General features: G+C 35.0%; 2 protein-coding genes and 1 long non-coding RNA gene across 6 annotated transcripts; 2 read left to right on the top strand and 1 right to left on the bottom strand.

Annotated features, from left to right (window-relative positions):
- The first annotated feature begins 23,492 nt into the window (after window positions 1-23,492).
- On the top strand, window positions 23,493-42,596 carry LOC104889627 (putative disease resistance RPP13-like protein 1). The gene is made up of 7 exons (XM_048640020.2): window positions 23,493-23,614; window positions 29,334-29,384; window positions 34,645-37,456; window positions 37,957-38,103; window positions 41,842-42,164; window positions 42,253-42,438; window positions 42,533-42,596. The coding sequence occupies exons 3-7, from the start codon at window positions 34,694-34,696 to the stop codon at window positions 42,594-42,596; spliced, it is 3,483 nt and encodes a 1,160-aa protein (XP_048495977.2). The 5' UTR covers window positions 23,493-23,614; window positions 29,334-29,384; window positions 34,645-34,693.
- A 14-nt stretch (window positions 42,597-42,610) lies between these two features.
- Window positions 42,611-44,708, top strand: LOC130590669 (uncharacterized). The gene is made up of 5 exons (XR_008968521.1): window positions 42,611-42,641; window positions 42,738-42,786; window positions 42,880-42,981; window positions 43,697-43,822; window positions 44,234-44,708. It is a non-coding gene; the product is annotated as an uncharacterized LOC130590669 (long non-coding RNA).
- A 2,454-nt stretch (window positions 44,709-47,162) lies between these two features.
- Window positions 47,163-54,100, bottom strand: LOC125495433 (pentatricopeptide repeat-containing protein At5g04810, chloroplastic-like). 4 transcript variants are annotated; one of them, XM_048640015.2, is made up of 4 exons: window positions 53,173-54,098; window positions 52,306-52,433; window positions 51,862-52,001; window positions 47,163-47,551 (listed from the first exon to the last, which is right to left on the bottom strand). In XM_048640015.2, exons 1-4 carry the CDS (start codon window positions 54,061-54,063, stop codon window positions 47,502-47,504), a joined length of 1,209 nt encoding a protein of 402 aa, XP_048495972.2. In that variant the 5' UTR covers window positions 54,064-54,098; the 3' UTR covers window positions 47,163-47,501. The 4 variants fall into 4 exon arrangements, with proteins under 4 accessions (XP_048495972.2, XP_057249182.1, XP_048495974.1 ...); XM_057393199.1 differs by having other exon boundaries at window positions 51,867-52,001; XM_048640016.2 differs by lacking the exons at window positions 47,163-47,551; window positions 51,862-52,001 and adding an exon at window positions 52,008-52,224.
- Window positions 54,101-56,854: the final 2,754 nt, after the last annotated feature.

Below are 56,854 nucleotides of genomic sequence, written 5' to 3'. Positions count from 1 at the left end.
GCTTTTGGTTGAGTTGGTCCCTTGACATGGTATCAGAGCCAACGTAACAAAAAGGTCACGGGTTCGAATCTCATCCACCCCTCCTTTCTCAGTGGAATATTTAGCGACGGGTATGAGGGAGGCCTGTGTTGTATCCACACTTCAAGCCCAAAAGGCTCTTGCGTGAGAGGGCGTGATAGAGTATAGATCTATTCTTGGAGCCTCAACCATAAGCTTAAGCTTTTGATTGAGGCTCTAGAAATAGATCGCTACTCTATCATATGTCTCAACGTTTATTTTCAAATATCAACTTTTGACATCGAAACTATCTTTAATTGACATCAGAGCAAAATCTTTAAGGACAATAATGACTATCGGAAATTCCTTTAGAAGCTTTCTGATCTAAGGAGCAAAAGCACTCATAACTCCAAAAAAATAATGGGAAGAACTGTGGAAGGAATAATACATTGAATATAAAAAATGGTTCCTCAAATAAATACATGTGAACAGGTCCGCCCGGTCCATGTCCAGGTCTACCCCTTAATATATTTATATAGATAGTGGCTAGCGACTAAGACCTTCCTGAATGAATAATGAACACAGACACGCAATCAACTTTTGGAAAAAACAAACAAAAAGAAAAGAACATACCAAAGCAATTCTTCCTATATTTTCCTAATTGCTATGGCTATTTTATGTGTTTCTTGGACCTGTGTTCTATCTACCTTTTGTTCTACTCTCTCCGTCTCATGATATAGTCCTTGTTTTTTTTACACAAATTTTAAGATAAACATTTGACCTTCAAGATCTACAATTCCTTATTAATAACAAAAAATACCATATACCTTTAACTGATTACATATATATATATAGGGACAAGATCACATGAGAATGATCCTTACATGAGAAATGAGAATGAATCTCAACCACACGATTGGTTCATAATCACAACACTTGTTCATTAGAGTCATATATATATAGAAGTGAGTTCATATGAGCATGTATACTTACATGAGAAATGAGAATGAATTTTACGCGTTATAACTCTTATGAATAAGTGATGTAACTCTAATGAAAAAGTGATGTAACTTCAAAAAAAGAATATTAGAAAAAAAAAACTCCAAAAAAAAATTTTTTTTTTGGGCTCAAAATTTTTTAAGGGGGGTTTACTCTAATGAACAAGTGTTGTAACTCCAATCCAATCGTGTGGTTGAGATTCATTCTCATTTATCATGTAAAGAGCATTCTAATATGATCTTGTCCCTATATATATATATATATATATATATATATATATATATATATATATATATATAATATATATATATATATATAGAGGAGGGCTCTTGTGAGAACAATTTTTTATGTGAGAACAAATCTGGACCTTTGAATCTAATCTAACCATCCTAAATACACTTATGAGTAATGGCATTTTCGTAATTTAGATTAACCCTTACCCCCTTCTTCCTCCACCCCTTTCACACTACTTTTTTCTCTCTCTCTATCTTCTCTTTCTTTCTCCTCTGTATCGTCGTTCATGGAGTTTTAGTTATTCAAAGTTTTAGTTCGATTATTTGCGGATTCCACACTATTTTTTCTAGAAATAGTGTTGGTTACTATGATACAGCAGAGGGTCACTATGATATATAGCAGAGGGTTGTGTTGGTTACTATGATACAGCAGAGGGTCACTATGATATATAGCAGAGGGTTGTGTTGGTTACTATGATACAACAAAGGGTCACTATGATATATCAGAGGGTTGTGTTGGTTACTATCTATGATATAGCAGAGGGTCACTATGATATAGCAGAAGGTCACCATGATATGGAAATAGTAAATGTTATTTTTTCTTGACTAATTTCTTTAAAATTGTGATAGATGGGTTATTATAATATAACACATGGTCATTATGATGTTTTCTCATAATTTTGCAAGCTTATTTAATCAATGTCATTTTCTTGATTCTCTGTTAATTTTCTCAATTTTAGCTTTAATGGACAAAAAAAAAAAAAACAGCTCGAACACATATGACATATAGTGACCGTTATACATATATAGTCATCCTTCAAATATAGTTTTTAATGTAATCCTAGAATGTTGTGATTTTCAAATAACAAGTTCAACGCGTCAGAGAGGGAAGAAGTTGCTTGATACAACAGAGGGTCACTATGAAATAGCAGAGGGTCACCATGATATGGAAATAGTAAATATTATTTTTTTTCTTGACTAATTTCTTTAAACATGTGATAGATGGGTTATTATGATATAACACATGGTCACTATGATATTTTCGCATAGTTTTGGAGGCTTATTTGCTGAATGTCGTTTTCTTGATTCTCTTGGTAACCTACGGATGAGATTCATTCTCACATAAAAAAATGTTCTCACATAAGGACCTATTCTCACTGGATCCCAACCATATATATATATAATATATATATATATATATATATAATATTATATATATATATATATATATATATATTAGTGGGCCCCACCACTATTTTTTACCTATCTCATGAAATAAAAGAGGATCAGCTATTTAGATGGTGCAATACATTATCTGAATAATCCGGCTTCTGCAACTACCAACCTAAAAGGGCTCATTTCTGACACAAAATTTTGTGCCTCGTTATGTAATGGGAGTTATACTCCGTTTATTTTATAATATAGTATTTGTTTATTTTTTCTGATGTCAAATTTAAAATTTTTAATCAAATATTCTATTATATATATAATTGAAATATTTATATATGATATTGTTAGACTTGCATCAATGTGTAGTTTCATAATATCAACATATTCATATGGGATAATGTTAGACTCGCCTCGATGTGTAGCCTTAAGGGTTGTATATAAGACATAAATACACTATCATAAATGAAAATAAATTGCGAATTTATGAAAAAAGTATGCTTAATATATTTTTTTCTATTTTTATTTTATTCTATCCAACCCTTAGGGTTGCATATAACTTTTCCTTTTTTTATTAGGTAAAATAATTATCTTCAACTAACTCTTGCTAGGCTACTAGCCTATAGGATACACCTGCTCAAATGATTAGTACAAAGCTAAATAGCCCAACAGATAATAGGCCTAATTATTCCCACAACATATTGTTGAGATGAGAATTTAAATCTAGAACAATATACTGAAATTCGAGATAGTACTCAACTAAGTTACCACTTCTCCATCTAAATATATATGGTATGAATCATAATTCCAACAAAATAGAAAGAAAGAAATGCAGATAAAACACAAAAATGGAACATTAAAAAAACAAACAAGAGACAGAAAAGAAGATTTAAACCCACTCACCCACGCACCCACCCACCCACTATGTTTCCATCGTTTTTTTTTTTTTCCTGTTCGAGTTATGTGTGAAATGAGGAACTTTATTTTTCGTTGCCTTTCGGCGCATTATTTTTTTCCAGCTGTATTCATGGGAAGAAGTTTTTTGAGGGAATTAAGAATTTGAAGGTTCCCTCCATTTTTTAAAAGAATGTGCAGCATTGTTGACTCCGTAATTCATTAACGTGCTCAAAAGTCCAAATTGCAGTGGCCTTTTGACTGTAATTTCCATATCTTTACAATTCTTTCTCTCGTCACTTTACTTATTTTATGCTGCCAAAATTAACTTTTGGCCAGTTTCCATCGTTCTTACAAAAAAGAAGTGTAACCATTTCTTAATTCAATTATTGGAAATGCACGAAGACAGATAAAAAGGTTGTTTGGCAATCGATTGTTGGCTTGTTTGACTGGCTGGAAGTATTGGTGTATTAACTGGCTTTTTAACCCAGATATTCGGATTGGATACTGATAAAGTATGGACACACAATCTCAATGTTTATGTATTTCTATATCATGAGCCAATACGGCTACAAAGAATATATATATTACAAGCCTAGGGCTAACTAATCCTAGAGAAAAGATATATCACATATTTGGAGATATACCATATATTCACAATACAGAATATTCTAAAGATATCACAACAATATCCCAATACCCCTCCCCCCTCAAGTTGGAGCACACACGTCCCGAATGCCTAAATTGTGAAGAAGAAACTCGAATTTAGCTCGTCCCAAAGCCTTGGTGAAAATATCCGCCAATTGCACTGTCGTGGATACATATGACGGAGCAATAATGCCATCCACGATCGCATCTCTCACAAAATGACAATCTGATTCAATATGTTTCGTCCGTTCATGGAAGACAGGATTTTGAGCAATATATAGAGCCGACTGACTGTCACAATACACATTCATACCTTTCGCATGTTCCACCTCAAGGTCTCTAAGGAGTTGTTTCAACCATTTTAACTCACATGTAACTGCTGCCATCGAACGATATTCAGCTTCGGCAGAAGAGTGAAATACCGTATGTTGTTTCTTGGTTTTCCAAGACACGGGAGATAAACCAAGAAGCACAAACCAACTACTGAGAGAGCGCCGAGATAAGGGACAACTCGCCCAATCTGAGTCACACCAACCTTCTAACTGCAAAGCACTATCAGATCGCAACAAAATACCTTGACCTGGATTTTTCTTCAAATATCTCACCACTCGCAAAGCAACATCCCAATGTTGAGTTTTCGGATTTTGCATAAACTGCGACAAAATGTGGACCGAATATGCCAAATCCGACCTAGTCACAGAGAGATATATTAATCGACCAACAAGACGACGGTACGGCTCAAAATCAGGAAGCACATCACCCTCGGCCAAGGCAAGCTTGTGGTTTTGCTCCATAGGGAAATCCGCAGGTGGAGCATCCAACAAACCTGATTCCTCAATAATATCCATCACATATTTTCTTTGACAAACAAAGAATCCCTGAGCACTGCGGGCTACCTCTAGCCCCAAAAAATATTTCAAAACTCCCAAATCTTTCATTTTGAAACATTTTCCCAAATATGTTTTAAACTCAACCATATCAGTGTGATCCTTTCCGACAACAAGTAAATCATCCACATACACAAGAACATTAAGTTGCATCGTTCCCTTCGTTAAAGTGAATAACGAATAGTCAGAGTATGACTGAGTGAAGCCATATCTTTTCAAAGCTGTAGCTAATTTTGCAAACCAACAACGCGGAGCCTGTTTTAAGCCATATAATGATTTTTTCATCCGGCATATCTGATTGGTATGGTGATTATCGAATCCAGGGGGAATTTTCATATATATCTCTTCTTCAAGATCCCCGTGTAAGAATGCATTGTGAACATCCATTTGGTGAACCTCCCAGTTTTTCACTGCTGCAACTGCAAGAAACATACGAACTGTCACCATTTTCGCCACTAGAGCAAATGTCTCATTAAAATCGAGACCTTCAACCTGATGATGGCCGAAAACAACCAAACGTGCCTTGAGCCGTTGTAAGTTCCCATGTTCATCATACTTTTCTTTATAGACCCATTTGCTGCCAAGGGCCTTTTTCCCGGGAGGCAATTCTTCCAACACCCATGTTCCCTGTTCCTTCAATGCCTGTATCTCATCTGCCATTGCTTTTCTCCAACCCTCGTGTTTCATAGCTTCTTTGAAACTCTTAGGTTCATTTCCCCCGAATAGCAGCAACAAATTTCTGTGTGTGGAAAAACGATGAGAACCAACAAAATGTGTAATAGAGAAAATCTTACCAGAGGAAGAAGATGGCGCAGGTGAACAAAGAGATGGACCCTTATTCCGTATGGTGTTAGTCACGAAATCACGAAGCTTAACTGAAGGAAACTTGGTTCTTATGCCTTTTCCCAGATCTCCAGTGGCATCATTACTCCCATATGCTTGCTGCTCACTTTCCCACTCCCTCTTTGCTCACCTTCCCCACTCCCTCGTGGCTCACTTTCCCCACTCCCGCTCTGCTCAGGCGGCTCACACGAGAGCAGCTTACAAGGCACTGCCACGGAGGGAACGTCCCCAACACCCGCTGGCTGCCCAGCGAGCTGACCAGCAGCCTCCTCGCTGCTACTGGCAGGCAGATCCGTAGGTGTGGCACCACCCAACACCTCATACCCACGATGCACCACATCTATACCCCATTCATCATCACTAGAACACGTATCTACCATAGTGGGTGATGGAGAAGCAAGGGAATCAATAGGGGTAAAAGGAAACACATGCTCATGAAATAAAACATCACGCGATACAAAAAACTCACTAGTCTCCAAGTCATACAACTTCCAACCCTTCTTTCCGAACGGATATCCTAAGAAAACACACTTTCGACTTCTACTAGCAAATTTGTCACCTTTGCTACGTTGATTGTAAGCGTAGCACAAACACGCAAAGACACGAATATGATCATAGGAAGGTGTTTTATTAAAAAGAACATCCATAGGAGTTTTGTTTTGGAGCAACCTAGAAGGTGTCCTATTTATCAAATGACAAGCAGCTTGCACACACTCTCCCCAAAATTGTAAAGATGAATGAGCCTGAAACCGTAATGCCCTCGCCACATTTAATATATGTTGATGTTTACGCTCAACCCTGCCATTTTGTTGAGGGGTTCCCGGACAAGAAGTCTCAAATAATATCCCATTATCAAAGAAATAATTTTGCAAGGAGTTAAATTCCGTACCATTGTCACTTCTAACAATTTTTATTTCTTGATTAAACTGACGTCGAACCATAGAAATAAAATTGAGAAACATATATTCAACTTCTGTTTCATTACCAATCAAATAAGTCCACACACCCCTAGAAAAATCATCCACAATAGAAAGAAAATAACGAGCACCACAAGATGAAGGAGTCTTGTAGGGCCCCCACAAGTCCACATGAACAAGCTCAAAAACATGACTAGCTTTACTCATACTAATGGGAAAACTACTTCTATGCTGTTTTGCCCGAGGGCATACATTACAGGTCTTATTTTTAAACTTCACGCTAGAGAAACTACCAACCGGAAGAAATTGCATAACCTTTGCCGAAGGATGCCCCATCCTTTGATGCCATAGCTCAAATGAAGAACTCGTATTAACAGCCAAAGCATTGACCAAAGGAACACCACGGAAATAATATAGGCCATCTTGACGTTCACCCGAGCCAATCACCTTCCTCGTCGTGCGGTCCTGTATCACACAAAGTTTGTTAGTAAATTGCATAATGCAATTAGATTCATCACTTAATTGAGTCACATAAATTAAATTGCAATTTAATTGGGGTACATAAAGAACATTGTCAAGCTGTAAACCCCCTTGTAAAATTATAGAACCAATTTTGGATGCATTGGCATATTTCCCATCCGGCAAACCCACCGGAGAACTGCTCACATCAATCACATTAGTCAAGAGGGATAAATCACAAGTCACATGATTTGATGCGCCAGTGTCTACTATCCAACCCAAATCATTCTTACCATGGAGCTTAGGCTTAAGAGAGTTCAGATGCTCAAGAAGTTGCTGAATTTGAGCCGAAGTCACACCAGCCAGTGCACTAGTATCTGGAGCACTAGTAGAGCCACCGGTGGTGGACGAGGAGGGAGAAGACCCTCCTGTTTTATGTGCGCGAACTGGGGCAGCAGCACCGCCTCTGCCTCAACCACCAGCACGTCCCCCGCCACGGCCAGTAGTCAACGCTCCACGACCCAGACCACGACCTCCACGAGGTCTATCACCCCACCACTCCGGAAAACCATGCAACTGAAAACAACCCGATTCAACATGGCCCTCTCTATTGCAATGAGTGCAAAATTTGTCACTGTTATCACTCGATCGTGCCTTCAATGCCGGGTCATAATGCAGCTTGAAAGCAACAGCATGATCACGAGGCTTGGAGATGTCCTCCCCACGCAAGCGCTCAGCATGAATGATTTGTTGATAGGCACGATCAACCCCCGGCAGAGGATCTTGGGCAAGAAGGTGCCCTCAAATGGACGCATAGGCATCATCAAGGCCTATCAAGAAGTGATGCACGTAATCCGCGGCCCGAATCCGTTCTACTTGAGCAACAATGTTGCACGTACAACCACCAAAAGAACAAGTAGGAACCGAAATATAGGCAAGCAATGCATCCCATACCTTGGACAAATGACCAAAGTAAATGGCCACGGGCTCCGTCGGGCCTTGCTTGCAATCACCCAATGCCTTCTTCAACTGACATACACGAGTACCACTAACCACACAGAATCGATTCTGGAGGTTTGTCCACAACAACCGAGCATCGTCATAAGCTCTAATGGTAGACCGAACAACCGAGTCCAAGGTATTTGACAACCATGAAACCAGCATAGAGTGAACGGCTACCCAATCCTCGAGCTTTTCGGCGTTGATCAATTTCACGACCGACCCATCAATAAAACCAAACTTCCTCTTGGCTTTCAAAGCAGTGCGCACCGCGTGTGCCCACTCATCGTAGTTTTCACCTCGGAGTTGAATTGGTGTGATGATATTGCCAGGACCATCACTGGAACCGAGATGATAAACCAAATCTACTTTTGGTGTCACAACATGGGTAGTAAGGGGCTTGTGGTCATCACCATCGCCGCCAGCCATTAAGAAAGAATGAACTGGGATACGCACACAAATTCACGAAATAAAAAAAAAAATTGTTATAGAGGTGAACTCTCACCCTTGATCGTAATTAATGATTATTACGTAGAAATTTCACGTCAGGATCATAATCCTTGCTCTTGATACCATGATAAAGTATGGCCACACAATCTCAATGTTTCTGTATTTCTATATCACGAGCCAATACGGCTACAACGAATATATATATTACAAGCCTAGGGCTAACTAACCCTAGAGAAAAGATATATCACATATTTGGAGATATACCATATATTCACAATACAGAATATTCTAAAGATATCACAATAATATCCCAATAGATACAGATCAGATTTTTTAAGTTTCGGAAATCCGAAAATCCTTTTTTTTCTATTTTATTTTTATTAATGAAAATAACAAAACAAAATGGCCTTTAGCTTTTAGTGCCTGACTGCCTGTGTAGGAAAGTAAACTAAGAAGCCCTAACAAAATGGTCTTCCTTGTCGACTTCTATGTTCTTCAGTTTTCACTTCTCGTCAGTCTTCAACTCTTCACCAGCGGAGTTCAATTCTCAGTTCAATTATAATTTGCGCCAAAAAAATCAATGCTAGACTTCGAAATCTCAGTCACGAATCAGCCCTAGAATCCCATAATTTCTCAATGGTAATTTACACAAAAACAAACGACTTGTTACTTCGCTTTAATTCGAACTCATTCAATCAGAGATCATCCTCTTATGTCCAGAATTTTGCTGCAATACTTGGTGATATACTTAAGTATCAAACAAATTAAAGACACTAGGCCGTAAGCACTAAGCACCAGGCAGTCATAGTTGGTAAGTTGATATATCAAACAAAATAAAAGACATAGTTTGGTGATATATACTGGATAGTGGATGTAGTTGCTTAAAATTCAAGATTACTAGGTATTGGGCAGTTGGTTGTAAGATTCCGGAACAAATTTCGGATATTGAGATCGGATATCGAATCCGACCCGAAATTCCGCTTATTTGAAATTTTCGAATTGGATTTGTGGTGATCAGAAATTTTTGATATCCGATAATGCACGCACTCATAATCAAACATTCAAAACCCACCTGATGGGATCTATGTAAGTATGCGTCTTCCTTGATAGGAGGGAAAGGAAATTGAGATGAACTGTACACATACACATAAAAGGCAACCAATTTTATAGAAAAACAAACCAAAAAAAAAAAAAAATACCAGAAGATCACGCATCTGGTAAAGGTAATTGCGATGGATCATAATTATAGTGAGGTAGAATCAAAAGAAATGCAAATAAAACACAAAATGGAAGTTGCACAACTAAAAAATTGCTTTTTTTTACCAAGTACGTACGTTTGAGGTTTCTCAATATTCACCTGGTACCCTCGTGTTTTCCAAAATTCACCAGGTGTTCCTGTGATTTGAAAAAAGTGCTGACGTTACCCTTGACGTCAAGTGTCTGTTACAAACTTAATTCACAATTTACCCCTGAGTTTTATAGTTTTGCACACTTTTTAAAAAAACTAGCCGTTTGTTTCTCTCCTCTTTTTCTTATATAAGTGATACTTACACTGTAATTTCTTTCACCCCCTCTTCTTGTTTTCTCAATCTAACACCTTCTTTATCCTTTTTTGGTGCCATGAGTTTATAATCGCACAATTCATCTTCTTCATATGAATCCTCATACATAGGAGTTTCAAACAAAACATGCAAATGTGGAAAAAAAAAAGGCATGCAATAAGAAATTCAGATAGCACATAAAATCCACAAAAGCTCTAGTACAAGTGTGATGAATGTGATAATTTCAAGTGGTGGAAGGGGACTATTGAGCAGCTACACCAAAATGGCAGCAGCTCTCAGAGGACTACGGGAAGCATGGAGGCTGACCATTTTACAGAGAATAGAAGTTTGAAGGAGGAGATCCAACATCTGAAGAAGAAGCTGAAACAACAAAAGAAAGTAACCACCAAAATAGGCTTAGTTTTGTTTATGTTGCTTATATATGTAATGATGAAGTGATTAATGTAATAAGAGTTGAGCAATTACATTTGAGTTCAGTACCTTTGCAAAATATTAGCTTAACTAGACAAAAACATAAGTAGGCATATAATTGAAGCTTTACAAAAAAATCAACCCCAAGTGGCTAACAAAAAATGATGAAATGTTTTGATACCCAAAAAAACCTAGCTTCATCAGTCATATTTGCACAAAAAATTATGAACCATGCATTAATCTGTCATTGATGTAGCTTCACTTTTTCTTCCCTTTCTTTTCCCTTTTGGTGGTGGCAAAATGTTTGGCAAATCAAATGAAGGTCATCCGAGGGGGGTCTGGCATAGGGTGAATACGGCCTGAGTAGGTCAATTTTTAGGCTGCCCCTTTGAAGTAAGAAGAGAAAAAATCAAGAGGCTCAAGTCTTTCGTGGTAAATAACCCTTAAGGCATGCTTACATGGTATATCATAGCCTTACCACTTCCCACATGCATCGGTTTTAGTCTTAAGGCATATTGGGAACTTCACATTTCCATCTCTCACCTCAAATTCCACCTACAGCATTGATCACTTTACGAAACCTATAATCATAACCTCTTTCTTCTAAGATCTTGGCAGCATATGTTATGAGTTGGTCTACACCAATTTCAAGTGCCTTGTCAAATCCGGCCCCAACTTTCTTCATACACCAACTCTTAGCCTTTGTTAACATGATATGAATACAAGAAATAAGTTAGTAGGCTAAATTTGAATAGAAGAAATGAATGCAGACAGATAGACTTATGTACCTTCTAACAAAGACATCACTAGTAGATCCCTGAAGGGCTTAGTACAAGCATTGAATGATTCCACAAAATTGGTGGTATTGTGATCACAACATACTTGTGGATCAAATGTATGCCTACTCTACTATTCAAGCACATTAGAAAGGTATTTCCCAGCAACAGGGTCATGTTTATGGATCCTCTCCATAGATTTGTTGAAAACATAAGGGTTGTAAGCATTTACATCCATCCAAAATAAGTCATGGAATGTCATTCCACTCCATCCAACATTCTTGCCATTTGAATACAAATGCTGAGCACAAATTCTCCTAACTACATTTGACAATACATCATACAATGCACTCTCTACAACCTGCATTGTGAGTTAAAACAACATTCAATTAAGTTTGAACATCATTCACATAAAGCAAACAAGATAAAAGTGCAAATAAAGAGACATACCCTCATTCTATTACTAATAAATGTCCAATCTTCTCTATGAACTCTCATTTCTGTAAACACAATCTTCTTGTTTCTGAAAAAGTAGGACCAACTGTCCAAATTCTTTGTGTCAACAATGCCATAAGTAAAGGATAATATCTCATTATTCCCATGTATGGCAACAACAGTGAGCATTTATCCCTTGTAGTGCACAAACAAGTGAGCTCCATCTATGCCAATGAGTGGCCTACACCCTCCAAGAAAACCTCTAACCATACAAGCAAATGAAATAAAACAAGCCTTGAAGTGAGGGATTTCACCAGCAGCAACTTCACTCCAAGTAACAAGACAATAACTACCAGGGTTGGTAGTCTTTATCATCTCCACATAACCTGTAGGAGGCCATAAGAGTAACTGAACCCCCCCCCCCCATAAATCTTCTCCTTTGCCATCCCCTGACTTTGTACAGCAACCTTAACTTCACCCTTAACCTATATATTTATCCAAGCATAATTTTTGTAGAGACTCAATAGGACAATCAAGATATGCTTGCAAATCCCCCAATAAGTGCATATATAGCCAGTCAGAGGACATCATAGGGTTTTCTTCAAGTCTTTGACAACTTGTATGCTCCCCTGTAATGTTCTTTATGACCCAACTACTCCAATCCATGAGGACAGATGCATGAATCCTCCAAGGAGTCTTCATAGTAGCACCTAGCAGCGTATCTCTCATGTTGTCAGTGGCGGAGCCACTTGGTAACAAATACCGCTAACTGGTCGCAAAAAAAAAAAAGCTACCGATTCTAGCGGTAGCAAATATCCTTAGCTACCACTAAGTCGGTCGCAAAACTGGTGTCGGGATTTGTTTTATGATCTGATGGCATAAGGTGTACTAAAGTTAATTCCTTTTTTTCAAATGGTTTGTCAGTATTTGATGGAAGGATATTGAACACTTTCCATCTTGAAAGTGGCAGTAATCAAGGTCTTAATGTTGACGATAAGGGCGGGACGATATTCGGGTGGTTCAATTAGCCATGAGGAAGAAGAAGGAAAGTGGGAGGAAGAAGGAGGAGTGACGCGTGTTGGAGGCCTGATATCATGAAGTAATATTTTGTCTGATTGTTTCTTTGATTCCTTTGGTTATACAACAGTACATGACAAAAGTCAATGCTACAAATTGGGGGTGTTGCTTGGCCTAAAATGGTGCCTGCTATGGAGTGCGATTGATGACTAGTTGCAGTAGTAGTAGAGTAAGTAGTGTGTTTAGATAGTGTATGTATTTAGATAGTGTGTTTTTGCTTTTTGTTTTAATTCAGATCTGCTATTTGTTATTCGATTTTTTTGTTTCATTTCTGTAGCTTTTATTCAGATCCCATATATTATTAATTGGATTTTAAGGTGAACTTTTAGACTTTGCCAAATTTTATGATTCAAAGCAAATGAATAGCCAAGCTATTTCATTTTCCTTTAGTATAGGACCAAGTAGGCATTATAATCAAATAGCTAAGGAGGCGTTTGGTTCATATAGTGGTATGAGTTTGGAATCAGGAATGAAATCAATATGGTATAGGTTTGGAACTTGATACCTAATACCATGTGTTTGGTTTTATTTGGGAATGAATGTTTTTCTTCTATTTAAGACCTAGAGGTATTAGTATGAACCAAACCCACCTCTCTCCTTGGATTTCTAAACCCTATACCTTATGGGTTTAAGGTATGAGTTTTAAATCACTCAAATTATTAAACAAAAACTAGGTATGGATCATACCTCATACCAAAATCATATGAACCAAACACTCCATAATGTTGCTACTTATGCCATAAAGTAGTGATGGATGGTTTATGGCTTAAAATAAAATATATTTTTTATTCCTACAGTAACTAGATAAACCCCTATTCTTTGTTAATATTAGTGGATTAAATAGCAAAATGTGGGCGACATTATACTCTAGAATATATCTAAAATACAAAACTAAATCTTGCCAAAAGCTTAAGAAAATAAATAACATAATCAGAGAAGTAAATGGAAAATATAGTTTAGGATCTTAATTATCCAAAATACAATAGTGTAATTTTTCTTTATTATTGATTTCAATGTTGTATTTGGATTTTGTAACATTTTGAATCGAGTAATTTTGATTTGTTTTTCTTAGAGTTGATGGTAACGTAAAACTACGCTACCCCTCATCCAGCATCCTGGATCCGCCACTGCTTGTTGTCATGCTTATTAGGGCACACAGCAAAATCCTCCTGCACACAATATTCCTTAAAAACTCCCAAAAAATGCTATTTGTTGAAGAATCATCCAAGCCTCCAGGCTTAACATCCCTAAACTCCATGCGATCCACCGCTTTACCATTCAAGTAAATTTTGTCCATTGCACTCCGGTCATCCAAGAAATCTTTAAAACCCTTCTCATTGTCATCTTCTTCTAGAACACCCTCATCCTCATCTTCATCTACATAATCCGCCAAGTCATCCTCTTCTTCATCTACTTCTGTTGAGGCATTCTAGTCCTCATCTTCACTATGCTCTCAAAGTCCCTAGGCTCCTCTTGTTCACCATCACCTTCACCAGTCTCCATTTCATCACAACCTGCAGCCTCTTCTGTAGCAGGCTGCCTAGGCTTCTTCCTAGTACTCTTCTCACCCCTCCTCTTCTTTGGTACATCACTACACCGTCTTTTGACACTGGTTTTTGGCACTTTGAATCCTTTATGTTTAGGTTGAGGAGGGAGGGTGCATGGTGGTCAGGTTGTTGTGTGACACAGGGAGAAGGAGAAGGGGATATATGTTGAGGTGGTTGTGTGACAGAGTAAGAAGGATGAGGGGATGGAGGGTGTTCATGTTGTGTGACAGGGGAAAAGGAGGAGAGGATGGAGGATGTTCATGGTGTGTGACAGGGGGAGAAGGAGGAGGGGACGATGGATGTTGAGGTGGTGTGTGAGAGGGGAAAAGAGAAGGGGATGGAGGGTGAGTTGGCTTTGTGACATGAAAAGAAGGAAAAGGGGATGGAGGTTGTTCAGATTGTGTGGCCTCTGGTTGGGGTTGGGACTCTCCCGAAACTTTCTTTTCATGTGAATAAGCCCTATACCATTCCATGACATGAGACCATCTACACTGTACACTAGAATCTCAATTGCCATAGGAGGTTGTTGATTCTCCAACTCTCTCATTAACTCCTCCTCTGCCTCTTGCTTTTTCCTCTATTCTCTTGTTTTCTTCTATCTTCCTTCCTCTCCTCTTATGCTTGCTCATGTAGTTTTCTAAGATTTTTAGCAGTAGTAATCCTTCTCTACTCCCTCAGTTCCAACACTAATTTGAAAACAAACCTAGGAGCTTAATTAGATTCCTCTACGAATATCTCTGCAGTATCCTAACCTTTAAAACCACCCCACATATTTGACAACTGCATATCTTCATACAATTCCACTTTTTCTTTTGTCCTAGACTTCTCATTATAAAGACTAAAAATTGCTGGCAAGTGCACACCTTGCTTTACATAATCATCATGAATATCACTCAATAAATCCATAAAACTTGTTTCATCAACATCATTAACCTAACATCAAATTGTATCCCCTTGTAGTCACTTAACAACCACATTTCATCCATCATCCTAAGTCCAAATAGACATACAAGTATGCATAAATAACAAGAAAGTTAAACCCCAAATATTCAAGAGCTATTAATGTTAGAAGAACAAAATTATAGAATTTTGCTAACCCTAACCCTAATAACTTCGCATAAATGACAAACTAATTCAAGAATAAAACATAGAAGTAAGTAAGCAAACAATACCTGATGATCAAGCTACAATAACGATAGAACACTGGTGCTTTTCGCTTAATTGCACCCTGCCTTCTATAAAGCTATTACTCAAAGACAAACAATTATGATACCAAGTTTGCTTCAAAGAGTCGGAATTTCACTAATAAAGTGAGACAATCTTCCTTAATGTTTTTGAAAACTTCACTATGTGATTTTGGGTCTGAGAATCTAAATCGTGAAAGGGAGGAACAGAGGAAGATCAGAGAAGGGTGGAAGTTGATGTGATTTTTTTCGAAAACTTTCAACTTTTTTTCTAAAGTTTCCTATTGTCAAACCTTACAGAAGGGTAATAAAAGGATTAATGGTTAACAACAAATAAACGACGTTAGTCATTAAGGTGTTTCATCACTTTTTCAAACCACAGGGGCACCTGGTGAATTTTGGAAAACACGGGTGTACCAGGTGAATATTGAAAAACCTCAGGAGTACCTAATGAAAAAATCGAAAAAAAATTAAAGATGAGAGAAAAAAGATTGAAAACCACACCAAGGATTTCTTGGCCTAGTGGTTAAGATTGAGGTGATGTAAACGATAGGTCACAGGTTCGAATCTCCCCTCCCTTTTTTGTACTTTGTATCGCCTTCGTGGCTCAAATGGATCAAAAAGATTGAAAACCCCCATCCACTAATTAATCATTATATATGTTCCCTTATTATTATAGTGAATTTCACTTTGGTATCCGGCAAATTTTTTTTTTTATTTTGTAGGTTCTTTTGATTTTGTCTCTCTTTGGTCACCCCTAATTATTGTATATGTTAATTTCGTAGGCTTAGGTTTGGTTCATATATCTTATATTATCTTATATTATATTATATTATATTATATTATGTTATCTTATCTTATCTTATAGTATCTTATTTTATCTTATATTCTAGTTTATTGTGTTATCTAACATTTTATCTTATCTTTTCTTTTCTCATCCCATCTTATCTTATTCTATCTTATCTTATCTTCTTATTTTTTTCTAGAAATAAATTAAATAAGTTGAACAAAACAAAGCTTTATTCAATGATTACCTTTAAATGTTTATTAGTTGTTTAACTTAGGTTAGTTTGTTGATCCTTAATTCTTAGACACGAATTTCAAAACGATCTGAAATAGGACGAATTTTACCTTCAAAAGATCACGCATGCATCTGGTAGAGGCACTTGCTATGATCACAATTATAATAGAATAATGAAGAAATGCGGATAAAGCACAAAATGCAAGTTGCGAAATTAAAAAACTTAAAGAAGAGAGAAAAAAGAAGATTCTAAATCTTTACCAACTACGCACTATGTTCCCTTCTTATTTTATTGTTTTGTTCGAATTACATTGTCAGAATTCAGAAATCTTTGAAAAGAGGCACATGCACATCTAATTCAGAAATCTTTGGAAATTTCAGGATGCCCTCCTTTTTTTAAAAGAAATGTGCAGCATTTTTTAATTCATTAGCGTCTCCTAAATTGCAGTAGCTTTTTGACCCCAATTTACATTTCTTTACAATTCTCTCTCATCAGTTTACTTTTATGCTATCATAATTAACTTTTGCGAGTTTCCTTCATTTTTGCCATAAAATAAGTGTGACCATTTCTTAAATAAATTATGGAGAATGTTTTTTTTAAGGTAATTTGAGGTCTCTTGTAAAGAGGAGGGAGATTTTGGATTTCTTTTGCAAAGGGTGATGGAGGTAATGTCAATACCACTATACTATTAATTATTACTCAGTAATTGAGAATATATGTAGAAGGAAAAATACGAAGAAATTCATGGTATACTTGGATGTACCATGAAATATGAATATTTTTTTTGCTTTTTGAGGGCTAATATTACCAGATCTTTATTATTTGGACAGTTTAGTCTTAATATGAGCAAAAAATATCTTTGTTGTACATGATCATTAAATCTTGGCTAAATTTACCAAATCTTTATTATTTGGTCAGTTTAGTTTATTATTTGGTCGGTTGATAATTTATTGATCATTTGGTTAGATATTAGGGTGGAGCAAGATCGGGTACCCGATTAATCTTACCAAAATTGGACCCGTCAGGATAATTGGGTTTTGGAATTGAAAGCGGAACCGGTTCCCAGATTTTTGAAACCGGTTCTGGGCCCAGTGGGAACTAGTTTCAAATTCAAGTACTGAGATCACTTTATGTATATTTTGAATTTATATATTTTTAAACTTTTAAGTAAGATTAGCTTTGGATTTGGAGCATTTATGGGATTCGGGCTTATTTTTAAGGGCCACATAAATTAACCTACCAATTCTAGTATCGGGTACCAAGTTCACGACCCGTTTTCCCTCGGTACCTGGGCCCAAAACTGGTTCCAACAGGTACCAGGTCCAAAACTCACTACCCTGAATCGGGCCCAATGTAACCGGTCTAGATCCATACTAGTCGGGTCCAATATGGGTACTTGGACTTTCGGCTCACCCCTAGCTGGATGTAGCAAATACAACTTTATACAAAATTCCAATTTAAAAGAAATTAAATCTTATTTCATAGGAGGAAAATTGTTTGGTTGAAGTTTTCATGAGATGTTTGACTTACTTAGTGAATTAGTTAAGTTAGCCTATTTTTTTTGGACTAAATAGGCTGAACTTAACTAAATTAAACAGATTATTAATTATACTAATATCATTATTATATATAATAATAATTAATATTATTATGTATTGTTTATTACTTTATTGATAATATAATAGAGTAGTAGTAATAATAATAATGTAATATATAACAAAATTATTATTAATAATAATCAAAGCTTAATTTATATAGTGATAGAACTTATCGAAACTTATCTTAACTTGGCATTTTAAAGGTAGCTTTTTTTAATGTGAAGATAAGCCACCCGCAATTGAAATGCAAATAAAAGCACTATAGCTTGTTTAGTACATATTTTGATGGTAAATGAAGAGAATGGGAAGGAAGGGAAGAGAAAGTATAATATTTCCAATGTCTTTTTTTAATGGAAAGGAGGGAAAGGCTCCCAATATTTGGTTTGTTTAATTTTTTTTGATCTACACACTTTTTTTTTGGTATGTTTCTTTTAAATTTATACATTATTATTTTTTCTATTTTTGATAATATGTCATATCTATTTTCTCCTTTTTTTTCTACCCATATCATTCACGTTTTAATATTTTAACCCACTTTTTAGTTTCTCTCTCTCCCTTTTCAGTTTCTCTCTTTCAGTTTTCAGTTTCTCTCTCCACTTTTTTAGTTTATCTCTCATACTTTTGCACTTTCTCCTTGGTTCTCGCTCAAAGTGAAGTGTCTAAATTAATTTAAAACGAATGTAGTACTCCATCAGTTCGTTAATTGGTAGACCTCTTCTTATTTTTTTTCTTTTTCAAAGTCAAACTTTATTAATTTTGATTATAAATTCTCACCAATATACTTCCTTTTTTTTTTTAGTTGGCACACTTTGAATTTGACACTATTTACGTACTTTACTTTGACTTTCTTTTTTTTTTTCTTTAAAAAGAAGAGAAAATGGTACTCTTGAGGTTTGATGTAATTTTCAAATCACCCTTATCGTTTGTGAAATTTCTCAAATATCCTTAAGATTTCATATTTATTTCTTTTCAAAATAGCCTTACTATTGACGGAACCATAACTTTGTTAAGGTTCTCTCTCTCAAACCCCCCCCCCCCTTTCAATTTTCTGTTTCTCCTCCTACCTTCCTCCTTTGATGACATTCTAAACTTACAAGTCTTCTTTCTTCTTCTACCTCCATACCTTTATCTCTCCTCCCAATCTTCATCTTCACCTTTATGACTAACGTCAACTAACTTTTTTGGACTTCAATCCCCAAATTCCATTACGAAACCTAATAGACCTGTATTTAATTCATTAATTTAATAAACCACGATTAAACACTGCACACCAATGATCCCTTTCATCTCTCTTCCTCCATAATATTTGCCCTCTTTTTTTATTATATGTGGTGTTTTAATGGTGGTTTACTACGGTAAAAGAATCAAATAACTGTTAGTGAAGATTTAATAACAAAATCAAGAGTTAAAGATAAAGAAAAAAGTGGACATCGTTAGTCATTAAGGAATATGGTTAATTTTCAAGAAATAAAGGAGTATTCAAGAATTACAAAAGTTTTATGTTAGATGATGAAAAACAATATCACTTAGATATATATTTGAAAAATCTGTAATAAATATTAATATTCGATCAATTATATTGTATAATTTAATAACAGTTTCTTTTTGTTTTACATATATATGATTAACACCGCATTAGAAGTCTAATACACGAGTCACTGTTTTATACTCCCTCTGTTTTTTTTATCGTTCTCACTTAGAATCTTGACACTATTCATACTCAATTAGAGAGAATCTTCTAAATTTTTTTTCAATTTATAAGAAAAAATATAGTCATGTGGGGTCTTGTTTGATTTGTCTCAATTAATACATTATTTAAATTCAATCTTTATAATTTTTACTAATATATAATGAAAGATGTTTAAGTTCAAAGATATGCATTAGGGGATGCACACAGGAAAGTGAGAAAGAAAAAAAATAAATGGAGTATTTTTCATGCTATTACAAGTAGTTGTAACTTGTGATAAATTAGAATGTTTATATTTTCCATACTATTTGTATATTTTTAATATTTGAAATATATCACCAATTTAATATTGCAATATTTGAATGTATACTTCATCGGTTTTTTTAATTGCACCATTTGGTTTGGGCACAAAAAAAAAAGAGGAGAAATAGTGAAAGTGAACATAAATGCCCTCAATTATTACGGGTAGGTTGGATAATTAAATGGGATAGATGTGTATCAAGAGAAGCTAGGAAGGTAAATTTGGTCCAAAAAATTTACCATAATAGGAAATGGTGCAATTAAAAAGAAACACTAAAAGAAAAGTGTTGCAATTAAAAAAATAAAGAAAGTATGTGTTTTGCTAGTTTTTTTAAAACGCAATATTCGAGTTATGATTATTGGAAATAGTTTCAATTGATTAAATGAACATTATCTCTCGTCTTTAATGTGAATTTCGTCAACCGTCATCAATCTCATAAGATGCGCAAATTTTTCTAGTATAATACAAAAGATTAAAAATTACTTTTTTTAATAGTATCAATATTATTAGTTCTATAGAAAAAGTAATTTTATGATGTTTATCAATTTTTAGTAAATTACGGTATTTATTGTACATAGTTCGATTTTCAATGCTTATTACCGCACCAAAATTTTCATTTCTTAAATTTTAAATTTCCTTCCTCCAATAACCAAAAGTTTCCCTTCTAAAGAAATTAATTTGCCTCTAGAATCTTTTTTAATATAATGAGGTGACACAATTAATATTATTAGTAGCTAGTATACAAGGATTCTCAGTTTCCAAAGTGAAATTCTAACACTTTCCAAAGGAACACACATGCAGATAGGAGTGTGCACCGGTCCAGATTTGGATTGGTCTGGAACCGGTTGGACCGGTGGATCAGAATTTGAAATTTTTTTAGACTGATACCAGACCAGTAAAATTCCAATTCGATCCGATTTTGAAACTGTTGGACCAGAATCTGCATTTTTTAAAATTTTTTATTTATTTATTTAGATTTATACATTTCTATAAACTAGATACATTAAAGTTTAATAATTCTAACAACAATAATATTAAAGTTAAAAAAGGGTAGTTTTTTTAGCTTTCTTAATTTATAGCTTTGAAAATTTTTTAATCTTTAAACTATTTTTTTTACCAAAAAAACAGAAATTCTGGTCCACCGATTCCGGATCGAAATTTTCGGATTTGGATTGAACTGGACTGGAAGCTCATGATTCCCGGATCGGACCTTTGGTCCGATCCAAATTTCGATCCGACCCTACCTTTTACACACCCCTACATGTAGTAATACCCGAAAATTTTACTTTTTGGTAAGTTTCCATGGCACTATGATAACTGGTACTCGATTCGTTTCTTTTTAGTTTACTCACTTCACAAAAGTATGAGAGGGAAAATGACAAAGTTGAGAGAGAAACGGAACAGTGAAAAAGATAAATTAAAAAGTGGGTTAAAATATTAAAAAGTGGATGACATGAGTTAAAAAAAAAATAAATAGAGGTTACCAAGAATACAAACCACAACGGTGTGTAGATCAGAAAGATGCAAACCAAAAAAGGAAGTCAGTAGATCTCTATTACATAAGGGAAGGGGGGAGCAACGGTGTCCTTTTTTGAACTGACTATTTTGCCCCCCTTTCCTTTCTAAATTACAAAATACTTGCTTGATTAGCTTCTACTTGATTAGCTTATATGAGGAAAATTAAAGTTTCCTCTTATTATAACTTTATAGAAATAAAATACCTGTTTGATTAGCTTCTACTTTCACTGAGAGCATGTACAATGGTTGGTGTCTCTCCAACTAGCTCTCCACACTCTCTCTCCTATTCTCTCTCTTCAAGCTACTCTCAAGAGCCATGTCTAAAAATACCCAACAACAATAAAACCCTTTAAAGAGTTCTCCATTCAACTTTTCATTATTTTGTGGTCCCCATGTCAATAAATGAACCTCATTTCATATTATGATCAAAATTATATAAATTAAGTTATTCATGTAAATTAAATATAATTACAAATTAATCTTTTTCATAATTTAAGCAAAGTAGAATTTTTAAAAAAACTATAATTATGAGTGCTAATATTTAATTTTCATAAATTTGGCATGGAATGAAGAATTAACCTACAACATGAAAAACTAATTTTTAAATATCCAATATTAGGCTCATTTTATAGATAAAGGAAAATTATACTTATTGGCATAATAATTATTACCATCTTTTTTTAAATTTTTATAGAAAAGATCATTAAATGGTTGCATGAAGAAAAAAGAATTGAAGTAATAACAATAAAAAGTGGGTCCCACACATTGGAGAGCCATCTCTCCATCAACCCAAATGGTATCTCCCCCAAGAGCCCTTTGGCAAAGTGTCTCCATGGAGAGACACCCAAGACACACCCAAGAGCCCCATTGTTGGGTAAGAGGTGGCTCTCCATTTTCTCTCTCCTTGGAGAGCTAGTTGGAGAGCTAGTTGGAGAGCCCCATTGTACACCCAACAAATATGTTTCATGTTATTATCATTGACGACTACACATACATAGCTTTTTATACACGCGATGCGTGCGATGACATTTTTAGGCCTAATTATTTCTAAGTAGTAAACAAAAAGAAATGCAAGTTAGTATTTAAGTTCACCTCCATTTTGTAGAAATAAGATTCTTTGAACTACAATCAAATATTATTTAAAAACACTTTAATAAATAAGTATAAATAATGAACAAATAACGGTATTTTATTTCTATAAAATGCTTTGCAAAAATCATTTCATGCGAAATCAGATTGTGTATGAAAATTTTGAAATTTCATTTCACCTATAATTGAAAATCAAAGTGTTCAAATTTAGAAAAGGAGAAAAATTTAAAACGACCATTTCATGCAAAATCAGATTGTGTATGAAAAACTTAAATTTCCTTTCAAATATAATTGAAACTCAAAGTGTGAACATATAGAAAAGGAGAAAAAATTAAAATGATGAAAATTCTTGAATATCCCGTGAAATCAGAATTTAGAAGTTAGACAAGGAAAAAAAACTAAAATTGTATTATACTTTTCGGTTACAATTTTGGGATCATAGAGAAATTACTGAAATCCATATAAAAAACTATTATAAATTACAAAAATGAATAAAACCAAAAAAAAGAACATAACGATATAAAAGAACATGCGCATATAAGACTTGAGAAACAAAAAAAAACTATTCAAAATCACAAAAATGAATGACAACAGAAAAAGAACATGGAAGAATCTTATTCACAAAATAGAGGTGAACTTACATACTAACTTGCATTTTCAGTTTGTTTACTATTTAGTATTAGGCCTAAAAATATCATCGCACGCATCGCGTGCACAAAAGGCTAGTTATAAAGAAATGGAAGGAGTGTGTGAATTTCACATGACACGGCTATAAATTTGGACGTTCTCGTTATCGGAGCGCGCAGACTTGCATTCTAGAGCTAAATCATTTGTTTAGATCTCACTCTTCCGGCGGACGGCAAAGAACCAACAAACAAGTGATGCCACCTTCTTAGAATTCTGAGTCTCTTGAGGTATATTTGTTTTATGGCAACACACCTGTGTTATCAGTATGATGCATGATATTATTGAATGTTTTTTCTTTGAATTTCCTTTAGGCTCTATCTAGCATCTTAGAATATCAATTGTTTCAAGACTTTTATTTTTGATTGACTCAAATGAGGATAACACCAAAGAATATAAACCTGAGGAGACAAGGGAAAGCCATACCTCTATAGTCCTCTTCTTAAATTCTACTTAATAAAGGAGAAATTGCTATGCTAAGATCTGCTTTGGATTCTATAGAGTTACTTAAAAAGCTCTTTTCGGTAGAATTGCTAAAATCAAAGATATGGATCACTCCATATCTGAGATTTACAGCCATTACCGTAGTACCGTTCTCTTCTCTCCTTACCCTATGTCCCTATCCCACCACTAGAACCTAGCTCGTCTCCTTCCAACACCTCGCACCAGTCACCAGTCACCACTCACCACCACTATATCTCAGAAGTCTCTGTGCATTTAGTGTCGCAAGACCGGCCAAAATATTTCGTTAATTTAATTCTATAAAATTAATTCTTTTAGATAAATAAAATTTAGAGTAATTCACCGAAGTTATTTAAGCTGTGACCATGGAGTTTTGCAGGAAGAAGGAAAGTGTTATGGCAGTTGTAACTTGTAACTTGTAAGAAGTTTCTTTTTTTTTTTGTTTTCATTTCCCCCTTCTCTTGGAAGTTGGACCTATTAGTTATACAAGTAAAACCATCACATTTACCCCCTCAATTCATATTTTCTCTATCCTCTGTCAATTCTCATTTTTCTCTTCTATTCCCCTATCATCTACCAACTCTCATTTCTCTCTCCTCTACACCCCCACCCCCGTTTTCTCTCTCCTTTACACTGTCATTTTTTTTCTTCCATCCAACTTCAATTTCTCTCTAAAGCCTACATCACTTTCTTTTTCTTTCTTTTGTTTCACGAACATTTGGAACCTTCGACTAACGTTCTTTTCGTATGTTCTTCAATCTTGATGATTAGAATTTGATGATGCTTAGTTTAGTCTTCCCCGCTTAAACAACAATATTGTTGCATCAAAGTATATTCTTAATTCCCCTAAGAAAAAGTATATTATCTATTCTCAAAGTTCATTATTTCCATCTATCAATAGGTTTATATCTCTCTTGTTATGCGTTATGTTTTTGGGTAGATAGTTACAGCTTTCGTCGTAATATATGTTTTGGATATATAGTTACAATTTTCTGGTAAATAGTTATAGTTCTGGGTAAATAGATATATTTAATTTGTAAGGATAATAGTTATAGTTTTTAGTTATTAATAATTGTTTACAAGTTATTAGTTATAGTTTTAGGGTTATTAGTTATAGTTATGCAATTGGGTAAATGGTTATATTTATAAGGTTAATAGTTGTGGTTTTTAGTTATTAATAATTGTTTACACGTTATAAGTTATAATTTAATATTATTAGATAAAATATGGTCTTGGGTGGACACTATATAGTTATGGTTTGCTTATTATTTGATATAATTTTTGGATTAATAGTTATTATTTTGGATCGTTAGTTATAAGTTTAGATATAAAAGAAGTTATTGTTTTGGGCAATGATTATGGTAGTTTGGTGATTATTAGTTAATAGTTATGAGTTTTAAATTATTAGTTAGCATATTTATTTTCATTAAAAGTTATTCTGTTAAAATAGTTGCACATTTTTGCAATTAGTTAATATTTTCTTATAGTTTAGCTAAATTACACTGCTAGACCATAATCAAACGCGCATGAATCATAATATCTCATGTTAGTCTTAACGTGAGGCATTCTACTCAGAGACTCACTACGGGTTAAAGTTTGAGACTCATTAGGTCTGGTTCGGATATATGTAGTAGTAATCAACATTGATCCATAATCAAACGCGTGTGAATCATAACGTCTCATATTAGTCTTAACGTGAGACTGTATGTTCAAAGACTTACTGCGGGTCAAAGTTATAAACTCATTAGGCCTGGATCGGATGTATTATGTAGTAGTAATCAACATCGATCCAGACTGACATGACCTAAATATAAGAGGGTTTTGGGCGAGATATTTCGGCCCGCAGTGCAAGGCCCGACTCTACTTAGCCCTAAAAAAGGATTGTAAACAACCTAAATATGAAATTTCAGGATAAATTTTAGCCCGACCTAACAGTGGCATAGAAAGCCCACTTGGCGTGGCATGAAATAGAAGGTTTTTGTCGGTACATGATCACTTCTATAGTTCTATACATATATCTCTAGGTGTTTAGAAAGGGTCTACGTTTGGGTTTGATATATTGAGACCCAGACCCAACCCATCCAACTTATAAACCTATAAAATATATCTTCTTTGTCCCTCAATAGTGTGAATCACTTTTCTTTTTCTTTTGTCCCATAATATTAGTTTGAACACTTCTATTTTAGCATAAACTTACTGTTATTATATGTCATGCGTTTCTTTTTAAAAACTATCTCTGTATCTTTTAGTTTGATCACTTGGAATCTTGTCACTATTTACAATTAGAGAGAATCTTCTAAATTTTCTTAACATATAAGAAAAAATATATAGTCATGTGAGGTATTGTTTGATTCGTCTGAATGAGTACTTTATTATTATTTAATCGTTGTAATTTTTACTAATATGCTATAAAAGATATTTAAGGTCAAGAAGTGCATTGGCAAACTGCACAATCAAAATAGGCAAACGAAAAAAATAAAGAGAGAGTATAAACTTTGACTTTTGCACTATTCACACACCTTAATTATTTTGATCGGTTATATTTGTTTTTACTAATACATAATAACCAAAATGATCATATATGTTGTTGGATTTGTTTCAATGAGTATTTACATTGTATCAACTTTTTATAATTTTCAAAAATATATTATTAGAAATATTAATGGTGAAAGTTGTACGTTAGTTAACGTAAATATGAAATTGTTACACTTATTTGAAACAGAGGAAGTTTTAGTTTTTTATTTTTTTTTTGGCTGAAAAAAAAGAAGTAAATTGATTCTTTACTTTATCTCTTTTGATGAAAAATACCCTACTTTTTCTTTCGGACTATCCTATATTAAAAAATATTCCATTAACTTATATCACATCTACATTATATTTTGTAACCATAGTCCACACATTAATAAGTTATCTCTTTAAACTATGTGTGTAATGTGTCCTAACAAAAAAAATGTTCTAAAGAGTGTTCAAATTATTTTGAAACGGAGGACGCACACACACACACAAAGACACACACACACACACACACACACACATATATATATATATATATATATATATATATATATATATATATATATATATATATATATATATATATATATATATATATATATATATATATATAAAGGGGGAGGAAGATGATGTCCTTTACAAAAAGTCTGATAATACCTTTAATGAATCTAAGTTGTCATATCTATCTAAGAATCTTTTTTTTCTTCATGCTTGTCATATGTATTGAACAAGTTAACAATGGAATCGAAATTTTAATTAAATAGTAAATTAAGGAGAATGATTTCCTCTTTTTTCATACGTATCAAAAAACTCTGATCAAAAATTAAATTGCCAATATAACTTGATTGACACAATTAGAAGAAAAAATAAATCTTTAAATCTCATGTAATAATTTCTACCAGTTTTATTTTGCACGTTTGCCCAACACATAACTTTGAGCACTAATATATTGGATTCTGCACATGACTATACTTTTCCTTACGTATAAATAATTATCCCAATATGTTCAAAGTAGAATATATAAATAGAGTCAAAAGTCATGATAGAAAAAAGAAGAAGAAAGGAAGTATATAATATAAGAAGCCACCTTAATTTACCCTAGCACTTAGAAAACTTCACGCAGCCTCCTCCAATACACCACTGACTAAGTGAGCACTCAACTAGTTAAGTCCCTAGCTCCTCACTGCTCTTTAGTTGTATTCTTAACCTCATTAGCTGTTGGGCGTTGCCTAAAGACATTGATATTCAACGAACTTTCATTATTATTTAGTATAAAAGTAATTAAAGTTTGTTGTAGGCTCTATTAAGTGTTGTGGCATTGCAAAATTGTGGATGTTTAATTTAGATGGTTCATGGTTGGTGAGAAGAATTACACTACTATTTTTAACTTTTATTATTTTAATAACTCGTAAAATTGGGTGTAAAAAATGCGAGTTAAAAAACAATGAAAGCAAGAACAAGTAAGAAGTTAGTTAAGACCCACTTTGAACCCCTTTGACTCGAGAGCTGCTAAACATAGCAGGCCAGGGTAAAGGTTTAGATTTTTTCAGATTCGGTGGGTCTTTGGAGGATCTAGTCCATATAAAAATTTACAGGTTTGGGGTAACCTAGATCCTACCCATGTCATTCCAACTTGGAATCCTCACTACACTTGTCCAAAATTAACCTGATTCGAAACCTGACCTAAAACCAACTTGAAAAGTTTAGGTTTTGAATGAAATGTTATGATTTGGAATCCGATTTCATCTCAACTCAAATAAATTAAAGATAAAGTTTACATGGTGGCCTCATAATTTGGATTTTTCTATTTAGTGGCAGGTCAAAAAAATTTATACCAAGTGACCTCCTACTTTGACTAGTTATACTAGTGGCCTTATTAATTCACTTAAAACCTAACTAATGCATCATTTAAAGTAAATTTACTAACATATCCCCCTAATTAATTACCCTAATTCAAAACCATCTTCCAGATCTCCCAGCTAATAGTTAAGGGAGACTAACAGGGGGAGGAGCAATGATCTGGGTTCAACTATTTTTGGCACAACTTGTGAACATTCGCATGCATCAAGTCTCTAATTCGTAGAAAGTACATTCAAGTTTCATCCAACAACAATATCCGTCTATGCAAACAAAATAAAACTACTAGTCTTATGAAATATTGTAATCTCAGCAAAACTATCATAACGCAAAAAATTGGAGCCAAAATTTGGACAATAAAGACTTCAGGTTTCGTAATAATCCAAGTCTCAAGACTCCTTACTTCTTATTCACAACTTGGTTAATGTGAATATTGATCTTCATCACCTGAAACCCAAAAGTAGAATTTTATTTATTTGATTTCATTTTCCTTTGGGGTAGAAGGAAATTGTATAATTTGGTGGGTTAGGCTAGTTAAATTGAGAATTATATGCGGAAAAAGTATATTTATTGACTAGTTTTTGGAGATTGATCTATTGTTACGATTGAAGCCTTAAATGATAAATGTAAGATAGGTGTACAAAATTGAGGGATTTTTCACCCTTAGTTATTTAATTAGAAGGGTAGATTAGTAAATTTCTTTAAATGATGAGTTAGTTAGGTTTTAAGCAAATTAAGGTCAATAACTATAATAAGTCAAAGTAGAAGGTCACTTGATATAAATTTTTTTTGGCCTACCATCTACTCATCTAGTAGAAAAATCTAAAGTAGGAGGCCACCATATAGAATTTTCCTAAATTAAAATACTAAGATCAAACGCGACCTTGTCACCTAACCCGTTCATGACTTAAACAACACGAAAATTAGAATGAGATTATGAAACTTTTAGTATACATATTCTACTATTTCGTTGTATGTATTGAACTATTGAAGTCAAAATCATTTTTATACTTGGATCTGGGACTAATAAAGATTTATGATATGTGAAGTATATGCATTATATATAAATTACACTGAAAGGCGTCTAAATTTTGCTTAATTCTTTGGGTCAACCAGAACCTGAAAGCTCTTGGTCATGAACAGCAGCGAATAGAGAAGGCGATTGAGGTAGGTTCTTCGACCATTCCCATTTTACAACAATTTGATAATGTTGCTGATGATACAAATGTGAGGACCGGTAAAATTGAAGTTCTGGATGATGTTGGGTCTTAAGAGGTGAACTGGGTCATAACAAGATTAATGTGGTGGCTAAGGGTGTTTACTGTAAGATTCACAACTACGGAGAATCATGATAAATTTTAATGCTGGACCTTTTATATATATATATATATATATATATGTATAGTGAACCTGTCATTATTAAACCATGGACCCAAGGCGTGGATATTGAAAAATACGCTATTTAAATAATACCTATTTGGATGCAGTTGAAGCTTGATTTTTTTATTGGGGAGAAAAATGTCTATTCAAAATTATTGGGCAGGTTGGGAAGCCAAAAAAGTTGATATGGCTACTCAAAAGCGTGATAAATTGGAATATTCAGCTAAATCAATCATTTCCTAACCGGTTTCATTTATTAATGAACATGGAGAGAATGTGAAAATGCCTATTTACTATGAGTAGAACTGTAGAAGCCTAAGGTGTGGTCCTATTACAAAGGTATCACGAAAGTTATTTGTGGTAGATTAAGGAGATTGTTGCCTAACTTGATTATGGATACTGCACAATATTATGGTTATTTAAGACTTAGTCAAGAATGTATAGGAGGAAGTCTTCCTCTTCATTTGCTTGATTAAGTTGGATATACAGAATGATCAAAGTGACCCCGGCCCGACCCGAAAAATGCTCGGGCTTGGGCAAAATTTTTGGCTCAAATTCTAGCCCGTCCCAAATTTGAACGAGTTTCGGGAAATTTAAAATAACTTTTTAGTTTTAATTTTGACTCGAAAAGCCCTTTTTTTGTCAGAAAAACGTGCTTTAGACACAAAATTTTGGCCCCAGGCCAATTCTGGCTCGGCCCATCTCGACTTTTGGAAAATTTCTTTTAGGCCCGATCCGCCATTTGATCACCTCTAATAGAAGGCTTATGATATAATGGGCCAGAAGCTTTTACAATAAATGCTTAATGTTATGGGTTCCTTGATCTGTATACTGAGCTAGTTATGGAGTGTCTAACTCCTCCGAAATTTTCCTTGATGATAAATGCCACTATGCAAGGGTATTTTAGCTTGAAAAGGGGTCAAAGTAAGAGAGGGTGATCCACTTTCTCCTCTCTTGTTTGTGGTGTGTATGGAGTATCTTTCAAGAATCTTAATTAGAATGAGTAAGCTTGACCAATTTAAGTTTCACCATACCTTGAAGTTTACTCATATTTGTTTTGCTCATGATTTAATCCTCTATTGCTTAGGCAAACCCCACGTCTACCTATTTTTACGTGCTTTTAAATTGTTTAATAACTCTTATTATGGGTTGAAAGCAAATCTTTGGAATCCATCTATATATTTTTGTTCATTGAAGGAAGAGGACGTTCAGAGAGTTTTGGTTTTCTTTGGCTTTAGTAGGAGTGAGTTACCTTTTAGTTATTTGGTTTTAACTTTTCTAAAAGGATCTCTTCTGCTCAATGTGATGTATCAGCGGGGAAAAAAAAAGATTGCTAGAATTTGTGTATGGAGCTTGAAAACTTTGATATTTGCATCAAGGCTTTAGCAGAGAAAATAACAGCAGGAATGGGAGGAATATTTTTGTATTATTTGTCTTAAACGATCTTATTACAATCTCAGCATTATATAGGCAAAGAGAGTGAGAAAAACAGGAGGTGTAATCCTCCACTATCATCACTACTGCTAACTGTACTGTACAACAGTGCAAGGATCAGCACATGATCCTAATAATTAATTGACTAAAAGACAAGACAACAGTCGCCTATTTTAATTGTAATAATAACACTACAAAGCTAACTTGTAGGTAGTACTAGTAACAATAAAAAGAGGGTAGTATGCCTCCTTTTTTTCACTCCTCCTCAAGCTAAGAGGGATCGGGAAGAGCTCCTAACTTGGATAGTAAATGACTATGTTAAGAGATGGTAAATGGCTTAGTGAAGACATGACCTGCAGCCTGTTCAGAAGTTGAAACATATCTCGTAGTGATGATGCCTTCTGAAATTTTGTCTCGAATGAAATGACAGTCAAGCTCCACATGCTTGGTTCTGTCATGGTGAACATGGTTGGCAGCTATAGAGAGGGATGCCTTGTTGTCACAGTGCATGACAGTAGTTGAAAAGTGTTTGAGACCCAGTTCTTTTAAGAGTTGAGAGACCCAAGTGACTTCACAGGCTGTGAGGGCCATGGCCCTGTACTCAGCTTCAGTTGAGGATCTTGCAACAACATGTTGTTTCTTAAACTTCCAAGAGATAGGAGAGGAACCCAATAAGATGCAAAAATCTGACCTTCTGGTCATAGGGCATCCAGCCCAGTCACTATCACAATATGTTGTGAGATGAGCACTTGATTGAGAAGCTAGAAGAATGCCTTGGCCTAGAGAGTTGTTAATGTACCTGAGGATCCTCTTAGCTACATTACACTCAGCATCTTTGTGCAACATAACATTGTTATTAGCTACTTGTGAGTGAACTTGGTAGGCTTGCTTCATTCTTGGCTTAATGGTTAGCTTGGCTACAGGGGCAAAAGTCTCCTGGTAGTCTATGCCATATTGTTGCTTGCAGCCTAGGATTACTAACCTAGCATTGTGCCTGTCTATGCTGCCATCTGGATTGTGTTTGGTTTTAAACAACCACATACAACCTATGGCCTTCTTGCATCCTGAATGACACAATATTTTGGGTAAAATATCACTCTACATTTGTCTTATTGCAAAAGTTTGTTCACAGAGAGCAAATTGTGGATATTTGAAAGGCTTATCTTTTCTTTTCCAGCAGTCAGCATTTTGATAAAGTTTCAAACTTTTTTTTTCCAAACTTACAACAACACTAGAAATATCTGAAGAACTATCTACCTATAATTTATTTTCCTCACTACTCGAACCTCTAGCTCTGATACCATGTTGAGTAAATCATGGCTACTAAAGAAAGAGAAGAGAAGATTGCGACGTATTCAAGGGTGATTTCATTGGTTGATATGTTGTATCACATTCTCAGACAACAACCTACTATATATATACTGCTAGCAGTAATTCTTAGGAGGATATTTTCTACTATTAGACAAAAAGATAAAACCCTAGTTTATTACAAGAAAGTGACCAAGTGGACTGGGCTAATAGCTAGTAGGATGTAGAATGGGCCATAATTCATCAACCAAAAGCCAAAAAATGTTGAAAATTACGACAAATAACACTCATATTTTCCTTTTTCTTCTCTCCAGCGAAATTCATATTTTACTATATTTCGAAATCCTTCCCAAGCGTGTTTTAGAAATTCTGAATTCTTTTACAGGCATAATCAAGCAATCAAAATTATCTTGGCATCTTAGGGGTTTGATCTTCTTTCTGCTAGAAAATTTTCAAGGTGATTCTTCTTCAATTTCTGTTCTAGTTTTTTCCTTCAATGTTGAATTTAAAATTTTAATTTGGGAGAAGATATCAATCCAAAAAACACTATAAGGGTTGAGAATAGAATGGACATGTATTATATTTAATTTTTTTTTGGCATGAGTATGTTAATAATAAACCTTAATTGACTCAATAAACTAATGCAATGAAAAGAAGGTCAAATACTTGTTTAGCCTAACCTAAAAATTGATCCACAAACCTTTATTTGAAATCCATTTTCATTTAAAAATAATCGACCAAACTTTTAGAGTATTACCATCCATCTAATATTAAAATACTAGCCTTTTGTGCACGCGATATGTGCAATGATATTTTTAGGTCTAATAGTAAGTAGTAAACAAACTGAAAATGCAAGTTAGTATTTTAAGTTCACCTCCATTTTGTGAATAAGATTCTTCCATGTTCTTTTTATGTTGTGATTCATTTTTGTGAATATGAATATTTTTTGTTTCTCAAGTCTTGTATGCGCATGCTCTTTTATAATCAGTATGATGTTCTTTACTAAATATCGTCATGTTCTTTTTTTTTTGGTTTTATTCATTTTTTAAATTTATAATAAGATATGGATTTCAGTAATTTCTTTATGATCCCAAAATTGTAATCGAAAAGTATAATACAATTTCAGTTTTTTTTCCTTGTCTAACTTCTAAATTCTGATTTCACAAATTGATATATTTAAGAATTTTCATCATTTTAATTTTTTCACCTTTTCTAAATGTTCACACTTTGAGTTTCAATTATATTTGAAAGGAATTTTAAGTTTTCCATACACAATCTGATTTCGCATGAAATGATCATTTTTCTAAATTTGAACACTTTGAGTTTCAATTACAGGTGAAATGAACTTTCAAATTTTTCATACACAATCTGATTTCGGATGAAATGGTTTCCACAAATTTATGTAAAAAATTTTTTTCCTGAAAATGGATTTTTGCAAAAGTTGTTCGCAAAAAGGTTTGATATTGTTTTGTTTTTCAAAATTTATTTCTGAACATGGATATTCTACAAAAGTTTTGGGCAAAAAATTTATATTGGAATTTTAAAAAAAAGAACTAAATTTGTAAATTTTTCATCAGTGTCATAAATGAATCAAATTTCATACACATCTTTTTTTCTGATTTTATATGAAAATAATCAAATTTAAGTCTAATTATATAAAAGCCCTTTTCAACTAATTGCTATTATCTCCATTTTTTCAACTACATAACAGTCGACTAATGTGAAATAACTTTTAAGATTAAAAGAATTATGTACCTATTTGAAAGTTCGCAAACCGCCGATGGACGAATGTGTGATATCATTGTCAAAATCTTATGTTTTTCTCAAATTTGTGTTTATAGGTAATTTTTGTGAATATGTAATTGTGAATGGTTATTAAGAACAATGATTTGTAAGTGAATTTTGTGAATGTTTTTGTATGTATTGACGTCTAGTGTATTAGTTTTAGTTTGTAAGTTAATTTGTAGTTTTTGTAAAGTTTTCTGATCATTTGAGTGGTTTGCGTGATTTTTACAACGTGATTTTCTCAATTTCCTCATATAAGGGATTTCTGAGTGACTGTTGAAAATTAATTTCCAATGGCTTTGTTTGACCCCATTTTGGTATTGAGATTACTTTTGTAAATTAGAAAGAGAAGGGGGCAAAATAGTCGGTTCAAAAGAGGACACCGTTGCTCCCCCTTCCCTTATGTAATAGAGATAAGATAAAATGCTAACTTTTAGCCATCTCAACCGAACTTAACAGTTACTTTTCTCTAACTTTACACCTTTGTTTCTTTTCTGTCTTCTGTTTCGTGAAAAAATAGAAGGGAAGATTGTCAAAGCCATCAAAGGTTGCACCATCATCCAAAGACTATGGGGATTGAACTAGGAATTGGTTTCTTAGTAGGTATTTTCAATTTCCTATTGACTCGTGCAAGTAACGACGTCATTACAAAGATCCATGAATTGAGGAAATATAAGAGGAAACTGGAAGTGCTAGAAACGACAATCTTGAACGCGGAGAACGAGTCTAAAAAGTTGGAAACGTTCCTTTTGGAGGGCAGACTTAAAACTGTAGTGCAAGATCGGTTGGATACCCTTACGTTACTTTGCTATGACGCTGAAGATCTGATTGAAGATATAGCACTCCTGATTACTAAAAATACTACGCCCGAGAAGAAGAAATTGAACTTTGCAACGAAGTTGAAATCTCCAGACCCGTTCTTGAAAATTAGAAAGCTGCAAGAAAAGATCGATGAGATAATAGCCCAATTGAAGATGCTTATTCCAGATGACTCAAAAAAAGAAGATAAATTAAAGCTGCCTGATTGGGGGAACAGCTCAACAAGTTGTTTGGTAGGTAGGCAGGATGACATCAACGCTATCATTGAAAAGTTATTTTCCAAGATTAATAATGGAGTCTGTATAGTTGGTATGCCTGGAGTTGGAAAGACGGCGCTTGCTTTGAATATCCTAGAGAACCCAAGAATTTCCGACAACTTTCAGATATCAAAGGTCCATGTGCAAGATGGCATCTTCAATCCTAAAGATAGTATCACTGAGTTGTTGAATTGCAAGGAAAAAGCGTTAAAGAACAAGAAAAGCAGTTTACTGATCATGTTTGACAGATTGCTCAACGTAAAGCGGCTCGTTGATTGGGATGATTTCTTGTCTAAAGGACGTGAAATGAGAAACATAAATATAAAGATCCTCGTCACCACTGTGACTCCACGAGTTTCAGAAATATTAAAAACGTTTGAATATACTCTCAAACCCTTGCTGAAGGATGACTGCCAAAAGGTGATTGTGCAAAAAGGAATAGTTCATGACCTGGAACGGCGCCGATTTCTAGAACGTACTGCTAACATCATGGTAAATAATTGTGGAGGTCTGCCTGGGGTTGCTAAGTTCCTTGGAATTATTCTAGGTACATGCAAAATGCAAGAATGGACCCCATTCAACTTGTGGGATCTGCAAGAATTCAGAGACGAAATTTATCCGATCTTGAGTTGGGCATATTCATATAAGCAACATTATATGACTAGATGTCTTGTTTATTTTGCGCTCTTTCCTGAAGAATATGATTATAATGTCGACTACTTGGTCCAACTCTGGGCAGCGGAAGGGTTCGTTGAGCAAGTTCAAGAAGGCAAAATCTCATTCAATGATATAGTTCAAAGATCAATACTTCAACCTTCCGACGAGCAAAATTCAATATATAAGTTGCACAAATTCAACCATTATTTATCAAAATTAGCCGCTTCAAGAATATTTCTGCAGTTTCCTCCAGGTTCGTCTACGTCTCTTCTCATAGAAAGTGTTCGTCATTTGTCATTGTTGTGTGACATTGACAAACCTTTATTGAAGAAACTTGAGAAATGTAAGCGCCTGAGAACGTTGCTTTCCTTGTCCAATCCAATAACTGATGTAAAGGTAACAATACCTCCCAGTCTTTTTAAGAAACTAAAATATCTTCGAGTATTGGCCTTGAATAGAACCAATATTGAGAACATACCAGAATCCATAGATAACTTGGAACACCTTCGATTTTTGGATCTCTCTTATACCCTTATAGATCAATTACCTGATCAACTGTGTAAGCTTCGCAACTTGCAATTTCTCAAAATCAAAGACACCAAATTACGTCAATTACCAAAAGATTTTGAAAATTTGACTAATTTGCGGTATGTTGATTGGGAAATAGCAGAAATGAGAAAATTGAAGCCTGGAAACATTGGAACTCTTTCTCATCTTGAGACCCTTCCTTTTTTTCGTGTGAGTAAAGAACCAGAGTTTGCTATAAAACAGTTGGAGAATATGAGCAGTCTTCAGGGTTCAATTTCCATAACAGGTCTTGAAAATGTCGAAAGTGAGGAAAAATCTAAAGAAGCCAAGTTGTGTGGAAAGGATAAACTGAAAAGGATAGAGCTAGAATGGACAACACGTAGTTCAGATTGTGAACAGGTTCTCAATGGCCTAGAACCTCATGATAACTTGAAAGAACTAGTAATAAAGAACTACAATTCTGCCGTGTTTCCGAATTGGATGTCTAATCCCTCTCTTTTGCTTGAGAAGATACACTTGAATACATCTCCTTCTTGTGATACCTTACCACCGCTTGCGGAACTCCAGTGTCTCGAAACCCTTTTCTTCGAGGAGTTTCCCATGTTAAAATCTGTGAAGAGTCTTTTTCATGAAGTGTCCACAACTAAAAGTTTTATATCATTGAAATCATTGACTCTCAAGAGTATGGCTAAGCTTTGGGACTGCACATATCTGGAATCAAATGTTTTGCCTTCCCTTTGCATTCTCAAAATCCTAAGTTGTCCAGAGCTCGAAAACTTGCCCACACTCGAAGATTTTACTTCATTACACACATTAGAAATTGAAGATTGCCCAGAACTAAATTCCTTACCAGACCTTCCAAAGTCATCACTTAGGTCACTCATAGTAAGAAATTGCAATGTGCTTAAAGATCGATGTGAACCTAAAGGTCAGGATTGGCCTAAGTTCCAACATGTTCCGCACGTAGAGATTGATGGTAAGGTGGTCAGAAGTCCATCAGATGCTTCGAACGCCGTCCCTGCTTCTCGGAATCAGCAGATTGATGGTACTCCTCCAGATTGGGTTTTTCAGGTACTTAATTTCGATCTCTTCTCTTGATCATGCAAAGATAATTTAGCTTTTTAGTCTGTTGAAGCTATGATGTATAGCGCACACCACATGTGAGTGTCCACATTGATTAAATAAGAGAGATGGGTTCACTTTATAATGCAAAGGGGTTACTCCCCTTATTGCCATATGGTTTTAAGGTGGAACCTTCTTTGTGTTGTGAAGTGGACTCTCTCTCCTTGTGATGGGTGCGGCCCAGGCTTTGGCACTTAAATAGAATGGAACACAAATTGAATCCACAACCGCATTGTCTAAGAGTTAGAACTAGCTAGTACGGCTTATTGTTATTAATCATGGACAGCATGGTTGATGGGAGCTTTTCAGTTACCCAAAACATTGTGTAGTATTTGAAGTTTCTGGTGTTTAGTTTGGTGTAATTGTTGAAATAAACTTAGTGGTCTAATTATAACTTTCTTTATTTTGAAGTCAAACATACCTTCAATTTACTTTTTAAATTGAACCAGGGTCATATACTTGACAAGAACAATGAAGTAGCCATATTCGGCCAAATAAAAGAATGTAAAGAATCGGAAGTTCAGAGTGATGAGGAGGAATTTGCGTCCGCATGTGATTCAATTGACATCTCTTCTCCAGCTGATATTGATGATGAGGTATTCGATTCCGCATTTGCTTCAACTGAAAATTGTTTGTAGGGTACTTTTATAACTCTTCTGTTGATCATGCAAAGATAATTCATCTTACACTACAAGAAATTATTTCAAATAGGGCAATATTTATTGATCAAAGAGGGCAATTAATTACTTGTCTTGTCTAATAGTATCAAAAAAGGCAAATAAAATCCCCCCTCTTTGAAAATTAATAAGAAGACAATTTTATCGTTTTGCCCTATTTGATACCTTCTAAAAAGTCAATATTAAGTTTGCCCTCTTTAATACTACTTAATAAAGCAACTCCATAAGTTTGCCCTTTTAGTGACACCTAATAAGGCAATTTATTTGTTTGATATCTTAGAAAACATTTAAAAGACAATTTAAAAATTTTGCCCTCCTTGAAAAATATTTAAAAAAGCAATTTATCTAACTTTGCCCTATTTGAAAATTAGTTAAGAGGGTAAAATACTGAATTTGTCCTCCTTGGTAAAGAAGGAAAAAAAAAGAAAAAGAAAAGGGCCCTTTTCAGATTACTTGCTTTAATACGGTAATAAATTAGTTGAGAGCTTGAGATTTCTACTCTACTAATTACTTCCAATTTCAGATTTTCTCTCTTTTTTCAATCTTTCAATCAACTTTTAATTCAATTTCTCTCTCTTTTCAATCTCTCAATCAACTTTTGTTCAATCTAACTGCAGTCGATCGAGTTCGCTTCAATCGATTTCATCAGTTCGTACATCTGAGGTAAATTTTTCGCTTTCAATTATTCGTTATTTCAATATTCATATCAAATTTGTTTTTTAGGGTTTTCTACTGTATGCGATTAAACATCTTCGACTTGTTATAGATTCTTGTTTCTGCAATTTGTTTATGCGATTGAACCGTCTCTCTGTTGAATTCCATCCATATTCATTCAATTTCTTCAAAAAAAATTCGATTTCTTCAAGATTCATTCAATTTCTTTCAATCTCTTAGAAAAATTTGCTGACATTATTCGTGATTTTCACGATTGCTTACTGTATTCATGATTCTAGCGATTGCTTACAATATTCGTGATTTTCGCAAAGCATAGTTGATAATAGAATTCATTTTTTCGCAATTGCTAACACAATTCGTATTTTTACTAATACGATTTTGTTTAATCGGATATTGTAAACTATGATTTTGTGTTTGTAGAATAATCTTGCTAAGTTTCTGCAATTAATTGATGTTTCAGGTTATAATTTGCAGAATTTTCATGATTTCTGGCGATTTAGTGCTCCATTGTTTTGGAGGTTAGTTCTTAATCTATAGCAACTTATTTGTTTGGTTATAATTGATAAGGATTTAACGTTAGTTGATGCAATTCTTCCTCTCTTTTTTACTAGCTTCGGTTCATTATTTCTTACCACAGTATCATTCTCATTCCCAAACAATGAAGTGGGCAGGACAGTTTTGTGCTTTTGAAATGTGAAAAAATTGCAGTATTTATACTGGTTATATATCACTAACAGCAACTTATTCAATGGATAATCATGGGAGAATACTTTAGTTAGGAGTAGGATTCTATTATATTATAACCTAAGGTTTTATATGGATAATTACTTATTCAATGGATAATTACATGCATGGTGGATAACGTTAAAAGGCAAAGTGTGGCTTGTTTTTTCCAGGCTGATATTCTTTCTTAATTTCAACTTGATGTTGAATTAGTGACTCTACTATTCATATAAAGAATACTTAATTACTAAAACATAAAGTAATGCACTTAAGATTAAAGTACTGAAAATTCTGAGCTGATTGTGGTACTGAAATGATCTACGTACATGTTTAAGCCAACTAAGAATGGAGGAATGGCAGGCAGCAGTGACTCTTTTCACTTTCATAAGGCACACAGTGTACACTAGTGTCCAGCTGTTATCTGAATCACACCATCTGTAATTCTGTATTACTTGACATCTCCTCCTCCTCCCCTGAGATTATAGCTGGAAAACACAAAATATTTCTTATGAAAGAGAGATGTCTGTAACTGCAGGGACATAGATGAGAGGCTAAAGGAAGGAAGAAATGAGATGAAATCACTCAGATATATTAACCAGACCTTGCCGGGGGTGGTAACCACTCTCCTGGTCTAGGGGCCGGGAGCGAGTGTTTGGGGCCTGGTCTAGGGGAGCAAGTATTAGTATTACTCTAAGCTGGGTACTATTAGTATTACATATTGCCATATTGGTATATGTATTGTGAATTTTGATGAATGAAAAAAATGTTTGCAGTTTAATATTGTTTGTTGATACTATTTTAATTGTTTACGCTTTGTTTAATATAAGATCTATGTATTTTCTTGTCAAAAAAAAAAGATCTATGTATTTTGTACTTCGTGATTGAGAATTGATTTCTCTTCAATTTTGCTTTATCTGATTTTACATAATAGATCTGTTCTTGTTTTCTGTAATAATAGTGTACTAAAGTTGTCTAATACTGTATATATTGATGCTCTTAACAAATAAAGGATGCTATGCAACTTGCAATTGGGGTGTATATATTGATGCTCTTTAAATATGGGAGATAGGTTGTCAATTGGAGTTTGATTTTAATACAGTGTCATGCTTCTTGGATCAATACTTGGATCAGATTTCACGGGTTTGATGGCTTTCAATACAGAGTACTATATTTCTTGTACCCATAAGGAATTATTTGTTGTTGTTTCTACTGACAAGTATTTTATCTGCAGATGGTTCCTGACATTAAATTTGAACTGCTGTTATGGTGGCCATGATGGCGAGGTGAGTCGACTTTTTCGGAGTGCTGTTTATGCAGTCGACATCAGGCTGGTGGGTAGCTTGCTAAAGAGGAGGTTATCGAGAGAAAAAAGATGACTGATGCTAAGAGAATTTTATGATCTGCCATTGCTTCTGTGGAACTAAATTACGTACCTTGGGAAATTTTGTTATTAGGACTGATGTTTGCTAATACTTTGATGGAAATTTGAGATGGTATGGACCTATATTTATATAGATTTTGAGGAGGTGGCTTGTGATTTCGTATCTGTTTAGGATTATGGTTACAAGTCGTATTATATTTATAGAAGAGACAGATGTTTCTAGATTCGTAATGCAAGTAATTTTACCAAGTTTAATTCTAATAGGAATTGGAGATCATATGTCAATTTCCAATAAATCCCTTAATATTAATCTCCATAGTAGAACAGCCATTTAATAAATATGACAGTTGCCTTCCTCCTCTCTATTTGATTCTATTCTCTAATAATCCTTCTTAAATTGTGTGGGTAGTCCATGTGATGCAAGTATGAAAAAGAAAAATTAATATGGAGGCACTTAGATAGAATGTGACACGCCATAAATCGTATTTCTACTAACTTCAACAATTTTTTACTCCTAATACATAATTACGTACTTCCTTCGTACCTAAATAAGTGTTACCTTCACTTTTTCACGCAACCTAATGTGTTTCTTTGATTATTAATATTCTTGATTGCTCAGAAGAAATAATTATAAAAAATTGATATTTAATAGACTACATTGAAATGAATACAACAATATCCCACTTGAAAAAAATTAGTTTTCTATTTGGTTATGTGATGTGGCCATCAGTGTGGGTGAGATTTTCAGACGAAGTAAATTCAAGGATATAGAATCCATATTCATATTGATTTGTTTCATACCTATTAACTAACTAAATAAGTTAAATGTTTTTACCTTTGGTTTTACTGAGTACATAAATATATATATGTATTATTAGGTTTTGAAGCAGGTTTCATGCCGACCAAAGGCCGCCATTTCGGATGAAGGAATGCAAGCTTATTCCAATGGTTTAAGTAGCCAAACTGACACATCTAAAGATACTTGGATCGAGAAGCCAAAGATCGACTGTCTCACTGCTGAATGCTTACAGCTATATGAGAAAGCGCGTGCTATCTCAGATGATAAACCTATAGAGGTGAAGTTGGATTCCAAGCAATTCAACTACAAAAAGGATGCATCGATATGGGTGTCTAAAGTTGATATCAAAGAGTTCCTTTGCAAAGAGAAGTTGAATGTTTCCTTGATTCAAGTCTTCATGAGGTAAAACATTTGTAATTATGAAATATATAAAATTGCATTGCAATATACAATAATATATTTATGTTGCGAACTTGGTTGTGCAATGAAGATTACTCCAAAATGATCATTGTGGACGCAATTGCATACCAGAGCAATTTGGGTGGTTATGTCCAAGTACGATCAGAGCTGACATACGTTTGACTAACGGAGTTGAGGTGGAGGAGTCTATTCATCAAAGTGTCGACAAATCTATTTCTACAAAAAAGAATTTCATACTTGCCCCTTGTGTTGAAGGGTATAGTTCTTAATCTTGTATCTATTTTTACCATTTAATCATTATATGATAGAAGTACTCGCACGATTGCTTCCTAACTTTTTTCGGATTTTAGTGGCCATTGGTCGCTCCTTGTGATTTGTCCTAAAAACAACACAGTTAATCAGTTTGATTCTTAGCTCAAGATCCACCAGACCCTTACAACTCAAATCATACATAAATAGGTATATTTATTATTTAAAATACTTATTAGCATAACACATTTTGCAAATTTCATCATACAGCCACGTACTTCTAACATGAAAATAATTGAACTGTAGTTCGTTGAAGAAAGTAATGGGAACGAGTCCTCAGTGGAAAGCAATGAAGGTAATACATATTAGTTAAGCTAGTTGTTTTTAGCAAAAAAAAAACAAATATGTTTTACTCTTACATGATTTTTTTATGTAATTCTATAATTAGTGTGCGCAACAACCACGGGGAACCGATTTGTGTGGCTACTACGTGTTGAAGTTCATGCTTGATGTAACCTCAAATTGCAAAGAAGTCAGGGATCTTGAGAAGGTATAAACATATCTAATAAGTAGTTATAGATTCTTCATTAATTTCCCACTTTAGTCACTCGTTTCGAACTCCTTTCATGCAATTCAGGGTCATTTTGAGCCGACTTTAGCCATGTAAGCTCAATTTCCTTAATTTTTCACATTTAGCCACATGTTAGGTCATGTATAGCTTTTATAAATAAATATAAGACTATTAGAGTCAATTACAATCAAATCACATGCTTTGAAATCCATTTTGGTTAGATGAATGTCGTTTAGAGCCGATTTTGGCCTCTTAAGCTCAATTTCCTTAACTTCTCGCATTTAGCAACATGTTAGGTCATATATAGCATTTATAAGTATATATATAACCATTAGAGTCAATTAAAGTCAACTCACATACTTTAAAACTCATTTTGTGTAAATGAAGGTCACTTTGGACCGATTTTGACCTTTTTAACTCAATTTTCTTAATCTCCCGCATTTTCATTCTCGTGTTAGGTCATATATAGTTATAATAAGCATATATATAAATATTAGAATAAACTAAATTCCACTCACATGCTTTGAAACCGATTATGGGTTATTGAATGTTATTTTGGACCGATTTCGGCTTTTTAAGCTCAATTTCCTTAATTTCTCCATTATAATATTTGCTCAATTTCTTTAGAGTCAACTAAAGTCATACTCAAACTTAAAATGATCTTATATGTGTTTCCTTATGGTTGTTTTATAAGATATTCCTTGAATCAAGGGAGGGGTCTTTCACCACTACCGAAATCAACGAGGTCCGAGATTTGTTAGCACGCTACCTTACCAACGATTGTATGCGAAGGTGATGCAGCGGCTTTGCATTTATTTAGGTAACATGATTTGGATCTTAGTTCTTATTACAACTTCATTTGTAGTACATTCTCAATATATATATATATATATATAATATATATATATATATATATATTATATATATCATGTTGAATTAACCAAGTTTGTTTGGTGGAGGTGGTGGGGGAACTTTTTGTGCTTGGGAATAGGGATTCCCTTTAATTTCCCCCTACTCTCAAGCATTAACCTGTGTAGCTAGGCTGGTTGACCCGCTAGAGGTGCTGGTCTAGTAGGGTTTTTCTTCTTATTTTTGGGTTCCCTGGTGTTTGAAATTTATGATGTGTTGTTTAGCATAATTGTGAAAACAATATTGGCTTTTTTTTCTTTTTCTTTTTTCTAATTTTCCTTTGTTAACGGAAAACTTAGCTTTGATTTTACTTTCTAATCAGAGGCGCTCTAAACTTGTCAAGAAGCACAATTCAGCCGATGGGTTTCCTGAGATTGACGGAGATGGAAGCAAAAGAAATTCAATTTGATGAGGATTTGAAGACACATTGGATGAAGCAATCACCTTGGTATTGGATGTGATGGGATTCAATTTTTTTGCAATTAAGCAAGAGTTTCTTACTTGTATAACTTGGCTTCATGAGAGGGCTTAGTTTGTCTTGCTTAATATACTATCTTTTTTATTGCTTTCTTAGCTGAATAAGGCCATGGTTTTACCATACTCATAAAGTGTGGGTTTTACATGGTCCAATTTGTAATTGGGGATTGAGTTTGAGTCCAACAATCTCTAATCCTTGTCTACTTTCTTGTGGTTGAATTTCATAAGATGTGAAGTCCATTTGCTATTGTTTCAAGACTGCTTTTTTCGAATGGTATGTTTTGTGGTAATCTGGGGTGATTGAAAGTTTTTGCTCATAACGATTTGAATACTTTATCTTTTTGAGTGATTTTACAATGTTGGCTTCCTAACATATGTAATTTTTGTTTGATAATTTTTGGTAGCATAACACTACTCCGTTTTCTTTTAATTGTTACACTTTGACATTTTGCATTATTCACAAATTTCACATTTACCATCTTTTGTGATTTATACGTGAATAAAAATATAGTAACATGGAATCTTGTCAGATTCATCTCAATAAGTATTTTAATAATATGTAGTTTTTATAATTTTTGTAACTAAAAAACTAGAGATATTACTCCTCAATTTTTGCATTGACATGCGTGAAAAGTATAACAATTAAAAGAAAATGGAGCGAGTATATGTGATTGTGAGGAGTCAGATATAGTTCAAAATTTTGGTGTAAACTTATTGCTAATCTTTTTTGTGATTTTTGTTGTGAAATTATATTGTTTTCAATGGAGGATAATTTTGAACTTGCCAATGTTATTTAGAGATATTACTTCTCAAAGTTTTGCATCGACACTCCAGTCGTTTTGTTCCTCGAACCTTGCTTCACCCTCTCGACATGACCCAACAATCTCCCACCTGGAGATCGGTTAAGCAGGAGAACATCCTACCATAAATACCCGAAACCATTGCCTCTCCATACATTGGTCGTCATAGCTAATCTCGCTTCCTTTCACCAAAGGAAACAACAACGAGGTCTCAATCAACCCCGATCCAACATCTTTCCATATCCATCAAGGCTATGCTCCCACCATGATGCAAACTCGAGCATTACCACTATGCTCCCACCTAGACTAAACATCCCATAATAAAACACATCCCCATAATAAATTGTTTTCCTTCCTTTTTCTTATCTCTCTTGTACACTCCTCTCAATACCTCCTTACTTTTCATTTCATTTTCTTTTCATGTCATCATTTTTCTTACATCGAACCAAACAACTAAAAACTAATTTTGGAATTGTGTTTTCTATTGTAAATTTTTTTACACTGAAAATATTTTACACCCAACCAAATAGAGCTAATCATTAAATTAAATAAATCACCTTTCAATCGAATTTGAAAAGTTTGTGAAAATGTATACTAATTGAAGGTTGAAATGGATTACAACTGGAGTGTGGGAACTAGAAAGCAGTGGCTAAGTTGATTTTCCCAGTTAAAGACAAAAAACGAAACTTCACGTATTTTATTAGCACTTAGCAAACAATAATATCCTATGCATTGCCAGTTTGCCACTTTATTAGTTTAAGCAGAAGAGAGGCAAACAGTATTTACTTCATAAAACATACTCCTAGCCTCCTACATCTTTCCTCTAAATTTGTCCAACTACCATGGATCAATCCAAGATCACTTTCTCCGGCGAGAAAGCATCAACGCCGATTAGGACAAAGAACTCTTGGCTCAGTTCGAATGCCAAAGATAATGATACACAGCTCAAATATTTTACAGGGTACAAGGCAGAACATTCAGAGCACATAAACAATTTATACAAGTTCTGGGGTGTTAGAGAAATAGAGGCTTATGAGGATATGCTAAGTGTATGAAGTCGCTTACGCGAGCAGAGGATTATGCAATTGTCTCACAGGAATGCTGGGACTGCTTGGTGTATTGTAGTCTTTTCCCTAAGGATTACGAAGTTGATGGTGATACGCTTGATTCATTATGGATGGCAGAGGATCTCATCATGGAAGAGAATCCAGAAGAAATTGCTGCGCCTATCTTAGAGCACTTTTAAGTATGGAGAAGTCTTTCGTTGTTGAAAGAATATGGTACTGGGAAGATGTGGTACAAGATGGTTGGATTTGAAATTCCGGAACAAGTCCTTGAAAGGTCTAAAATCAATCCTGTAAGGGTGATCTCTGATACTCCTAGTAGTGTTTTGATTGATCCTATAGCAGAAACAAAACACTTACATGTTACTTTGCAGTGTTTACTCACAAAAGATCTTCAGGCTCTTGGAAAATTTACGAAAATGAGGACTCTTTTGTTGTTGCAGGATCATAGGGCTAATGTTGATTGCATTCCTTGTGGTTTTTTCATGTCATTGCACAATCTTCGTGTTCTTGATTTGAGCAGAACTAAAATATCAGAGCTGCCAAGTTCTATAGGTAACGCACATCTCTGCGTTCCTTGACCTCTCTGAAACACTCGTTACAAGGTTGCCTGAAACCATAGAGTGCCTTCAAAATTTGCAAACTTTGAAGCTCCAAAATTGTCCTCGTCTACTAGCATTACCAAAAGCCACCCGGAAGCTAACAAGCCTTCGACATCTTGATCTTGGTACCCTTCGTCGTATACATTCCATGCCTGCTGGGATCGGAGCACTAACATACCTCCGCACTTTGTCAGAGTTTATGTTGGTAGAGAAATTGGCTGCTGCATTAGGGAACTCAGAAACATGAATGACCTTGGAGGAAAGCTTTGCCTTTCCAAGCTTGAAAATGTTGCTGGCCTAGACTGCTGAGGAGGCGAATCTCATATCTAAGCAACGACTCAAGAAGTTAGAGTTGAGATGGACTGATGATGAGTACCAAGAACATATCGGAGTAAATCATGAGGTGATCAGCTATCTACAACCGCACACAAGCCTCCAAGACCTACGGATAGTTTGTTATGGTGGATCAACATTTCCAAGTTGGATTAGCCACCTATCTTTTGTGAACCTCAGAAATATAACCATTTTTAAATGTGCAAACTGTCAAATCCTGCCATCTCTAGGCCAGCTACCTTCACTTGAATCACTCAGTTTAATCGAATTGATTGGAATTAGATTCATTGATATTCACTTCCGGAGAAACAAGTTCAATCCTTCTGCTGTTTACGAGGATGATCAATTTGTTGCATTCCCAGCACTGCAGAAATTAGAGATGAAATCAATGATTAACTTAGAAATATGGAGCAACATCGGAAGGTTCGACTTACCATGTCTACAAAAGCTTTCAATCAAGAATTGCACAAAATTAGCTGCTCTTTGTGAGCTCACAAACATGATTTCTCTTGAATATTTGGAATTAAATCAATGCACCAAACTTCCATCGTTGCCAAATCAGCTAGAATTAATGCCTACTTCACTTAAAACATTAGTGATTGAAGATTGTCCCTTGTTTAGCTTAAGTTGTTCCATGGAGGCTCAAGATTGGGTTGAAAGTCAGCATAGTCCTAATTTGTTCATATACCAACGCGAAGAAGGGGCCGAAGCAGGGGCCGAAGAGCAGGGAAGGAGGAAAGCAGACCTTGTGCTTGCAAACTCAAAGTCAGATTCTCAAATTGCCTGTTCTGATTCTGAAGCACAAGGTTTCCTTTCCTCGGAAGAGGACAGTATGTAGCCTATAGGTAAAACTTCAACTATGGACAGTTTCTGTTTCTAAGTTCCTGCTCATTTTGAGCTCAAGCTCAACTGTTCATTATGTAATACTACATGTAGCATTAAACAATATCTTGAGACTCAACCCCTCAACGCCTTCACTTCTTTGCTCAATTTTTCATCCTTAGCAGTATTCTGTATATGTAATCCTATGGTCTTATCTCTTATGCCCCTCGTGCGGAGGTCTCCTAACCTTTTGTATATGTAATCCTATGGTCTTATCTCTTATGCCCCTCAAGTTTTTTTTTCCAAAAGACATCCTCTGTATTCAAAAAATCATCTAATTTTGACTTTTTAGTAGTCTCCCAAGGCAAATTTTTCTAAATGATTATTACATGACTAAATAAGAAGAAGAACACTTCATCAATATCACAGGAAAGTATTAAGTACTGTTGTGTATCTTTTTATCTTTCTCACTTGAAATCTTGACACTATTCACAATTAGAGAAGATCATCTAAATTCTTCTCAATATATAAATATAAAGATAGTCATGTGAGGTCTTGTTTGATTCGTTTAAATTATTACCGTACCGGTATAATTTTTACTAATATTGCAGGTCGAAGATACTGAGAGAGTATCGAACGGTAACCTTTGAACATTACAAAACCATATACTCCATTTAGCATTCACAAGCCAAAATATTTTAGTCTTAAAACTACATCTTGAGCTTGGATTGGCATCTCATAGTGAGATGCTAAAATGACATCTCACAAAAATTTTGGTACCTTACACATTTTGGTACCAAATGACTCTAATTTGACACCACTTTGACTTAACTTTGGTAGCAAATTTTTGTGAGATGCCATTTCGACATCTCACTATGAGTTACCAACACTTTTTCCTACATTTTAGGGTCCAAACAGTCTAAACAGGGTCCGAATCCACTTTGAAATCTGCTAAATCTTATATCCGTAAAACTATATATATCCGATCTCTAACATCCAAAAATTTCAGATCTGCTGCTACTGGAAATCCGACATACAGCATAATTTTTTTGAATGTTTGTTTGTGAACTCTCAATTAGCTACAGCTACTGTCATTAGCATATGATATTGTACCGACTAATGTGACCGACTTTTTGTTTTATTTTCTTTTGCAGTAAAATTGTTAAAATAAGACCCCATAATACATTGATACAGTGCTCTATTCTGAATACTGGATCAAGTATCTAATATCTGAAAAATCAAATCCACATCAATATCCTATAATAATCTATGTATAAATTTTAGATTAGATATTCAAGAATCAAGATAATCTATGTATAAAGAGAGACTACAAGTACAAGTCTACAAGAACAATAACACAATAATTCTTGCAAAAACAAGAGCTTATGGGTGCCAAAAAGTTAGTTTCTTTTTACTTATCATTTTAGGTAAGGGCAACTTGATTTTAGCTTTGTTGAACAAAAGTAATAAATATAACATAGTTAAGTAAAGGAAAATTTGTTAAAAAAAACCTATAAGTTGGTTCTGAATTCTAATATAGTACCATTATTAAAATCTCAGGGAGGAAAATAGAACAATATAATACTTTCTTTTCTTCTCAGTCATCATGTAATTGTCGAAAGAACCAATTTTGTATACAATCTTATCCTAGACTTCATAATCCTTCTTTGCTAACAAAACTTTGGCCATATAGGTTCAATGCGACCCGTCTTCAGCAGATAAGTGCCCATCATTGAGAATCAAGAAAAGATAGCCACAAAGGAGAAAGGAGTAAACAGACTCCACCTGTTCTCTGCACAAATCCAAAGTATGCATTTTGTGACCTTAGATGGAGTTCACTATAGTTGGATCTTTCATTTCACTAATATTCTTCCTTGGGACATGAATCCATGTTCATGCACTCCCTTATTTTCACAAGATGACCAAGAACTTCATTGATATTTATTATCAAATTCATCTCTATTGTCCTACACTCCTACTATAACAAAACAGAAGCTGATCATTTTAAAAAAAAAATATTAAAAGACATTGTTCTATCTGAAAAGCTAAAAAAAACTAGATTTCTGAACTTCCTCAAACACAATACTTGACTCCCAACTCCTAAGAAAAGAAAATAATTTCACCCACACAGAAGTCAAAAGCAATATCCTTTTTAGGTTTCAATCGAGCAATTTAAAAGAAAAAGAAAATTGTAAAGTTTCTCTTTCTTTTTCCCTGTCTTTTAGAAATCAACTTTTAATTAAGAGTTAGACCATTAGCATCATCAATCATTAAGATCAAAATTCAAAAGAAATTTATGTTCCCATCAACAAACTTCCACCAGAGAAATAAGAAAAAGAGAGGGGTACGCACTCCCTATGCACCGATACTCTTCCCTTTGATTCTCCTAGGACCTCTTTGGCTATTCTCTAGAATAGTTACTCATCTTTACCCAAATTGCATTGTCCTCCAAATTCAACCGACTTATCCTAGGACCTCTTTTGCTATTCTATAGATATAATTACTCATCTTTACCCACAACCTTAACATACCTTCTTTTAGACTCCAACATCTTATTCTTGGCTCACCTAAGCTATTGTTCCTTCTTAAAATTGCCTTAATACGAAAATCTAGCACTAGAAGTCTATGTTGAGTAGCCTATCCGTGCACCTTGCTAAAAGTCATTCGTGATGCATTTGCTTCACTCCTAGAAGTCACTAGGTGAGTATCCCTCATTTTAAACCATGTCTTAAACGAGATCAAGTCATATGACAACTAGAATGGTGAGCCAAGAATCCCCATGAACACTTTCAAAACCATTGTAAGTTGCCCATAGATGTCCACTTAGATCTCCACCAATTAATAACTTTGATGTGTGGAGATATCTTAATCCTCATATAAATCCTCCCAAAATTGACGTTCAAAAAGCTTCTTCTACACTAATGATATGCACAATCTTTCTATCACATATGAACTTTACTCTCATAATCCTATAGGCTATAGCTCTTCCTATACACCTCAACCACATTATATATTAGCCTATCATCTATAATAATACCAACTCCATGTCTACTCTTATCCTGTACTATATACCACAAGTTATACTCTCAAGGGCCGGATATTCTAGCTCTTTCTCCCGACCACACATAATGTTAACATTTCTTCTTCATCACTTCTTCCAACTCTACTAACTATAGTCTAAGATATCCTATGTTCTAAGATCCCATACACAACTTAGTTCCAAAGTTCTTCCCTAGTCTCTTGCATATAACCTAGATCTAGAAGCCCTTGCTCATTTGTCACCACACTTGGGCAAGGGTGTGTCGTGTCGCTTGTGGGCAACAACCTGGCAACCCCTTGCATTCTCACACTCGGTCTAGGAAGTGCAGCACATTTAAGTAGGAAATGCCTCTACATAAACATTATAATTGTTGACCAGTTTTATACCGGTTGTCACCTAAAGCAATATCCAAGAAATTTCCTGGATGTAAGAATTCTCCCACAAAGACAAAAAATATTTTGTTACTCAATGAGAAAAATTAGTCTCATTCATTTGCAAAATTTAAGTTTAGATCAAAGTTTGTAGCCAAAATAACAATTATCCAATATGGGTCCCACCAATGACAATGGCTATACTTTGGCGCTCAAGATTTACATCCGAATAAGAAAAATCACTATACTAGTGTCTTCAAAAGTTTGAGATATGTAGAAAGGCTCGTAGTGATTGAAGCACATTATATTTAGAAGTAAAGATGCATGATAGCCCATATCAACAATCCAAAGCTTAGAGAAAAAGAAAATCAGATATTTCAAGCAAGCACTAATTAGTGCCAGTGGACTATGAAGTAAAATTCTAATAGAAAAGCTACTAACTCAACGTTGCCAATTCTAGCAAAGCCTCCAACAAGGATGCTGAAGTGACCAAGCTCAATTCAATTCCTTCTTCTTTCATCTTCCTCACACATGACAGTGCTTCTTCCATGTCTCTGCCAACTGCATAGGCATGAATCAAGCTGCAAAGAGGGTAAATTCTGCATCACATATCAAAAGTAGTAGACGGGAAAACAAAGAAACATTGATTGTCTGAAAGAGCAACTGACAAAGGACCAAATGAAATTTTTGGTGAGTCCAAAAACCAAGGAATTTCACAACTGATCATGGTGGAATTTTGCATTCTGACATAATCAGCGGATCAAACAACCAAATCTTGTGTTTCCATCCAGTTATTGCTTGGTTCTAAGAAGCAAGCAAGGAAATCCAACAAAATTCAGACAAAGAAGGACCACAATGAATTAACGTTTCCTAAGATAATTATACCTTGTAAATACATGTGAATTTGGCTCGATCCCTCTTGCTCGCATGCTTTCAAAAGTTTCACGTGCGCGATGCATATCCCCACGTCTTGCATAAAATTTAACCATCTGACCAAACTCTTTCCTAGAAGGCTAGGTTTATGGGAAAAAAGAAAGGAGGGCAAAAATGTAAATACAAGTAAATATCAACTGAATAATAGAAGCAAGACCTAGCTAACAAAATTTAGACAAATACGTCCTTGATGTGCATATCTAAAGTCTAAAGTAATGCAACTCCACTAGAAAAAAAATATTTCTCTTCATTACTTCTCATTAACAATCATTCCCGTGTAGAGATGTGGCTACTAATAGCAACCACAATCAATGAAGAAAAAGATAAAAACTTGCTCGTAAAGACGCATTACCTCGGGTATCAACCTTGGACACTCTACCTAACATCTCAAATAGCTAAAAGTATAAGCAATAGAACAATCTTGCCTTCAACCTATCTAGCATCTATGTTAATCATAAGTCTTCCTCACAAATAATGGATCCATGGAACATGGGCATACAACCATTGGCCATCCTCCATAATACAAAATTAAGCCCAACTATAACTCACATTAAGAGGATATCTGGCTATGACACACATAAAAATCAACAAATTCACAATGGCACAACTCAAAAGTCGAAACTATCTTCTAACTTCACAACACAGTAAAATTCGTAATGGAAATGAACTTTAACCTTTAGGAAGACAAAGAATAATGAGATACATTTGCCTAACACTTACAATAATAACATAAACAACAACCTTTTCCAACCAATCACACACCACAAACACTAATCAATAAGTTAATAAGTACTACAAAAGCATTAGAGTTAGTTATACCTTCTTAATCCTCTCGAAAGCACGAACAACAGCCTGCCAATTCTCCGGCTGCGAATCCACTACCTTCCGAAACTCCTTCCTAGAACCATCCCTCTCCTCATGCCACTTAGACCTATGCTCCCTCCCTTCCCCTCCCTGAACCCACCTCTCCCTCTCTCGAGCCAACATCTTCAACCTCCTCCCATCATCCAACTTAACCGTCAGAACTCTTCCATGGAATTCCACCCCATCAAACTCCACAGCCTTCAATGCCGATTTCTCGGCGGCGGGCCCACCAAAGATAACAAACCCAAACCCCATATTCCTCTCTATATCTTCATGCCCTTTTATCAAAATCACATTCTCAATCGGCCCAAATTGCCGGAAAAACTCGGTAACTTCTGGTTTTTTTATCCACAATGGTAAATTACCCACAAAAATCTTACCCAATTGCCGAAATTCAACCAACCCAGAATCTCTCTCTTCTTCTTCTCCCTCTTCTTCCTCTTCTTCTTCATCAGTATCAGCTAAATCCCCCAAAACGACGTCGTTAGGTGGTAGTGGAGGTGGAGGAGAGATTTTGCTGGTAAGACGGAGTTTAGGGGTGAGATTAGAAGGGGTATTTTTGGAAATAAGAAGAGTTTTAAGAGGATTTGAAGGAGTTTTAGGAGGAGTAAAAGAGGGTTTAGAAGTGGTGGTGGTTTTTAGGGTTTTAGGGCGGCGAATATTGCCGGGAAAATGAGGAGATGATGAGGAGGAAGAAGAAGTTGAAGGATGTTCAGGATTATTATGGGAGGAGAGAGAAAAACGAGGGTGACATTCTCCGGCGAGGAGAGAGAAAGTGAAGGTCGGAGAAGAAGAATAATTGTAGATGTAGTGTGCGGTGGAGGAAGAAAGTGCAGATAACTCCATTTTTTCGGGGTTTTGCTAAACGACGCCCTAAAATTTCCTACTAACGCCCTAAATACAGTATTTTTATACCGTATTTATACTCTTACATTTCTTTTCTCTCTCCCCTTTACCTCACTACCCAACTCCACCTTCTCTAATTTCAAAACTTCCCACCACCGTCCCTTATTTCAACTTATATCAAGGACCCAAAAATTGCACCATTACCACCATTACCATTTTTTTTGTCAATACAGTAAACACAACCATTACCATTTTTTTTGTCAATACAGTAAACACAACCATTACCATTTTTTTAAATTGCACCTTTTTTGTAGCCCCACCACCGCTGCCGTAGCTCACCATGACAGAAATTGCACCAAAAAAGCATTTCTCTGTGACGGTTCCTTGCAGAAATACCATGGCAAAAAAGAATTTTGTGTTCAATCTGTCTTCTTTCCATTGTAATGGCTTCAGGAAGAAATTTTTTTTTTTGAAAAAAAATGGGGCGCCCACCAAGGACGCCCCACCACCGGTGGAGGCGTCCTTGGCAGGCGCTCCACCATGTGGTGGAGCGCCTGCTAAGGACGCCTCCACCGGTGGTGGGGCGTCCTTGGTGGGCGCCCCATTTTTTTCTGAATTTTTTTTTTAAAAAATAGGTAGGCGTCCACCATGGACGCCCCACCACCGGTGGAGGCGTCCATGGCAGGCGCCTCACCATGTGGTGGAGCGCCTGCCATGGACGCCTCCACCGGTGGTGGGGCGTCCATGGTGGACGCCTACCTATTTTTTTTAAAAAAAAAATTCAGAAAAGGAATAAAACAGAGGAGAAGAGGGTGTGGGGCTACGGCGGTGGTGGTGCAGTGGTGGTGTGGCGGCGGAAATGCGGCAGCGGTGGTGCGGCGGCGGAGGTGCGGCAACGATGGTGAGATTTGTCAACTTGTTTTTTTTTTTTCCTTTTTTTTTTAAAAAAAGACATTATGAGGGGTGGTATTGTTGGTGGTGGTGGAGGGGGGCATGAAGGTGATGGTGGTGTGGAAGAAGAAGGGGAAGTGAGGAAAGAGGAGAAAATGAAAAAAAGAAATGAAAAATACAAAAATACAGTATTTTATAAAAATACAGGGCGTTACCAAGATATTTTAGGGCGTGATTTAGCAAATGAGTTTTTTCGCGGGTATCTCTGCCTGTACAAGAGAAGTGATTTGAGTATTACAACCAATTTAGGATACAAGTTTAGGAACTAGGATGTCCGAATCCGACTATTTTTCCTGTCCACAGCACGTTCGTGGCTCGCTCAACGTTCCTCGTGTCGGGTCGGTATCATGCCGTGCCAAGAGGGGGCTTGGGATCGGGTTCGTGCCACCCACTGAACATCCCGATTTCTGGCCAATTGCTTTCTCTAGTTACTTTTTTGTGTCATTTGATATTCGGGCGTTATTTATGACTAATTAGTTTTGACAAGGTTTATCCGGCCGTTTTATAAGAAAAAACTGAGTTAAGTGGATGCTATTAATTATTACACTTTGGATTTTGCAGACAAAAGGTAAAAGGATGGGATAGAAGGAGAAAATTTGGTGAGAGAAAGGTAGATAGATCGAGGAGAAGAAAAATGACCAATTATCTCTAGTTATTTTTTCTTTTGTGTCATTTGATATTTGGGCGCTCTTTATGATCATCTAGCTTTGACGAGGTTTATATAGTTGTTATATTAGGAAAAAATTGAGTTAAGTGGATGCTATTAATTATTACACTTTGGATTTCTCAGACAAAAGGGAAAAGGATGGGATAGAAGGATAAAAAATGGCGAGAGAAAGGTAGATAGATCGAGGAGAAGAAAAACATGTGATATGGAGTTTAAAGGAAGAGATAAAAAGCAAGTGAGATATATAAATAAGTATAATAAGGGTAAGTGTAACAAAAAAGAGTTGTGTTAGGTGATAACTATTTAACTTTAAAAGCTTTTAATATAGATATTATTTGACTATTTAACTTGACTTCATGCCTTTTGTAATATTCATTAAGTTTTTCTTAATTAATTCATGTGTAACCAACTGACTATCTTACACAAGAATTTTTGAACAAATAATTGGGACATCCTATAATGAAAAGTTTAACGATTGTCAACTCTTCGTTGTCATTCGTGCCACATTTGATGGAGGATTAGAGCTCACAATTAGTTGAGATGCAATGGTCGTTTTTATACTTTCTCTATTTCCTAATAACTGCAACACTATGACCTTTTTATGCTTGTTAGAGTATAACTTTGACCATCAATGTTTTTGCTTACTTATTAGTATATTTCAAAAAGTTGCTATTTTGAAAAGGGTTTTTTTGTTAGAAAGCACCTTATACAATACGTTTTTTTTGAAAAAGTACCTTATAAAAAAAATTTGTCAAACAAGACCTTATAAAAGTTTTTTGTTGTCAAATGGCACATGATCATTAAACCAATCTCAAATTCCAAGTTTTGACCTCAATTTTCATATTTTTCCAACCTCGCCCCCCTCCCCAAACCCCTATCTCACTGTTCTCCCTCAGCTCCTCCTTGAATCTTCATTTTCCTTTCTTTACATGGCAAACATAAGATGAGAGATGTTTGTGGTTCCCCCTCTTAGCTTAAAGATTTTCCATTTATTTTCCTCACAAATTTTGTGGATTAGTTTGGAGAGCATTTCCATGCAGATGATGAAGATGTAGGGGGAGAGGGGGTCTCCTTGTCTGATACCTTTAGTGAAGGTGAATTCTTTGGAAGGGTGTCCATTGATAATGATTGAAGTTGAAGGTGTAGTGATGCACTCCATACAAAGGTTTGTTG

This window comes from Beta vulgaris, chromosome 3, assembly GCF_026745355.1.
Source record: "Beta vulgaris subsp. vulgaris cultivar EL10 chromosome 3, EL10.2, whole genome shotgun sequence".
Taxonomy (NCBI): domain Eukaryota; kingdom Viridiplantae; phylum Streptophyta; class Magnoliopsida; order Caryophyllales; family Amaranthaceae; genus Beta; species Beta vulgaris.
The sequence above is the reverse complement of the archived record's forward strand: the minus strand, read 5'-3'. Positions and strand labels throughout refer to the sequence as shown.

Coding starts and splice junctions, on each gene's coding strand:
- LOC104889627 (XM_048640020.2), top strand. CDS start 34,694: ATGGGGATTGAACTAGGAATTGGTTTCTTAGTAGGTATTTTCAATTTC. Junction 38,104..41,841: donor CAGCTGATATTGATGATGAG/GTATTCGATTCC, acceptor ATGTATTATTAG/GTTTTGAAGCAGGTTTCATG. Junction 42,439..42,532: donor CTTGCCCCTTGTGTTGAAGG/GTATAGTTCTTA, acceptor TTCGGATTTTAG/TGGCCATTGGTCGCTCCTTG.
- LOC125495433 (XM_048640015.2), bottom strand. CDS start 54,063: ATGGAGTTATCTGCACTTTCTTCCTCCACCGCACACTACATCTACAAT. Junction 52,002..52,305: donor AATTCACATGTATTTACAAG/GTATAATTATCT, acceptor CCCTCTTTGCAG/CTTGATTCATGCCTATGCAG. Junction 47,552..51,861: donor GCTAGAATTGGCAACGTTGA/GTTAGTAGCTTT, acceptor TAATTTCTGCAG/TGCTGGGAATGCAACAAATT.